This window comes from Corylus avellana, chromosome 5 (assembly GCF_965113065.1).
Source record: "Corylus avellana chromosome 5, dhCorAvel1.hap1.2, whole genome shotgun sequence".
Lineage (NCBI taxonomy): Eukaryota > Viridiplantae > Streptophyta > Magnoliopsida > Fagales > Betulaceae > Corylus > Corylus avellana.
The window spans coordinates 1,774,710-1,845,882 of NC_142494.1; the positions used below are offsets into that span (position 1 = coordinate 1,774,710).

At 34.1% G+C, this 71,173-nt stretch overlaps 8 protein-coding genes across 8 annotated transcripts; 5 read left to right on the forward strand and 3 right to left on the reverse strand.

Moving 5' to 3' along the window:
• The first annotated feature begins 433 nt into the window (after window positions 1–433).
• LOC132181515 (GDSL esterase/lipase At2g42990) lies at window positions 434–4,027 on the forward strand. Its single transcript, XM_059594766.2, has 3 exons — window positions 434–904; window positions 1,622–2,111; window positions 3,719–4,027. Exons 1-3 carry the CDS (start codon window positions 524–526, stop codon window positions 3,910–3,912), a joined length of 1,065 nt encoding a protein of 354 aa, XP_059450749.1. The 5' UTR covers window positions 434–523; the 3' UTR covers window positions 3,913–4,027.
• A 6,123-nt stretch (window positions 4,028–10,150) lies between these two features.
• LOC132182596 (GDSL esterase/lipase At2g42990) lies at window positions 10,151–16,104 on the forward strand. The gene is made up of 3 exons (XM_059595885.2): window positions 10,151–10,605; window positions 11,454–11,943; window positions 15,779–16,104. The coding sequence occupies exons 1-3, from the start codon at window positions 10,219–10,221 to the stop codon at window positions 15,970–15,972; spliced, it is 1,071 nt and encodes a 356-aa protein (XP_059451868.1). The 5' UTR covers window positions 10,151–10,218; the 3' UTR covers window positions 15,973–16,104.
• A 5,520-nt stretch (window positions 16,105–21,624) lies between these two features.
• Window positions 21,625–24,593, forward strand: LOC132181058 (GDSL esterase/lipase At2g04570). The gene is made up of 3 exons (XM_059594102.2): window positions 21,625–22,053; window positions 22,638–23,130; window positions 24,153–24,593. Exons 1-3 carry the CDS (start codon window positions 21,685–21,687, stop codon window positions 24,344–24,346), a joined length of 1,056 nt encoding a protein of 351 aa, XP_059450085.2. The 5' UTR covers window positions 21,625–21,684; the 3' UTR covers window positions 24,347–24,593.
• A 16,941-nt stretch (window positions 24,594–41,534) lies between these two features.
• Window positions 41,535–42,213, forward strand: LOC132181538 (uncharacterized). Its single transcript, XM_059594794.2, has one exon. It carries the CDS (start codon window positions 41,537–41,539, stop codon window positions 42,140–42,142), a length of 606 nt encoding a protein of 201 aa, XP_059450777.1. The 5' UTR covers window positions 41,535–41,536; the 3' UTR covers window positions 42,143–42,213.
• Window positions 42,214–44,010: 1,797 nt separating this feature from the next.
• Window positions 44,011–50,250, forward strand: ATZW10 (centromere/kinetochore protein, putative (ZW10)). The gene is made up of 14 exons (XM_059596249.2): window positions 44,011–44,720; window positions 44,922–45,059; window positions 45,305–45,478; window positions 45,679–45,840; window positions 46,004–46,237; window positions 46,320–46,466; window positions 46,881–46,973; window positions 47,686–47,781; window positions 48,136–48,264; window positions 48,375–48,452; window positions 48,570–48,728; window positions 48,818–48,968; window positions 49,092–49,174; window positions 49,849–50,250. Exons 1-14 carry the CDS (start codon window positions 44,136–44,138, stop codon window positions 49,930–49,932), a joined length of 2,313 nt encoding a protein of 770 aa, XP_059452232.2. The 5' UTR covers window positions 44,011–44,135; the 3' UTR covers window positions 49,933–50,250.
• A 1,972-nt stretch (window positions 50,251–52,222) lies between these two features.
• Window positions 52,223–57,209, reverse strand: LOC132182995 (protein disulfide isomerase-like 2-3). The gene is made up of 9 exons (XM_059596380.2): window positions 56,983–57,209; window positions 55,720–55,878; window positions 55,263–55,376; window positions 53,941–54,098; window positions 53,700–53,799; window positions 53,170–53,346; window positions 52,936–53,081; window positions 52,631–52,777; window positions 52,223–52,549 (listed from the first exon to the last, which is right to left on the reverse strand). Exons 1-9 carry the CDS (start codon window positions 57,127–57,129, stop codon window positions 52,375–52,377), a joined length of 1,323 nt encoding a protein of 440 aa, XP_059452363.2. The 5' UTR covers window positions 57,130–57,209; the 3' UTR covers window positions 52,223–52,374.
• Window positions 57,210–62,599: 5,390 nt separating this feature from the next.
• Window positions 62,600–65,236, reverse strand: LOC132183290 (triacylglycerol lipase 2). The gene is made up of 9 exons (XM_059596693.2): window positions 64,900–65,236; window positions 64,689–64,799; window positions 64,453–64,593; window positions 64,004–64,114; window positions 63,770–63,913; window positions 63,651–63,691; window positions 63,470–63,549; window positions 63,278–63,373; window positions 62,600–63,183 (listed from the first exon to the last, which is right to left on the reverse strand). The coding sequence occupies exons 1-9, from the start codon at window positions 65,128–65,130 to the stop codon at window positions 62,864–62,866; spliced, it is 1,275 nt and encodes a 424-aa protein (XP_059452676.2). The 5' UTR covers window positions 65,131–65,236; the 3' UTR covers window positions 62,600–62,863.
• Window positions 65,237–66,206: 970 nt separating this feature from the next.
• Window positions 66,207–70,374, reverse strand: LOC148585203 (triacylglycerol lipase-like protein). The gene is given in 6 exon segments (XM_088516898.1): window positions 66,207–66,441; window positions 66,443–66,650; window positions 68,398–68,507; window positions 69,000–69,064; window positions 69,869–69,941; window positions 70,121–70,374. Coding segments are annotated over 6 exon segments (618 nt in total). The 5' UTR covers window positions 70,241–70,374; the 3' UTR covers window positions 66,207–66,399.
• Window positions 70,375–71,173: the final 799 nt, after the last annotated feature.

The window sequence follows — 71,173 nt, forward strand, 5'->3', positions numbered from 1 at the left end:
TTAAAAAAAAAAATCATATGCATTTCACATGTTATTAAAAAAAAAAAAAATAGATACGTCCCCAAGGGGTAGCTCAATCAGCTGGGGGTCACACTTCATAAAACGGAAGTCATTAGTTCGAATCTCCCCTCCCCTCTCTTGTATGGACATATCAAAAAATATAAATAAATAAAATAAATACATAGCATTTTTATAAATTAAATTAGAAGATTTCTCCGAACAAATTTTGAAGGAAAATTTTATCTGTTGTGGTCCGGGTGGTTCAACTAATTAAACAGCTGGCATTATTTAAAATGCCTAGCCATAAAAATTGTGTTGCATGAGACCCTAGTCCCCTTGTATTGAGCCTCGTGGTGGCTAACCGACCGAGTACGTAAGCAATTGACAGTTGCCATTAAAACTCTCAACAAACCAGTTCCCCACAAAAACCAACGAATTCATTTCTTCTCCCACCTTTATATGACTTTGTCAGGAGCCCCCATTGCATGCATCCAATCTGAGTATCCTGAGACAAAAAAAAGTGATGGTGATGAGAATGGCATACATGATATACATTCCATGGCTCTTGGTAGCTCAGTTTCTGCTACTAGTCCCTTTAACCACAAGTAAAGTTCCAGCAATCATAGTGTTTGGAGACTCATCTGTGGATGCAGGAAACAACAACGCCATTCCGACTCTTCTCAAGAGCAATTTCAAGCCTTATGGGCGTAATTTTCCCGGCGGCCGCGCCACTGGACGGTTCTGCAACGGCCGCGTTCCGCCGGACTTCATTTCTGAGGCTTATGGGCTCAAACCATTAATACCTGCCTACTTGGATCCTGCCTACACTATAGCAGATTTTGCCACTGGAGTTTGCTTTGCTTCTGCAGGCACAGGCTATGACAATGCAACTTCTGCTGTATTAGTAAGTTTCAAACCATGATTTTTGTCTTTTCGTCAAACTTAAATCACTCTATTATTGTTACACATCTTTATGACATTGTCTGCAAAGTCCCTTCTGTCATTTTGTTTATTTTATAAACAGGAATACAAGGTGTTTTCCTGGTCGGAGATGAATGTTATATTTTAAAAAAATGAAAAAGAAAATGTCGACCCTTATTTCTTTCACTTGATTTTTAGAAAATAATATACACCTAATACTAGAAAAACATTAAGAAAACATCAAGAGAACACATAGCATTTTCCATTTATAAATGGAATATTTTGGTCATTTTTGCTTCTTCCATTAGTGGTTAACAAAAGAGAAATGTTACACACTCACACTTTTAAGTGTACACTCTCTAGCACTAAAAATTACTATTATATTCATTTAAAAACTAATGGTGATTTTTAGTGGTACATCAGAGAATGTGAGAGTGTGAGTATGAGCACCATTTCTCTTAACGAAAAATCATAATAGAGGAGGGAGGGAGTGATTGATCAAGGGGTCGATAGATCGGATACCCACATTGTAAATTTTTGAAATTTGAAGGATATTGAAAAGGCCGTGGTAGTTTAGGGATAGGAGATCGGTTTCCCATTAATATTCTTAAGATTCATGATTAGTTATCTTAAAAGCTTAATTAGCATGCATGAGAAACTAATATCCATTTTCAACTTTTGATAATTTATTTTGCTGCAGAATGTGATACCAATGTGGAAGGAATTGGAATACTACAAGGATTACCAAAACAAATTGAGAGCTTACCTTGGGAATGAAAAGGCTAATGAAATTTTGAGTGAGTCTATATATTTGATGAGCTTAGGAACAAACGACTTCCTAGAAAACTACTACATATTCCCAACCCGGCAGTCTCAATTCACCATCAAACAGTATCAGGATTTTCTGGTTGGCCTTTCTGGAAATTTCATTAGGGAGCTTTATGCCCTTGGAGCTCGGAAACTATCCCTCACTGGGGTTCCTCCAATGGGGTGTTTGCCACTGGAGAGACTCACAAATATAATGGGACATCATGGCTGCAATGAGGAATACAACAATGTGGCTTTGGAATTTAATGGCAAGTTGAAGGCTATGGCGAGAAGGCTGAATAAGGAGCTTCGTGGGCTCACAATAGTGCTTGCAGATGCATATCAGATTGTAGATCAAATGATTAGAAGACCTTCTTTATATGGTAAGTTTATCCTTTTGCCATCATCACTTAATTATTCGAGTTCAAATGTCGAGTCCAGATCACATTAAGATATGAGTAAAAGATTATGTAGGTCTTAACTCAACCTACTACTCTTGTATTGAATTCGGATCAAATTTATGAGTCATGTCAAAAATTAAACTTAGAGAAAACATATTATAAATGTGATGAATTAAATAAAAATAATATTGAACTAACATGATTGCGATGTTAATAACAAAATTTTTAATTTAAATTTTAGTTAGGATCTATATAGACATAATCAAACCCAATGATTAGATTGTTATTGGGTTGAAACTTGAAAGAGATCGACTTTATCTTAGATTCATAATTGATTGAAATAAAATAAGAGACTTACCATATGATAAATGTTATATATACACAATTTCATTCTCACACTCTTAAATGCATATTCTTTTATTATATAAATAAATAAAAACGTATATTTATAAATTAAGATCGGTTCCATTTCATTTAAGGGGGTAAAAATATCCTTACAATATAACTAACTAGATATTATTTACTTCGTTTGAACCGGATATGATATGTTCCTATATTTATCACAAATCGAGCTGGGAAATTAAAGCCATGTTCTCTCGCTTTCGTTGACGGAGATTAACATGGTATGCCAGGACGGGGCCCAAACCCTAACCCTAGCCAGTAGCCAGTATCCAGGGTTCCTTTCATTATTCATAAAGTCTTTCACACTGAAATAGGTGCATAAAAGAAGTTGGTGAGGGCTTTTATGAGAGTTTAAAGCTAACCTCACTTTTCGTTGGGAAGATATTTATATATGATATTGTCACAGAACTACATTTAATTTGCATTTAAGAATTTGATACCTTTCTGCTTGCTAATTATTATATATATACTTCATCTGTATTTTTGGCCAATCTAATTTTATGTTCAAATTAATACCCTCAACTTTTCCTTTTTTTTTTTTTTTTTTTTTCTTTCAAAAAAAAATAATAATAAATAATGTGAAATTAAGGTAAAATTTAAAATTTTATAAAAATTTTAGGAGTATAAAAGGACATTTCATCTATTTTAACGTATATTTATTGCCAAAGCCTAACAAATAGGGTAAATTACATCAAATCAAAATATTAAATGGTAAAATTGGGAATTTTTTAACTTAATTTAAAAATGTGTTCACAAAACGCTTAAAAGTTTAAGAGCCTTTACGAAGCTTCTCCAAAAATATAAGTAAAGAGATACACCTACCTCAACAGGTGGGTTTACTGCAGATTGCAGAAGACCATAGCTAGAACAGCTGGGGTCATAAAGAGGCCGCACGGCCACCTTGCAAGAACATCGGCTACTCTAATTCTTTTTTTTTTTTTTTTTAATTCTTTTTTGAAAAATAATTAATTAGCTCTTATCCCTTTTACAAGTATTTATTTTGTTTATAAAAAATGTTACGTTTTTAAGTAGTTTGTTAATGTATTTGAAAAGAGTAAAAAATTCAAACTGAATATATATAGAAAACAAGAATATATTATATATATAGTTATGAATCTGGATGGTTAAATATTAATCGTAAAAATTGTTAAATTATAGCAATTAATTAAAAAGATGTTGGTTGGCAGGATTTGAGGTAGCAGGAGTGGCATGTTGTTCGACGGGGACCTTCGAGATGAGTTACCTGTGCAGCGACGACAGTCCACTTACATGCACAGATGCGAACAAGTTTGTCTTCTGGGATGCCTTCCACCCTACAGAGAAAACCAATCGCATCGTCGTGGATCATTTAATACATGGTCTTCAACAAACGTTTCGTTGATTAATTCATATATCAAAAACCAGAAAAACAAATCTATGATCAATTTCTACTGGATTTAATTTGATGATGTTCATGATATTAAATGCATGTTAATTTAAATATTTCATCTTTGGAAGTACCTTTTGAAGAGAGAATATTTTTCTGTTGTGTATCTTTGTTTTTTGATTATTATATTTAAGCAATATGGTTGTTAGGTTCATATATATCCCAAGATATCAAGATTTTCTGACTTTTTTACTTATATTTTGTCACCTCGATCTACTTCTATCATATGCGAAATGTATAGGCCGGGTTCATGTTTTAAGTTATTCTTAACTTTTTAATTAATTATATATCACTTGTGATGAATACTAAATTAAGTGAAAATGTTTGAGCAATTTAATTTGAAAATAATATGGAACTTTATTAGGTAGAAATCCTTATATAAAAGAGACCCACATGGCTTAAGTACAATATATGAACCATGTGTGTGTGTATATATATATATATATATATAAAAGCTTTTAAGCATAATTTTCTTACAAATTGATTTTTAAGGGTGGGTTCTACTTAAAGTTTGTATTATTTAGTTTCAAATCTAGTCACACCGTCGAGTATGAGATCGAATGGGTTGTACATTTGTGATCAAGTCATGAATCGAAGGAGGTGACCTATATATATATATATATATATATATATATAAGCTGGATCAAAATGTCTAGGTAATTATGTATGAAGATAATATTAAGTTATTAAATATTGATAAATTAGTGGAGCTGCCAAAAGCGAAAGGGCTATCATTGGTTCAATGTTGATAAAGTGGCTGACATGAACGTCGGCTGCAAAATATGGTGGCATGTTACAAGAGTAATGCTACACACCCTCACATTCTTTTACTCACACTCTTACGCACCCTTTTGTGGCTCTCACTTTCACCATTGGATCAAAATCTAATAATAATCCATTCCAAATCCAATGGTGAGAGTGTGTGCCGCCTAAGGGTGTATGAGAGTAGGAGTTGAAAAGTGGGAACATGTATAGCATTACTTATGTTACAATCCTAAGCATCCCACGTGGCTTAAGTATAAGTTTAACTATGTGTATATTATAAGTTCTTGGGCATACTCCTCTCTTACAAGTTGGTTTTGAATGGTGAGTTTTATCTAAAATTTATATTTTTTTAATAATTAAATACTGAAAGCTCTTATTGTAACCCACTGACAATAAATTAGTTTATTAATGGTATTTGAGATCTTCATTGTGAATTTGTCATCCGTTAATATATATATATATATATATATATATATATATATATCCACTGAAATATTGGTGTTTAATATATGAAATTACATAGTTGTTTGAAACAAAAAAAAAAAAAAAAAAAAACAGAGTCCAATTTTAACCTAAACAATCTAGCAAAAAAACAAAAGCTGGAAGTTGGATATACAGTACTTTACAATAAAAAATCTTGATTTGCCTTACTATTTGTTTTTATTAACAGATGATATAGGAACCCTCATTTTTTTTTTTTGGTAAATACATGGCTAGGAACTTGATTGTATTTAACTTATATATATATATATATATATATATGGAAAATGAAAGATACTTTTTTTCAAATGGGTTAATTGTTTGACTTCATCGGTTTATTTATTTATTTTTTTCTTGATTGAAATCGGGAAATTGTTACAAGGAATGATCATTTTCACTCTTGATCTGGAAGGAAGAGAGGGTAAGGGATCCTAAAAAAAACAACAAAAAACCGATAAAAAAAAAAAAAAAAGCGTGAACTCCCCAACAATAGACCCAAAACGTAAACAATAGTGCAAAATTACAAACAAACAATAGGAAATGGCCGGGAGAAACAAGTGTTATGGTCCTCTTAATATGGCCACATATAGTGGTAACAAAAGCAAAAGGAGGATAGATTAATATAAACCTATTTGAACCCCACTTGGAAACAAAAACAACCAACGGAAGGAGGCTAAAGCGGTAAAAACACTGTTAGAGTCCGAATCAGGGACTATAGTAGAGAGGCACCAACACAAATCGGGTTACGAAAGTCTCTAATACAAGATAAAACCAAAAAAATAATTGAGAGACAATAACCCACATAACACTAAAGCAACAAAACACAAACATAGCTGCAAAAATACATAAGAAAACCATTAAAAAAAAAAAAAAAAAACAAAAAAAAAAAAAACCATATTGTAGAAAGAACCAGAGGCAACAAAAAAACCCAAACTACATCAGCAAAGGTGGGAGACGAGGCGAGGAGGTAGAACACTGAAGGAATTCTAGGAGTCCTACTTGTATATATCCTACTTGTGTCCTACTAAGAATGATGTGGCTATTAAAATCACTATTAGGCTTGTGATTGATCATTATTGAATTTTGATCAAAGAGTGATTTTAATAGCTACATTATTCTTAGTAGAATACAAATAGGTCTTCTAGAATTACTCGGAACACTATTGTGAGCGTGGAATGCACATGCCGGAAAGTGGGAGACACTCGCTGGTGCGTGGTGGTTCCCCTAGCGTAGAATTTGCCTGGCTTTAGCCACAATATTGCAAGTACTCCACATCAATTTAATTGCTGGTTCTAAAAATTATTGATACTTCAGCAACTCCTAATCGTTTTGATGTAAAATAAGTTTACCTATTCATTGCACTTAATTTGTAAAGGAAAATGACGATAATTAATAGTAAAATGTTATATCAAAAACTATTTTATAATGCTTTTACGACTTCCGATGTGGTAGGGTGACATGGCATTGACACGTTAGCTTCTCAGAAAAATTACTATCATGGCACTGCACGTTAGCGTAAAAAAAAAAAAATTGCTTAGCCTCTCTTATGCAATCAAACCTTGGGGCGGTCATAAGACTCACAACTACTATTCTCATGGCTCGTAGGTGGTTGTGGCCTCCAGATTAGGTGCCCAACCACCCCTGCATAGTGGTTGAGAATGATGTCGACCGAGAGGAATTGAAGGTGGTGCAAATTGTAAGAGTAGCATTACTCTAATTATTAACTTGCATGATAGGGCTGCCACAGCGTCATGGGCCGCAAAATCATAAGGATCAACAGGCTAAGTTTTTATTTTAGTTTTTAAAAGAATAAGGGTACTATAAGAATATAATAAAAAAGTAGCATTTTTTGCACACTTTGATAGTTTGATATATCACTTTAACATACTTGTTACTTTATCGAACTATTTCAAATAGGGTTGTTAGTTCATGGTATATATATATATATATATATATATATATATATATATATATATATATTTGGTACACCTTGGTAGTTTGATATATCCCTTAAGTATAAATGGAATTGTTCATGTTCATATATATCAAGATCCAAAATAGGAATTAATCGATCAAGATGTAGTCTCTATGAGAGAACCGGGTCACTTTTTTGGCCTTTAGTTAAATTTTGTCACCTCAACTTTTATCATATGTGATACGTATGAGGTTCATATTTCAAGATATTCTTAACCTTTTCATTAATTATATATCAGTACTTGTGATAGTCTGATAGATACTAAATTAAGTGGTCCTCAAGAGGTAGCTCAATCGGCTGGGACCACACTTAATGAAGTGGAGGTCCCTAGTTCGAATCCCCCTCCCCCCCTCTTGTGCGGACATATCAAAAAAAAAAAAAAATTAAGTGAAAACGTTTGAGCAATTTAATTTGAAAATAATGGTTTGGATTCACGGAACTTTGTTAGGTAGAAATCCTTAAATGAAATCACTATCATATTATCTTAATTGAATTATTCATTACTTTTAATGTGAGACTTGCATGGTAAACAGGATTTGAGATTTTGATATATATAGTAATGCTAGGGATCATCTTTTTATCTTTTTTTATGATAAGATTAATTTATCCAATTTTTTTTTCTTATTTTATAATTAAATAAAGAAAGCTCTTATTGCATATCCACTTAAATATTGGTGTTTAATGAGTAATGCTAGAAGGAAGGAATTTGGATTCCTTCCAGTTCATTTGAACGGGAGGGGATCCAATTCCTTTTATTTGAAGGGCAAAATTATCAAAAAAAGAAGTGAAAGGACAATTTTGTCCTTGTAAATATAACCAAACAAATGAACCAGAGAGATCCTTGTCCAAAAGAAAGATCTACGTCCTTGTATCATCCCAAAATTGATGTGACTTTTAAAACTATCATTAGATCAAAATTCAATAATCATTAGATCAAAATTCAATAATCATCTATCACAAATTCAATGATAATTTTAAAAAGGCACATCAATTTTAAGATGACACAAAGAGGACATGGGCTTTCCTTCTAGCATTACTTGTGTTTGTTATATGAAATTAAGTACTTGTTTGAAAAACAAAATCCCAGGTCCAATTTTAACCTAAGCAATCTTAAAAAAAAAAAAAAAAAAGAAAAAAAAAAAAAGAATGGTTAGACAACAAAAGAAGTCGAGGTTGGAACTTCAGAATAAATCAAAAAGCTAAGAGTTGGACACGTTTGTTTACAAGAAAAAATCTTGACTTGCCTACGAATTTATGTCTTTATTAACAGATGATAGAGCTAATTAAGCAGGAACTTAACTATATTTTACATATTTTCTCAATATGGAATAAAAAAAATAAAAAAATAAAAAACATTTATTTATGGTTATGGAAAGTGAAAGATACTTTTCTCAAATGGGTTGTTTGACATCACAGATGAAATAGGCATAAGTTCCCCCTAAAAACCATAATTTTTAATTGCTACTTCTAAAAATTATAGATACCATTTTCTTTTTCTCTATTTTTTTAGTGAAAAATTATAGATACCTTAAAAAACATTTTGTTTATAGTTATGGAAAGTGTTATTAAAAAAAATGTTAAATCTACAACTATTTTATAACCCTTTTACAACTCCCATGATATGGTAGTGCGCGCGAGGTGATATTGCATGCAACGTTACCTTTCCAAAAAGAAAAAAATTACTAATTACATGGCACTACTACTTTAGCTCAAAAAAACATTTGCTTAGCCTCTTCCATGCAATTGAACCTTAAGAGGTGGTTGTGCCACTTCAACGTGCGTGTCATATATCTGGCAGTTACAACCACCAAATTAAGTGGTTTAACTAATTACTCGTGGTGATTGAGGGTGGCGTCAACCGGGAGGATGGCGGTGCAAATTTTTTTTCATTGCATCTAACGTAAGGAACATTGCAATAGAGAAGATGATCTTGTCCATATATTGCTAAAGAGACTGTAGCCTGTAGGGATCGAGCATTGCAATAAATTTGTTTAATTAGGACATAACGAAGTAGTTATTAGTCACAAAGTCAAGAACCTCAATTTCTGTTGGGCTTTCAATGCCTTGATAGAGCTTTTCACTGTTTTGGGCGGTTGCAACTTGCAACGAGCCGATGGGACACATGGGTTGAGTTCGGCAATCAATTCAAATTTTTCTAAAAGGTCTACTTCAAAAAAAAATTAAATATTATATTAATTACTTTTTATTATTATTTAAAAAAAATTATTATAAAACATTATTTTTTTTATTTTTTTCTTATAAAAATTTTAAAATTTATTTGACCTTTTATTACTATTATTGAAATTCGTACAAATAGTTACTGTTCAGATCTTTTTAACATGGTCTACTTTTAAGGTTGAGTCAGTATTCATTATGTGAATTAAATATTACTCGTGCAAAGTTACGCAAGGAAAACAAAAGTTAATGTTCGTTTAATATTTATTTTCTATGGATCTAGAGGAAGAATTAGAGAAAGAGAAGAGGAATCAGATCTGAAATTTCCCAAGAGAGAGAGAGAGAGGAGAAATGAGAGAGAACCCGCTGTAAATGAGTAACAGTAACCACTAGTTAACCGACAAGCGGTTAAGCGATAATTTAATAACCACTAGTTACCTAGAATGACGAGGGATTGAGAGTAAGAAATTTTTTGTTTTTTAGAAAAAAGACATAACGTAGGACGAGGAGGACCACGGTAACATAACATTTCTCTATAAAAATTGTATGAGAAATGAGAGTCTCATCATTGAGGAGAAAAATCCTCTCTATTTCAAAGGAAATTGAGAGGAGAGGGTCCTCCTTACAAGAGTAGAATGGTCCCAAAAAAAAAAAAAAAAAAAAAAAAGTAAAATAACCATTCTACCCTTGTAAAATAAGGACCTCCCATTATTGAACCAAGTGAGTAGCCATTAATTAAAACTCCCACCAAAAAAGTCCCCCACAAACAATAAAGAAAATTAATTTCTTCTCCCACCTTTATATTACTTTGTCAGGAGATCTCCATTGCATGCATCCAATCTGAGTATCCTGAGACAAAAAAGGTAATGATGAGAATGGCATACAGGAACATGATATACAAAATTCGATGGCTCTTGGTAGCTCAGTTTCTACTACTAGTCCCTTTAACCACAAGTAAAGTTCCAGCCATCATAGCGTTTGGAGACTCTTACTCGGATGCCGGAAACAACAACGCCATTCCCACTCTTCTCAAGAGCAATTTCAAGCCTTATGGACGTCATTTTCCCGGCGGCCACCCCACGGGACGGTTCTGCGACGGCCGCCTTCCTCCAGACTTCATTTCTGAGGCTTTTGGGCTCAAACCGACAATACCCGCCTACTTGGATCCTGCCTACACTATACCAGATTTTGCCACCGGAGTTTGCTTTGCTTCTTCTGGAACAGGCTATGACAATGCAACTTCTGATGTGTTTGTAAGATTTTTATTTTTATTTTTATTTTTTATGCTTATTTTATAAAAAATTAATAAATAAATAAATAGATTTGAGTTCTTGATGGACTTCTTTGAGAAATTTGACTGCATGACAATTCTTTTTGGCAAATTGAGGAGATTTTTGACAAATAGGAAAAAAAAAAAAAAAAAAAAAAAGAAGATGACTCATGAGGTATGTGGTAAATTTTTAATGGATAGGATTTCATTGTATAGAGTACACCTTACATAAACTTATGTAAGTACATAATAAATGGATTTGACGGCACAGAAATAGTACACCTTACATAAACTTACGAAAGTACAAAATAAATGGATAATTTAAAGTAATTTTTTTTAAACAAAGCCTTCAATCAATAGCATATTAATAAAGTATATTAAAAACTTATGTAAGATATAAGGAAAGGAAGTTATTATGCCAGAGAGGGGGCACTTGTGACTTGCCCCCTCTCAAACCTCAAATGACAGCGTTAATGTTTGATCTCAAGATCTTTGATTCTGATATCATGTTAAATTGTAACTTCTCCTAAAAGCTTAATCACTTAATAAATTTAATCACTTAATCATTACTTTATATAAATAAAGTTTTTTCATTAGAGGAATGTACCACTCACACTTCTAGACTTGTCATTTAAAATTGTCGTTAAATTCAAAATTTAATGAAGATTTTAAAAGGCACTTCAAAGAATGCACGAGTAAGAATGTGTTTAACATTTCTCTTTTCTGTTGATTTTCTATGGTTTGATCTCACAATTAGTTTTCCCAAATGCTTAATTTAACATGCATGAGCAACTAATTAATATAATATCCATTTAAAACTTTTTTCTCCAGAATGTGATACCAATGTGGAAGGAATTGGAATACTACAAGGATTACCAAAACAAATTGAGAGCTTACCTTGGGAATGAAAAGGCTAATGAAATTTTGAGTGAGGCCTTATATTTGCTGAGCTTAGGAACAAACGACTTCCTAATAAACTACTACATATTCCCAACCCGGCGGTCTCAATTCACCATCCAAGAGTATGAGGATTTTCTGGTTGGCCTTTCTGGAAATTTCATTAGAGACCTTTATAACCTTGGAGCTCGGAAAATATCCCTCACTGGAGTTCCTCCTTTGGGGTGTTTGCCACTGGAGAGACTCACAAATATACTGCAACATCATGACTGCAATGAGAAATACAACAATGTGGCTTTGGAATTTAATGGCAAGTTGACGAATTTGGTGAGAAGGTTGAATAAGGAGCTTCGTGGGATCACCATAGTGTTTGCAGATTCATATCACAGTATAGATCAAATGATTACAAGACCTTCTTTATATGGTAAGTTTATCCTAGCTTTTTCCATCACTGAATTATTTCATGATTGGTAATTTACCTTTAGAATCATATAAAATCATATATCTTTACTATATATCCAAGAAAAGAAAGCATATATATATATCTTTGCTGTTTAGGGGTGAGCTAGAGCCTAGAGACATAGGGAGCCATTGGTACGTAGTAATGTTTGTTTTATTTTTCTTTAACTATTAATTTTTAGTGTTTTTTCGGGGGGAATTACCGTGGTGCTTAATTTATTTAATTAGTTTGTCTTTTTTTCTTCTTTTTTTTCCCTTACGTTTAGAATTCATTGAGAACATTTTTATATGGTTTTGTAGACAAATACATGTGCCATATTCTAGACCCAGCTAGCTGGCTGCCTTAACTTCCAATTCATGAGGTGAAGTCCTTGTAGGGACTCAGCGGAATTAAAGCCAGATTAGGTAGCCAATTAAGAGAGGCCTAGGCCTTCATAGGATTCACTAATTATCCGTCATAGGGGTGAAAATGCGGACGGATAATAACAGTCCGCATCCGCTATCCGCACTTATTCGCTAGTACTTACTATCAGTATATGTAGATGCAGATATATAGTAATTTTAGGGTATGCAAATGCAGATAGTGGACCGTGTCCGCATTCTCATTATTTATAATATATAGATTATATATTTAATTAAATTTACTAAATAATTGTCGTTTTTGGATTCGATAAGTTTATGACCTTTAGGTTATGTTTGTTTTTTTTTTCTACTATCATCTTAAAGTCATACCTCATACCTCACACCTCACCGCCACAACCTTTTATATATATATATATATATATATATATATATATATATATATATATATATATATATGTTTGCCAGATTTGTAATATATGCTTTTTGTATTTGCTGGATTTGTAATGCTAGATTTCACTGCTGTAAAACTCTTTTGATTTGTTAGTTGCCTATATGTTCTTCCTTTATTATTATTATTCAAATTTTTTTTTCCCATTGATCACCAACTATAAATAGATAATATAGGAAGCTAAATAATGTATGAGATAGAAATTTTAAGGCAAAATAATTAGCAAGTTTAATATGAATAATAGTGTTCAACCATAGATAATACATTTTTGTATTTACTAGAAGCAAAAATTACAACATCAAGGTCCAAAACGCTCATTATCTCATATGCGGATAGCGGATACTAACTTCATATATTAACTACAATAACTGCGTGAATGCGGATATTAATTACATGATGCAAATGCGAATGTGGATGCCAAAAAACATATCCGCATTTTGCGGTTGCGGATATGTCTAATAACCACATCCGCATCCGTATTTTCACCCCTATAAATGTCCGATTAGCTAGCTCACGAATTGCCTGCCCAATATTCCAGTGGGATCCTTTCTCATTAAGGATCAGGTAGGTGCAACCCAACCAGCAGTCACCTCTTTCCTTTTTTTCTTTTTCTTTTTTAATAATTTTTTGTTTTAGTTTTTAAGAGAATAAGGGTATTATGGAAATATAATAAAAAATGTGGCCTTTTTGGCACACTTTAGTAGTTTGGAAAAGTCTATATACCCCCTTCAAACTACAAGTCAATTGACAATGCTCCCTACAAACTTTCAATTGTGACAATGTCCACACCCAAATTATCAAAAAAATGACAATGTCCCCCCAAGGCCAACAAAAAGAAAAAGTGATACATCAAACTACTAAAGTGTGTCAAAAACTTAAAAACTAAAATACCCTTATCCTCTTAAAAACTAAAATAAAAAAATTAAAAAAAAAAAAAAAAAAAAAAAAAAAAAAACTAAACTAAACTATTTTTTAAACAAAAAAAAAAAAAGGAAAAAAAATTACAAGGGGTGGATAAATACAAAAAAAAAAAATGTATAAATAAAAATTCAATCACTATAGGTGGCATAAATTACAAATCGTTCTCTGCAATATAAAAAATAATTTAAAAGTCCTCACAGTAGGCAAAAATAACAATTTAGTTCATGCAGTCAAATTTCATCAAAACACTTGACAAATTCCGTTAATTTCCATAACAGTACCAATAATGTGTCACTCTTAATAAAAAAAATAAGAATTAATATATAAATATTTAAAAGTTCAAATTATTTTTTCTAAAAAAAAAAAAAAAAGAAGAAGAAAGAAGGGAGGAGAAGTGGTTGCTAACGGACAACCACCCCTTTGGAAGGGGGGTGGCATGTGAGCCATCCCCTGATTTGGCTGGGGGTGCAGCCACCCCAGCCCATGGGGTGGCCACTTGCCACCCTTGGCCGCCTATGGGTGGCCCGCGGCCCTCCCATGGGCTAAGGGTGGCTTGCAGGCCGCCCACTCCCAAGGAGTGGATGCTAAGCCACCCCTTTTCTTTTTTTTCTTTTTTTAAAAAAAAGTTAATTTTTAAATTTTATATATTTACATTTTATTTATTATGAGAATAAGGGAATTATAGGAATATAATTAAAAAATGGCATTTTTAACACTTGAGACTTTATGGGATTATTTTAAAAACGTTTGTTAGTTTAAAAGGTATATATATATATTCCAAAAAAATAAAAATAAAAAATAAAAAATAAAATAAAAACTAATTTATAAGGATATGTTTTAAAAAATTATTTTTTATAAGAGAATATGGAAAAGTATACATACCGGCCCCTCAAACTACCACCTCATTGTCAATGTCCTTCCTAAACTACCAATTATATCAAATGTCACCTTCTAAATTACCAACAAAATGTCAATGTCCCCCCTAGGTATAGACATCAGATTCATAGATTGAATTAGACTTACCAAAAGGGGTTGACAGACCTTGGAACTAAATAGAAAAGCCGTGTTCTTTAATAAGAAATAATATTTAGCAGACTTTCATATATATATGACTACCATACAACTATAATGATGTAACAGTGATTATCAACCATTGATTTTTATGAGTCCTTGTTGATTTTGATCTAAATATTGATTTTCATTGCCACATCATCATAATTATACAATACTCATATAAAAGTCTACTAAATAGTATTACTCATTCTTTAATTGATTTTCTCGACATCTGTGGTGAGGTCACTGTTGGTTGACGTAGATTGTCTGGGGCCAAACCCTAACGAAAAAGCCACTATATAAGTTAATTATAATTCCCTGCGCTTGCATGATATAGGCATAAAGAAGTTTGGTGAGGGCTTTAATGAGACTTCAAAGCTAACCAGTTTTCGTTGGGAAGATAATTTATGTTGTTGCTGCAGAATCATCGAGTCACTTAAGATTTCAAAAAAAACTACATTTGCATATAAGATTTTAAGCAAATATTCTATTCATTTCTCCCTATCTTCAAAAGGGTATGTAGTTGGTGCGTGAGAAACCCCGTCACATGGGCTTCAGAGTTCGGAGGAATAACGTACATTACTCTCTAAGATTTGATAGGTTTGGGGCTCTTGCAATTTTGGCAAGAAAATTAACTTCATTTTCTTAGGATTGAGATTTCTAATAATTTTGCTATAATTTAGACAATAAATATAAGACTCGTTTGCCCAAGTAAATTTTGGACAGTCCGCCACGACCCACCTGTTGGGACAAGTGAGCTCGACCCATAAAGATTCACTCACATTTTTTTGGATAAAAAATTGTTATAGGAATCCAGGTCCGCTCGGGATAGAGTCATTATAATTTATGCATATTGTCATTGTTAAATGATCACCATTCGATCTCATTCTCACTTTTGTATTCCTTTTTTTTCTTAAAAAAAAAAAAACAATCACAATATTTTTCACCTTTATATCACATAAAAACATTTTTTCTAAAAATAAAAAATAACAAACATATCCTTAATGATTTGCAGGATTTGAGGAAGTAGGAGTGGCATGTTGTTCAACGGGCACATTCGAGATCAGTTACCTCTGCAGTGAGCACAATCCATTGACATGCTCGGATGCGAATAAGTATGTCTTTTGGGATGCCTTCCACCCTACAGAGAAAACAAATCGCATAGTGGTGGATCACTATATAGATAGTCTTCTAGTAAGCTTTCGTTGATTAATTCCATCAAAACTAAAATAAATAAATCTATTCATTTCTTCTGGATTTCATGATATTAAATGTTAATTAGTTTCTTCTTTGGAGTAATTGATTATAATAAATTATCTTTTGTACTCTCTCCACCTCCCTATAAATAAGGATCGGATATTCATTATATTGTAAATTCATTAAAGTGAATAAGAACATAATGTAGCTATTGAACTTTATCCGTGAATGTAGATTATAGACTAAACTATGTCTCGCTTTTATTTTTATTTCCGCTTCTAATGTAGCTATTGGAATCTAGTGACAATGAATTGGTCTATTAATGGTATTAACAGATGATATAGCTAATTAAACAGGAACTTGATTGTATTTTACATATTTTCTCGATAAGAAAAAAAAAAATTTATTTATGGTTATTTGAAAGTAGAGGTGAAAATACGAGAAGATAATAATCACATGACTTTGCAGTTTGACGAGGCACTGCCAAGATAGCTCTAATATTTTTTTTTTTTTTTTTTTTTAGCTAGCTTAGCCTCTACCATGCAACCAAACCTCAAGGGTGGTCACAACCATCTCTATGACTCGGGGGAGGTCATGGCCTCTATTGGTGCCTTCTAGTAGTTGTAACTACCAAATTAGGTGGTCCAATCACCCCCTCATAGTGGTTGGGAGTGGTGTCAACCAGGGGTTGACCTACGTACACGGTTGGAGGGACGAGTGTCCCCCTAAAATTTTTTTAAACTCCTTCGAAAGTACTATTAAGTCCACTATTACGTACCCCTCGTATTTCACTTTTTTGTCCCTCCAAATTACTATTTCACCCTCTCAAAGTTAAAGAATGTGGCTTTTATACTATACAAAGAAGTTAAAAAATATTGAAAAGTCATATATGAAAAAAGAAACTGCAATTCTTTTTTCAGAATTGTGAGAATGTAACTTAAAGGCTTCTTGTTTATTTTATTTTTCTATCAGTAATAATAAAATGGCTAGTCAAGAGGGAAAAGCTTATTTTTCACACTTAAAAAAAAAAAAAAAAAAAATTCTATTTCCTCTTTCTGTCATGAACCAAATTTATTTAAGGGGCAAACTTAGCACAAGGATTGGAGGCTTAAGTCCCCTAAAAATTTAAACATTCATCTAAAATTATTATTTATTATTTTTATGAGGTAGACCCTTAAAAATTAGTTTTCTTCTCCTTAATTTTTTTTATATTTTATTTCTGTCCCCTCTCACTCAAACTTCTGATTCCCCTTGGACTGTCAACCAAGGAAAGTGGTGCAATTTTTTTTTTTTTCCTAACATGACAGTGAATTATAAAATAATTGTAAGTGTAGCATTAGTACTCTAATTATTGACTTGAATGATAGGGTTGCCACACAGTGGCATAGGGCCCCATAAGCATAAGGATCAACATGCTAATTTGGTACATAAAATGCTCGCTTAGAAAATGTTCAATTTACATATATAGCATGTCAAATACAACTTATTATATATTGGGAAAAGGTTACATACCCACTCTTCAAAATACCACCAAATTAACAATATTTCCCCCGAAATTTTTAATTGCGATAATGTCACTCCTAAACTACTCAAAAATTGACAATATCCCCCAAGGTCAGGAAAATGACAAAAATGATTATAAACTTTTTTCAATAAGACAAAAATACACCAATTTTTTTTTTTTTTTAAATCATTAAAGAAAAAGAACCGAACTTTTTTAAAATTTACACATTGGTTTTTTATTTTATTTTATTTAAAAAAAAAAAGTTTTATTTTTATTTTATTAAGGGTGTTTTCGTCATTGAGGAAAATATTGTTGCAATTGAAAGTTTTGGAGGATATATATTGTCAATTTAGTGATAATTTGAAAGGGTATGTAAACTTTATTCTTACATATTTAAATCAAATTTTACGTTTTGTTGGGTTTATTTATAACTTCAAAGATCACGAGACCACTTTTTTGATTAATTATATAGCCTTGATGCAAAAATCAAAATGTTCGTGGGTATATATAGTAAAGCCAAAGGGACAACTGGACAAGGATATTCCTCTTCGTGCATTTAAAATGAGATCTGGAAAGTATCCACAATATCTAACTGTAGGGAATATTGCAATGAAGAAGTGGATTTTTGTCCATAGCTAAAGAGACCATAGGGAAGCATTATTCTTCTTAGGCCCAATTTAGTTTGCGGAATAGACCTTTGGATTGGACTAGCTAACACTAGGTATAGCTAATCCTTTGTTTGGTAATACTCTATTCCTAGGAATAGTCTATTCCCATTGGACTACTAATCTCATACACACAGGGTTAGCTAAGCCACTAAAAAATGAGTGGCTTAGCTAATCCTTTTCTGTGGGATTAAATTAATTGTGTAAATTGCCAAAAATAACCCCACTTGTGGAATAAAATTTCGTTATCTCTCTGATTCTTCTATATTTCTCTCTCTCTCTCTCTCTCTCTCTCTCTCTCTCTCTATATATATATATATATATATATCTTCGTTTCTCTTTTCTCCGTCTCTATATTTCGTTATCTCTTTTTTTATCTCTCTTTCTATTTTCTCTCTGATTCTTCTGGTACAGTTTTTCTGCAAGTGCAAATGAATTTTTTTTTTCTCTATGCCGTCTCCCTTCTCTGTACCGTTTCTCAGTTTTATTTTTTTTTATTTTGATTCTTTGTACATTCTCCAACTATATTTTTTTGATTTCAAGATTGAATTTGATTCTATTTTCTCCAACTATATTTTTTTTATATAAATAATTTTGTAGCGTAATTGAAAAAAAAAAAAAAAAAAAAGGCCACATACCTGACATAATTAAAAACAAAAAAGAAAAAGAAATTATAGTAAAGTTGTTTATGTTTTTTTTTTTAAAAAAAAAAAAGAATGAAAGTCCTTAATAATATAAATCGTATTTGTATTATAAGGGTATTTTAAGAAATTTGATCACAATATGATTCTATTCACCAACATATTGCATTGTACCAAACGTAGGAATATAATTAGCTAGTATATTCCAGCGTTACAACCAAACAAAGGAATACAAATAGCTAATCTATTCCACACTCTTCTATTCTCAGTAGTAGCTAATCCTTTTCCAATGGACTAGATATTCCGCGAACCAAACGAGGCCTTAGAGTCTTTCTAGAGTCATCCCAAATGTGATGTAATTTTTAAAATTACCAATAGATCAAAAGTCAATAAATCACATCTCAAATTCAATGGTGATTTTAAAAGCCACATCACATTTAGAATGACTTAAAGAAAACTTATAGCATTACAAGTAGGGAACATTATAATAAATTTGTTAATTAATTAGGATATATATAATGAAGGATTTAATAGTGAAAAACCCTAGCACCTCCATTTCTGTTGGAGAGCAGGTTGGGCTTTCAATGCCTTAATTTCTTGGGCGGTTGCAACCAAACGATGGGAACATTAATAGTACTTGTCTCTCTCTCTGTCTCTCTCAAATTCAACATGAAAGAAGTTGAAGTCAAACAAATAATTACTATATATGATCTTTTTAGCATTCACTCTCTCTCTCCAACGACATTTGGCTCTCTGAAATTCAACATGAAAGAGGTTGAAGTCAAACGAATAGTTACTGTTAAGATCTTTTCATTTAAGGCTGTACGTGAGTATTCATTATGTGATATATATACTCGTATCACGTAAAGGAAAACTAAAGTTAATGTTCCTTTCATATTTTGATGCGACATGAAAAGCTCAAATCTATATATAGAATCGTGAATATTGCGTATATATATATATATATATATATGATCAGTACCTTCATCATGCATAATGTCTTTGAAAACATTCTAATACTAGTTTTTGACATAATATTATATCATATCTAATAGTTTTGTGACACAATTGTATAATACATTATATATATATATATATATAATCGTCTTAATTCACGCATGTATATCACGATGGATTACTTTGTCAATAACACCATAAATGTCATGTCATTAAAAATATGCAGTCAAACCTATGCTATGAAATTAAGGCGGGTGGTTGTAACTTGTGAGTTGTGAGGCCACCTTCTACTGTAAGAGGGGGTGGGCTTCCCTAGAAGGGTGGCTGCGCGACCTCCCCTCTCAAGTGTAGCCACCCGATCTCTCTTGCTACAGCTTCTTCTTAACCTTTTATTTTATGGGCAAAGTATTTTTTTTAAATTGGGTTGGAAGAATTTCTTTCAACCTAGTGTATAAAAGTGACATGTGTCTATAAACATGTGAGATGCGCATATTTTTTTAATAGTATGAACAAAGTTGGAATAAATTTTATTAAAGAATTATGTGCATCTCATATATTATTAAAAAAATTGACACATGTTATTTTTATACACTAGGTTGAAGGAAATTTCTCCAACCTAGTTTGAAGGAAAACTTTGTCTTTATTTTATTTTTTTATTATTATTATTATTTTAATATGACATAACGTTTTTAATGCTGTAGCTTTTTTTAATAACATGTCATTGACGTTGCTTTTTAGTGACATGTTATTGAAGTGACGATCCAATACCATAGTATGCGTATGACGTGGTGAAGCTGATTGTGCAATGTATTGATACAAAAAACTTATACAAATTAACATGGCTCATGACAACGAACATGATTTTCTTCATTTTATTTAAAAAGAGAAATTTCACAAAGGCCTCCTAGACTTCCATGCAATTTGAGAAAACTCAAAGTTCAAAAACTTTCAATTTCACCTCTCAAACTTCTAATTTGATGCAACATACCCCCTCTGTGTTAGGCTTTGGCGTTAAAGAGACGTTAAAATGGATGAAATGACCTTTTTATAGCCCTGAAAATTTTATAAAATTTCAAATTTACTCATAATTTCACATTAATTTTTTTAAAAATAAAATAAAATAAAAAAGGTATTTTGATATTTTCATAGCATCCGTTGGGATTTAACACAAAACCCTAATGGAATGGGGTTGCATCAAATTAGAAGTTCAATGGATGAAATTAAGAGTTTTTTAAACTTTGGGAAGGTCTTTCCAAAACGCTTGGAAGTTCATGTGACCTTTGTGAAGTTAACCCTATTTAAAATGAAGAGTATCGAGTTTATGGTCTAAATTAAACTTCACAACAACTAACAATATGTTGTCTATGTTGTCATGTCATTTTAAATATTTTAAAAGATATATATAGCACCATTTGTGTCCGCCGGATGCCGTAAAGTGTAATTTGGACCATAAAATAGAAAGTACACAAATTTCTTCGAATAAAAAATTTACCTCAACTTATTCTAATAAGTAAGAAGTGTCATTCAACATGTTTGAGTTTTTCAAAAATCAATGTTTGAGCTCCTACATGGATTAGTAGAATGACAATAAATAAATATTAATAATATTAAATAAAATATGTAAAAGATAACATTTAACACTGATGAGACAAAGTTGGAGGTTGGAAGAATATTCTGTCTAAAGAGAAATAAATTGGAGACGAACTTTTTCGGCTTTAATTTAGCTAACCCAACTCTATATATACACAATATGTACGTATATCCTCATGGTTTGTAGGCATGAACAAGTAGCTAGCAATTAAATCTCCCAACGCCGACCTATCTACCCTCAAGTTAGAGTCAAGGTCACATTAATTTTCTGACCCATATTTATTTATCACAAGCCCGTCCCTCCCTCCAGTGTGGTGAATAGAGAAAGTTGAGGGCTCTTTCTGACAGAGGAGTACTTGCTGGCATAATGGCGTACATGCATGTGATCATATGGCTCCTCCTATCTCAATTCCTAGTACTTTGTTCTAAAATTGGTGCCAAAGTTCCTGCTCTCATCGTCTTTGGGGACTCATCCGTTGATGCTGGAAACAACAACCAGATTCCAACCATTGCCAGGAGCAATTTCGAGCCTTATGGTCGTGACTTTCCCGGCGGCAAGCCGACTGGAAGGTTCTCCAATGGGAAGATTCCGACGGACTTTATCTCTGAGGCCTTTGGTCTCAAGCCAATAGTTCCAGCCTACTTGGATCCTGCATATAACATTTCAGACTTTGCAACTGGAGTTACTTTTGCTTCTGCTGGTAGTGGCTATGACAAAGAGACTTCTAATGTTCTTGTAAGTCCCATTAATTTAAGCAAATTTCAATTTGTATACATTTATTACTCATGATTTAGTATGAAATGAAAATTAATTTTTTGTTTTTGTTTTTATTTTACATAAATGCATGAAGGGACTATATGCATCTAGCTAGGATTGAACATGGCTTGTTAAATTTTTTTTAAGATAATTTTTTCATTAAATACTGAAATATGACTTATTTTAAACGCTTAAATGAAATAAACGACTGAAATTTATAAATTTAAAAATCTTAAATTTATAAAAAGTTCTGAGGGTTTATTTACTTACGTAGATTCATACCTCACACACAAAATTCCGGTTCCTACTTAGGATACCGTGCAAAGCGTACTCGAGCTTTTTCCTACGGCTCAAAGGAACTGCTTACACTCAAGAGCGTCAAACTTCAAACATGATGCTTTATGAGGAATCAGAGCCGAGTGACTTATGTACCCTCTAGGCTCTAGCCAACCCTCTGGGCGGTTTTTATCTTTCTTTCTTTCTCTTTTTTTTTTTTTTTTTTTTTTTTTTTTTTTTTTCTTGTACCTATTAAATCAGCTTAATTATAAAGTTTTGCCTTGCAGTCTGTGATAGCACTTTCGAAGGAATTAGAGTACTATAAGGAGTATCAGACGAGGCTGAGAGGCTATCTTGGAGAAGCCAAAGCAAACGAAATAATAAGCGAATCTTTACACATAATGGGCTTAGGAACCAATGACTTCCTGGAGAACTACTACGCCTTCAACAGCCGCCGGCAATCCCAATTCACCGTCCCCCAGTACGAAGATTTTCTGATCGGAATCGCCGGAAATTTCATCAAGGAACTATACGGTCTAGGAGCTCGGAAAATATCACTGGGAGGGTTGCCTCCAATGGGGTGCCTGCCACTGGAGAGAGCCGAAAATATGATGGGTGGCGGCGAGTGCTCGGAGAGGTACAACAGCGTTGCTTCGGAGTTCAACGTCAAGTTGAACAAATTGACAGTTGACATGAGGAAGGAGCTTCCCGGAATCAAGCTGGTTTTTTCAAACCCCTACGACATATTCTTGCACATAATAAGAAAGCCTTCGTTGTATGGTAAGTTCATCACCATCTCTGTCTCTGTCTCTGTCTCTGCTGCACCGGCAGCAGTACATAGTAACTTTCTCCCAACCACCACATGAAAAACAGTTGCGCATTTAGTTAGCCTCTTTAGTTGGGCGGCAAACTTTGCTTTCTGCAGGAGAATTTATTAACTTCTGTTTTCTCATTACCAAACACACATTTGGACATAAAAATAAAAATAATTTTGAATATTTTGTGAGTATTTTATGTTAGATATTGTTTTTCTTCAAACTGGGTTGAAATAATTTCTTTTTATTTCAACAAAGTCTATAAAAATAACATGTGTCTATTTTTTTAATATGAATTTTTAACAAAATTTATTCTGTTATTAAAAAAATATATACATCTCACATGTTCAAGGGACACATGTCACTAAGAAATTCCTCCGACCAGTTTGAAAGAAGCTTTGTCATTTTATGTTTTTGGTTGTTTTGTTTGTTTTGATCGAAAACATAAAACAAAGGAATAATAAAAAAATGTATTTAATAAACAAGCCAATATATTGAAGAGAAATATCAATTTATATTCTCTCATCTTTTCCTTTTATAAATCAACTATAAGATCCGTGAATTTAATGGCTATGTTAAAAAAGAGAGGATAAGATAATACTAAATAGCAAGTCTGTATATAGAAACTTTTCAATTCTTTGGCTCTTTGTTATTTTTTTTGAAGTCACTAAATAATATTCCTTGTTGATTATATATATGAGCATAAAAATATTAAATTTCAAATCTAGAAAAATCTTCCATGTGTTAACGGTTAAGATAACATAGTCAAGTCAAAACTTATAGACTTGAGTTTTGATTGATCTCCGTCTTAAAATAGAGGAACCATTTTCTGTTTGGTCCAAGTTTTATTTTATTATATTTAATGGTATACATGGTGCATTAATGTCATTTAAAAATTTTAATGACATGAAAACATAATCATTATTACGTGATAACGTATAAATCATTAAATCTGTAAAATTTAATATGAATTTTTGGAAATGACAGGAATTCAGGTAACGTCAGTGGCGTGTTGTGCAACGGGGATATTCGAGATGGGTTATGCATGCAATAGAAATAATTTAATGACATGCACAAATGCGGACGAATATGTGTTTTGGGATGCCTTCCATCCAACACAGAAAACCAGTAGCATCATCTCCAGTTATCTAGTCAAGACTGCTTTGGCTCAGTTCCTTTGATTTACGTTTTTTTATATATATGCATACCCCACCGACATTGCCATATATATTGTTCATTTATATATGCTTTAAACACTAGCGATATGTAGTATTATAGCATATCGTCTATATATCAAACGATAAATGGCTTGTAACTATAACTTGCTTCCTTCTGCTTCAGAACCTCATCGATCTCGATCTGCTATTTGTTTTTATGTATGTATGTATGTTATATATGCTACAGAAATTGCACGCTTTGCACACTTTCTCTCAAAGCATTAAGATCTCTTGGAATTCCAATTATGCTTAAGCTCTGAATCACTTTCTCTCATTTTATGTCTAATATCATAGAATTTGTATAAAAATTTTAAGGGATGCTAATTAGGGCTGACAATTTGTATTTGTGTGCCAAGTTCAAGTCGTGTCAATGCATAAATATAAGATTATATAGGTCGATTATATAGGTCAATCATAACTCGACCCATTTAATTAAACAGGTCTGACTCCTCAACCCTACTAATTTAATTTTATATTGAATTCGTGTCGGATTCACAGATTAAGTAAAAAATTGTCAGTCATTATGTCGCATGTCGGGTTCGAATCGTGTCAAAACATTGGTATATGACAATATAGTCAATCATAACTTGACTAATTTAATTAAATGGGTCAACTCCTCAACCCTAATCATTTAATTTCATGTTAAATTCTTATCTGATTGTATTAAAAGTTGCCGGCCTAATTCAATTCGGATTTGGATCCCCTCATATTTTCTAAAATATGAGATTCTCAAAATCATCCATTTTATCTATCGGTTTAAACAAATTAATGCATAAGTTTGTATTACCAAGGCAAGTGGATTTGACATATTAAAAATTAAAATTAATTGTCTCGATAACACACAAACTTGTGTATTTGTTTAGACCGTTACATAAAATGAAGGGCTTAAATTTTAGAATATGAGAATCTCATATTTTATAAAATATTAGATAATCTCAATCCAATTCTAACCCCAAAAATAAATGAAAAATTAAAAGAACAGGAAACGGAATTCAGGCAGGAATATCAGGAGAATTCCGATCCCAAAAATGAAGGAAAAATAAAGGAAGGGTAAAATCCATAAAAAGGTTTTGTTCTAAAATTCTGACGTAAAAAGTAGAATCTTTTTTCTTAATTTCATTTGTATGATTTCTTAATTGACGCTAAAATGCATATACAATCTCATCATTTCCAAATAAGCCGCAAATATTGAATTTATTATCAAAAATGGTTGGGGTTTTACCAATTTTAATACAAAGTGATACACAAACTAATATATAATTAAGGGCCCGTTTGGGAGTGCGATTTCAATAAGTGCGATTTTAAAAATTGCGTTTTTAAAATCGTACAGGCGTTTGGTAAAACATACTAAAAAGTATTTTTTTTATCAATTGGGTGTTTGGATAACATTAGCATATAATTGTGGTTTCATGACCAAATTACCAATAAGGATGAACAAGACAGAGATGATGAAGAAAAAAGAAGAGTTTTAATATATTTTAGGTGGGTATTCTTGGTATTTTTTTCATTCCCGTTCTAAAAAAGATAACTATTGCGCCAAATATCTTTTTAATAGAAATCGTGATTTTGTTTTAAATTGGCATTTTTTCAAATAAGCACCCTCTAATCAGCTTATGGAAATCGCAGATTTTTTTGCGATTTTAAAATTTGAGTTTTTAAAATCGCAATCCCAAACACCCTAAAGTTGCGATTTGGTTTAAAATTGCAGATTATTTTTTTAAAAACGCACTCCCAAACGCACCCTAATTCATAATCATAAAATAATTAAGAGAAATTAATAAGCCAATTTTTTTACTTAGGATATGTTTGGTTTTGCGATTTCAAAACACACCATTAAAAAGAGCGGTTTAAAAACTTGCATTTGGTAAAATGCAGTTAGGTCTTTAAAATCATGCACTTTTTTAAAAAAAAAAACAAAATTGCATGCATCACATTGTAGGGGTGTGTGATTTGAAAGTGCATGTATTTTTATAAATTTTCAAATTACAATTTTTAAAAAATATATTCTCAAACTATATATTTTTCTGCTATTTGGTTTAAAATCGTACTTTTGATCGGTGAAGAGTGTGATGCTGATCACGGTTAGCTCACTAAAAGGTTTTTTTTTTTTTTTTTAACAAAAAAAAAAACATAAATTTTTTTGACATTTCTCTCTTTCTATCTCCCACCATCCCGCGCCATTGTAGATCTTAAGGAAATAATATATCCAAGCTCCTCAATGTGCTTATGTATGGCGAATAATTGTAGTAGTCACTCTTGTATTCCTTTTATGTCACTCCATAAATGAGGTGACTTTTAAAACCATCATTTGATCAAAATTCAATAATGATCATCACAAGCCTAATGATGATTTTAGAAGTCACATCATGTTAGAGTAACTTCTAGCATTATTCATGTATGACCCTTACTTCGTGCCCCTCATGCATCGTAAAACCAGAAAGTCCAAGGGAATCACACTGCCTATGCTTCAACGGCATGGCGTTGGATTTGTCATCCAAGCCATAGCCATCAGAGTTGCTTATGCTGTGGATCGGAAGTCCGGCGGATGCATGTGTTATAAGATCTAGTAAATTGAACCATATCGTAGATCCTAAGGAAATTGTCCCCATCAGCATATTTTGCCTATTGTCTCAATATATATATATATATATATATATATATATATATATATATATATATATATGTTGATCTCTTGGGCATCGCCCATGTGTTCAACGCAATTGGGTTGGCATTCTTTGTAAGAAATTCCATTTAAAATATGTCCCTTTATGTCACATATATTATTGTAATTATAAAATTACGGTGTTCAATAATTTATTTCAATTAAAGCTTATTGTGTAAATCAAATATTCTGAATTAAATTACTGATTTAATTCTTGTGGAACAAGTATTTGATTTCAATCAAATATTCAGAATTAAATCACTGATTTAATTCTTGTGGAACAAGTATTTGATTTCATTAAAGATTTTATTTTGTGGAATCAATTAGCTGTATTGATTTGATTTTTATTCCTTGATGGGAGAAATAATTAAGGTAACAGCTCTAAATTGAGGGTCCCCTGACCTACCTATAAATAAGGCATGTGTATTCCATCAATTGGCACTCACTGGTAGGCATAGGTCAGAAGAACCTCTCAATTGTTTAGTTCTTAGTTTGGTTGCTGTGGGGCTGTTCTTCAAACTGCTTGAGCAAAGCAATGGCCGGAGGTACATATATTAAACTATTTCCACTGCTAGTTTTATTGTTAATTAGCATTTAATATATATAGAATTTCTTACATGTGGTATCATAGCCTTCTCTAGGCCATATTTGTTCAGCATTAAGTTAATTGTTTTTTCCAATAGTTATTGTGAACGTTCAGTTTTTATATATTATTTGTTCACACACTATTGCAATAAGGCATGAGAATTTGTTTTTTCTCTTTTATACGAGTATCTAGAATGCTTTGTATATGAATATTTGTTTTTTGGTCCTTTTGGATATACTGTTCTGTTTGGACTTAAAAAACTAACAATTTTTGGATGTTGCCGGAGAGAGCCTTGACCATATTGCCCTTGTCCCTGTACGAGAACTCTTAGACCTAAATCACAGTAAGATTCGGTTCTAGGCCCACCCACTGGCCCTAAAGCCACCGGTAAGCACCGGTTTTCTTTCCCCTAAGGTGGCAAAGGCGTTGGCCGCATGAAGTTGAGCGGCAACCACTGCCACTGCCAGCGGCATTTCGCCACATAAAGGTAGCTTGTTCTGACTGGCAAACGGCAGCCCTATACGGGCTGCCTATACACTGGAATGAACGGTGATTTTTGGCCTTGTGGGTGAAGGGAAAAGATCCAGGAGATGTGGGTTGAACGGCGCTACATTTCCTGCCAATCTGCGTCGTATGGGGCTGTTGTGCGGTGGCCTTGCACGGCTGCCGCATGAAGCAAGCGGCCGCCCATCACGGCCACCTGTGAAGGAACAACAGTGGCGACGGCTAGGGTTTAGGGAATTCCGGGTTTAGGACTTAAGGATGCCGGGTAGGGTTTCTAACCCATAAGGAACCGGGTCAAGTATTTTGGAGCCACTGGGTATGGGTTCATTTTAACCCAAGCCCAATTCAGTTATAAAAAAAAAAATTTAAAAAAAAAAAAAAAAAAAAAAAAAACCTGACCCAATAAAGAAGCCCAACCCGATAACCCATTCAGTTTATTAAAAAAAAAAAGAAGAGGGAAGGTGATTTGGGCTCTTGTGGGTTTAGAACTTGGGTTCATAAGGGATAAAGTGCCTATTGTCACTTCAAGACCATTAGGCTATTCAGTTTTTGATGCTTTAATATTACACTTTTATTCATCTTATGATTTAAATTGTTCAGTATTAAATTATTGTTTCTTTAATGCATGAATTTGAGGATATATTTATTCTTTTAATTGTTTAAATATAAAGTGTTTGATGCCTGGACCTGAGAATAATTAACTAAATCTCATGTATTGGTGAATGTTTATGGTACTATCCAAAATTGCAATCGGAAAGCTCTGGCAAGGCAAGTCATGGGACTTAAGTGTGCCATTGTGCGCCCCCCCGCTTACCTGGGACACTATCCGGTTGTACTTTGAAAAAATACTGTTTACCCACTAACATGATGGTTTTGTCTTTTATTCTTGGGAACTTTATTTTTTTTGACATCTATATAGTTAATGATGTTAATGAAGTCGTGATTATCATAATAATTTTTGGGAGAGCCACAGCATCCCGATTTTATGATGATAATTGCATCAAGATCATATATGTGAACTTCATACGGAAAATTAACATCATGTTGTAATTAATTCATAAATTTAATTTGCCAATCCCCACAGGGACGTTTTTATTTTTATGAATTAATTAGAATAAGATAGTAAATTTAACATTAAAAATAAAATTTCTCTTAGGCCCACAAGTACGGAAAATTTTATTTATTAATGCTAAATTTATTAGTCTTATTAATAAAGAGTAAATTTCATGCATGATACAACCTTTGCCCACAGGTAGGTTGAAATTTACTATTAAGTTAACATTGGTTAATTTAAATAAAGTTATTTCATAGCATTAAAATATTTTCCTTGGTTATTGCAGCTATTCCTACTGCTTTAATGGATGGAACTTTTCATGTTCCAATGCTTAATGGTAACAATTTTTCTGACTGGAAAGAAAATTTATTTTTCACATTAGGGTGTTTGGAGCTTGACTTGGCGCTTCGTGTGGACGAACCACCCGCCCTCACGAAGGAAAGTACGCCACAAGAGATTGTTAAACATGAACAGTGGGAGCGATCAAATCGCTTAAGTCTAATGTTCATGAAATCTCATGTCTCTAAGGGCATTAGGGGTTCCATCCCTGAATGCACTAAGGCTAAGGCATTCATTAAGGCAGTTGAGGAACAATTTGTGAGTTCCGACAAGGCCTTAGCCAGCACCCTAATGAAGAAACTATCAAGCATGTCCTTTGATAATTCCAGAGGTGTGCGTGAGCACATTATGGAAATGAGGGACATGGCAGCTCAACTCAAGTCCCTAGAGATTGACATATCTGAGTCATTCTTGGTGCATTTCATTTTGAACTCTCTTCCCTCTGAGTATGTTCCTTTTAAAATATCCTATAACACACATAAAGATAAATGGTCAGTAAATGAACTTCTGACCATGTGTGTTCAAGAGGAAGAGAGGTTAAAGCATGAGAAGCCAGAAGGTGTTCACATGGCTATTCATGCTAAGGGAAAGACCAAGAGAGGCAAGCATGCCCAAAACTTCAAAAGGGAGAACAAGTTGCCAATCAAGAAAATTGGCAAGAATGATACTTGTTACTTTTGCAAGAAAGAAGGGCATATGAAGAAAGATTGCCAAAAATATATAAAGTGGCTCGAAAGAAAAGGTAATCTTATATCTCTAGTGTGTCATGAATCTTTTTTTGTTGAGGCTCCAAATAATACATGGTGGATTGATTCGGGTTCTACAATCCATATTATCAACTCAATGCAGGGTTTTCTCACAACAAGGAAGCCAGCAAGTAATGAACAACGTGTTTATTTAGGAAATAAACTATTTTCACAAGTAGAAGCTGTTGAGACCTTTAGAATAATTTTGAAAACTGGATATGTTTTAGACCTTGAAAATGTATTTTTTATTCCAGAATTTTCTAGAAATTTAATTTCTGTTTCCAAATTGGATGTTGTTGGTTTTGGATTTTGGTTTATCAATTTAACTTTCAGTATTTTTAAAGGTGAACAATTGATTGGTGGTGGAATAAAAGTTGATGGTTTATTCAAAATTGATCTAGATCCCAATTTTGAAAACACTTATTTATCATTGCATACTGATGTTGGCATAAAGAGGAGTCTAATGGATCAAAACTCCGCTTTGTTATGGCACAGGAGATTAGGACATATCTCCATAGAGAGAATTAAAAGGTTAGTGAATGATGGAGTTTTAAAAACTCTCGACTTTACAAACCTTGGTACTTGTGTAGATTGCATAAAGGGAAAGCAAACCACCAAGACCACTAAAGGTGCCAAAAGGAGTTATGAGATTCTTGAGATCATACACACTGATATCTGTGGACCTTTTCCTACTTCCTGCCTAAATGGTCAAAGATATTTCATATCTTTTATTGATGACCATACAAGGTTTATGTATCTCTATCTTCTAAATGATAAGGCTGAAGCATTAAATGCTTTCCGGACCTATAAGGTAGAAGTAGAGAAACAAAAGGAAAAGAAAATCAAGATCGTAAGATCTGATAGAGGCGGAGAGTACTATGGTAGGTACACAAAAAAGGGACAAATGATAGGTTCATTTGCGAAATTCCTTGAAGAGGAAGGTATTGTGGCTCAATACACGATGCCTGGCACACCACAACAAAATGGTGTAGCAGAAAGAAGGAATCGTACACTTATGGACATGGTTAGGAGCATGCTGAGTAATTCCCATCTCCCTTTATTTTTATGGAGTGAAGCCTTAAAAACTGCTGTGTATGTTTTAAACATGGTTCCATCCAAGGCTGTCCCCAAGACACCTTTTGAATTATGGAATGGGTGGAAACCAAGTTTAAATCATTTACACATATGGGGTTGTCCTGCTGAAGTAAGGATTTACAATCCAAGTCTAAAGAAATTAGACCCAAGGACAACCAGCGGATTTTTTATGGGCTATGCAGTTAACTCCAAGGGATTTAGGTTTTACTGTCCTTCGCATAGTCTTAGAATTGTTGAGTCTATAAATGTAAAATTTATAGAGGATATTGAACCTTGTGGGAGTGCTCATCCTCAAAAGGTTGAATTAGAGGAAGCACGAGAGTTTACTGAAACTCCTTCACATGAAGGACGTTTGATTGTGCTTAAGGAAAATCAAAATGATTTCCTTGAACCACAATCAATTTTAGATCAGCCAACTCCTGAGAAACAGGTTCTGAATGAGCCTACTCAACCTCCTCCAAATGGGGAGGAAGTAGGATTAAGAAGATCCTCTAGAATATGTAGACCAGCAATCCCTAGTGATTATGTTGTATACCTCCAAGAGTCTGATTTTGACATTGGGCCTAAAGATGATCCAAAATCATTTTCACAAGCCATGAGTGGAGATAACTCCACATTTTGGTTCAATGCCATGAAGGAAGAGATGGAATCCATGGCTAAAAATCAAGTCTGGGATCTCGTTGACTTACCAGAGGGAGCTGTAGCCGTAGGCTGCAAATGGGTTTACAAAACCAAAACAGATGCTTCTGGTAAAGTTGAACAGTATAAAACTAGACTTGTGGCCAAGGGATTTACTCAGAAGGAAGGCATTGATTATCATGAAACCTTCTCTCCAGTATCAAAGAAGGATTCATTTAGAATAATCATGGCATTAGTAGCTCACTTTGATCTAGAGCTACATCAAATGGATGTGAAAACAGCTTTTTTAAATGGAGATCTTGAAGAAGAGGTATACATGAAACAACCTGAAGGATTTGATGATAACAGTCAGAAGGCTTGCAAATTAAAGAAATCTATTTATGGGCTAAAACAAGCCTCCCACCAATGGTATATCAAATTTCACAAAGTTATTACCTCATATGGTTTTGTTGAGAACTTTGTTGATCAGTGCATATACCTTAAGGTCAGTGGGAGCAAAGTTATTTTCTTAGTCCTATATGTAGATGATATTTTGCTTGCAACTAATGATTTAGGTTTGCTACAAGAAAGCAAACAGTTCCTCTCTCAAAACTTTGAAATGAAAGATTTGGGTGAAGCCTCATATGTCATTGGCATAAAGATTCACAGAGACAGAAATCAAAGAATATTGAGATTGTCTCAGAAGGCTTACATTGAAAAGGTTTTAGAGAGATTCAGAATGAAGAACTGTTCAACTTCTATAGCACCTATCATTAAAGGGGATAAATTCAGTAATAATCAGTGTCCCCAGAATGCATTGGAACAAGAACAGATGAAAAGTATCTCATATGCATCTGCAGTTGGCAGCCTATTATATGCACAGGTCTGTACTAGACCTGACATTGCAATGGCAGTTGGAATGCTGGGTCGATATCAAAGCAACCCAGGATTGGAACATTGGAAAGCTGCAAAGAAAGTGATGCGGTATTTGCAAGGAACCAAGGACTACAGTCTGACATACAGACACACTGACCATTTGGAGGTGGTTGGATATTCAGATTCAGATTTTGTTGGATGTGTGGATAGCAGGAAGTCTACTTCAGGATATATCTTTCTTCTTGCTGGAGGGGCTATATCTTGGAGAAGCAGCAAGCAGACTATAATTGCTACATCTACAATGGAAGCAGAATTTATTGCATGCTATGAAGCCACTACATAGGCATTATGGTTAAGAAATTTTGTTAGTGGTCTCAAGGTTGTCGATTCTATAGCGAGACCAATCAAGATCTTCTGCGATAATCGTGCTGCCATTTTCTTCTCTAAGAATAATAAAAGTGGAAGCAGAAGTAAGCATATCGACATCAAGTACCTTCGTGTGAGAGAGAACATTAAAAGGAATGAAGTATTCATTGAGCATATTAGTACTGAACTGATGATTGCGGATCCCATGACTAAAGGTTTACCGGTAAAGTAGTTTAGAGGTCATGTGGAGCATATGGGGCTCATTGATTCATTTTGTACTTAGTTCTTTCTATTCAGTCTATAGACATCATGTTATTTGAATAAATTTTTGTGCACATTTATTACTTTATCCATGGGGATAAAATTAAGTTTGGACCCGAATGACTTATAAGAAGTTCGTTCATAAAGTACATTATCCATAAAGTACTCATTTAGGGAGGTATTAGACATTGTGATACATGGAAGGGACGGCTTATCATATAAAAGCTTTACCGCCATGATTCGTGTGTAGTATTCTTTGAATGAGTGGGAGGATTCCATGAATGGTTGGAATAAATAAAGTATTGGCCATATCATAGAATTGAACACCATAAAGAATTTATGTGTCATAAGGGCCAAGTGGGAGAATGTAAGAAATTCCATTTAAAATATGTCCCTTTATGTCACATATATTATTGTAATTATAAAATTACGGTGTTCAATAATTTATTCCAATTAAAGCTTATTGTGTAAATCAAATATTCTGAATTAAATTACTGATTTAATTCTTGTGGAACAAGTATTTGATTCCAATCAAATATTTTGAATTAAATTACTGATTTGATTCTTGTGGAACAAGTATTTGATTTCATTAAAGATTTTATTTTGTGGAATCAATTAGCTGTATTGATTTGATTTTTATTCTTTGATGGGAGAAATAATTAAGGTAACAGCTCTAAATTGAGGGTCCCCTGACCTACCTATAAATAAGGCCTGTGTATTCCATCAATTGGCACTCACTGGTAGGCATAGGTCAGAAGAACCTCTCAATTGTTTAGTTCTTAGTTTGGTTGCTGTGGGGCTGTTCTTCAAACTGCTTGAGCAAAGCAATGGCCGGAGGTACATATATTAAACTATTTCCGCTACTGGTTTTATTGTTAATTAGCATTTAATATATATAGAATTTCTTACATTCTTCACAAATGCATGGGATTGGCGTCGGCAACTTCTTGAACAGATTACAGGCCAGAAGGGATTGAGGAAAGAGTTGGATAGCCAATAATTTGAATGTCTCTCACTTTTTCTTTTTTTTTTTGTCACTTCAGTACGCATTTTTGTTGTTGTTTTTAAGCATTAAAACACTTGAAAAATATTACACACTAAAAATGTGATATGTTACAATTGAGAATTGAGCATATTTTCATCACATTCTTACTCTCTATGTTGTAAACAGCGGTGAATATAGGCAGGGGTGATAAAAATTTCTGAGCAGAAGTGTTTTAAGTTTTCTTATGCCTACCCTTCCTCTTCCTTTCGTTTTCTTCTTCTTCTCTTGCCCCTACTGATCTCCCTCCTTTTTTCTTGCCTCTACTTCTTCCTCCTTTTTTTCTTCTTATTCTTCTTCTCTTGCTCAGCTTCTCTCTTCCATCTCTCTCATCCAGTCCTCAGGCTTCCCCTCTTTTTCTCCATTTTTCTCAAACAATTTATTTCTCCTTTCTGCTGGAACTTTCTTTCTCTTTCAAAAGTCTCAGATTTTTTTTCTCTCTGTGACTCTCTGGAACATGAGAGACCCACTTTCCTTCTTTTTTTCAGCCTACCACGTGGACAATAAATTTTTGGCATTTTAGCCTCTCTTTTTTTTTGGGTTAATTTCAGCCACTTTAATTGGTTAAACTCTGCCCACTCTTAAAAATTAAAAATAAAATAAAAAAAAAATTTCTCCTCTGCCTAATGCTATACGGCCACTCTTAAGAGGATAAATAAGAAAAATACAATGGACTTATATCAATTAACATGAATATGTTTTCTAAATGTTAAATAAAATAACTCAAACATAATTACATACCATTAATAGATAATTAAATATTAAAAGTAATTAATTGGAAAATATTTTTTCAAAGTGTTTGAAACTTTGAAATAGCGAAATAATTTATATTGGTTTTTGGTAAATTATAGTATAATATAATATTATTTTATATTAATTAAATATTAATCTTACATCCCGTCCCTACAATAAGAAAATCTTGGCTCAGCCATTGCACCTACACCTACACCTACTTGCTTGCTGACATGTGTCACCCTAACAAGCCCCCTCTCGTTTGGTTTGTTGTTTGATTTTTTTTTTTTTTTTTAATAATAATAATAATAATAAGCAGATATAGTGGGGCGCTTATAGGTTTAAATAACCACCTAAGGCGGTTAAGGTTACGGTTAGAGACTATAACCACTAATTGCAAGTCTGCAACTTCCTTTTGACCCATATTATAAACTTAAGTGGATGATTGTATGTCAAATGCATTTGACCCTCTATATGGTAATCTCATAATCTCACCCAATGAATAAATTTTATTTTAGTCTCAATTTAATGGGTGTGGGTAGACTTATCCATTCCCCCTAAGGATGGGAGGGTCGCCAAAACTATCAATAGAAGGGGAGGCGGTCACCCCATTGCTTGATTTCGTCCATTGGTAGAGGCCAGAGGGGATGAGTTGCAACCCACCCATGCACGCCATTAGTGGACATGGGGTGAGTGGGGCGACCCCATGCTCTCACTCTGGAGGGGGAAGTGGTTGAGTCGTGACCCGGCCACCTACCAACAAAGAAGAGGGTTTGGGTCACTTTATTGCTCCCTCCTCCCACTGGCAGAGGGTGTAACACCCTTTAAATTGGATCAAGTAAATTGATCTATCTTGGCAATATTATTGGCAATTCCTTCGATACAATTAACTAGTAACAGACTTAAGGAATCACACATTCACTAATCAAAGTAAATACAACGTGAAAGGTGAAAAGACATGATCTGAGACTTCTATATTCTTGAGGTGTATAAGCATTATCATCAATTATTGACTTGGAACTTGAAAATTATCAATTAACTCGGAACTTGAAAATTACCAATTAAACCCGAAACTGTGAAATGCTTGTTTGGCATCTTCATCCCAACAAGCAATTTAACGACTAACAATGCAAACCTACTAGAGTGCAACAACTACGTACGTAAGTTTATGACTTAATAAGTAAACCTTACAGTTGAGTACAAACAGTGGTGGAGCTAGAATCTTCTTTTTGTAGGGGCGGGTTGTGGGATTAATAATTAATTAATATAAAATAATTTTATAATTTTTTAAATGGTTACCCAAAAATTAACATAAAGACTTTTTATTTTAAATCATCCAAAAAAACGTCTTGTATGCCCAATTAATTGCTTTTAATATTTAATTATCTATCCATGCCATGGTATGTAATTATTTTGAAGTTATAACATCTAATACCTTTTTGTAGTTTATTTCCCTAAAGAAAGAGTAAAGTTATTTTAAAATTATTTTTTAAATTTATTGTAGTCTCGACCATATCAGATTGTATTTTTTTTTTTTAAAAAAAAAAAAAAAAAAAAAAAGGAAAAAAAAGGGGTAAAGATGTAAATTAGTCCTTGTGGTTGACATGATTTACAATTAGTTACATGTGGTATTAAAATGAACTCAAAGGTACTTGAGGTATGCAACAAAAACAATTTAGAACCTGTTTAGAATTGCATTTGAGAAATAGAGCTTTTAAGTAAAAAAGCGCTTTTGGACAAAAGCTTCATTTTGAAGTTTTTGCCACAAGTGTGTTTTAACCATTTTTAGACTTTTTGGACCCTTAAAATGGCTTTTAATTTTTTTACCAAACGAATACTTTTGTTTTCAAATTGACTTTTTGAGTGTTAAATGCATTTTTAGTACCACTCAAACGCGATCCCAAACAGGCCCTTAATCTCTATAGTCAAATTATGTCCACTAATTTAACAGCTTCTGTTAGTTTGACATTAACTTTTTTTTTTTTTTTTTGACATGTCCACACAAGGAAAATGGGGAGTGGGGATTCAAACTAATGACCTCCGCTTCATGAGGCGTGGTTCACTGCCCAGTAAGCTACCCCTTGGGGACAGTTTGACACTAACTTAAATAGGACAAGTATCACAATTGTATTGCCTCTAACGTTTTACGCTATTAGAATTTGTTAAGTCAGTAAACGAAATTTAACTGTAAAAACTAAATTATTTTTTTGGCATACCACATGGACCTTTGAGTTCATTTTTGTATCACAATGAGTTAATTGCAAATAAGGCAAATCACAATAACTAATTTTGCATTTTTTCCTAAAAAAAATCTAAGCAAATATAAGGGAAGAGGGAAAGGGAAGTTAGTATTTTTACTTCACATTTAGAGAATATATTCTACATTTTCTAATAAATTGTAGTATTCTTTATTGTCCTTCTAAAAAAATTTAGAGCAAGAATGAGCGGTCGAATAAGCATTGTGTACAAAAGATTTTTTATTTAAGAGTGGACAGTACTGCTGAAATGTTCAAATATCCAATTGCCACGTGGTGGGTTCACCCCCCAAAATAAAAGGAAAGTGGGTCTTCGAGACTCTTCTACTCAAGACTCCAGAGAGAGAGAGAGAGAGAGAGAGAGAGAGAAATTTTTAGAGAGGAGAAAGAAACAATGGGAAAATGTGAAAAAGAAAAAAGAGCATGAAGAAGGCAGGAGGAAGATAGTGGGGGCACGGGGGTAAAACAAATTCAAAAACAACCGATGAAAATTTTATTTCATGATTTTTATAGGGGCGGGCAGCCACTTATTACAAAATGAGCTACCAAGTTATGTGCCGAAAAAGTAAACATGAGTTTTCATAAATTTAGTATGTGTTAAGTCTCTCTTAATAAACCAAAAAATGTCAATTTTGTTTTAAATAGGCTGGGGCATAATTCCAGCGACAATTACCAATGATTTTAATGCAAGAAGATAATGTACTTAATAAGTCATAGCTATCAGTTATAGTCTATCCAAGATATTATCCATTTTTAGTAGGATTAGTGTTATTTCAAGGGACTTGTAATACAATATTGATGCATCGGATATCGCACGCTGTCGTCCATAGCAATAATAGCCCGACTGAATCCGACCTCGGGTGGCTTACACTACTAATGATGTATGTCATGTAGTAATCCGCCAATTAAATATGGCTGCATCGGTCACGAACAACAATTGGATCCAAAGCTCATATAAACACACATATATTTAACCATATAATCAAGTCTATATAGTAATCTCATGGCCGTTATATTACACCTACCGGTGTACACCACACACCTAATTTCCCATTCTTTTGTTTCTTCTTTTAATTTTTTTTAAAAATTTTTTTTTTACCATGTGTCAAGCTGAGATAATATTTCTATACACATGAAGCTACTTTATTGTGTATGACGTGGTCTTACATTTGTGTCACAATTTTCATTAAAAGCCTTAACAGTAGGTCTATGAAAGGATCAATGATTTGATAACGGAACATACATTAAAGTGTGATTTGATCAATTTCAAACCTTAGCTAGAGAGTGATTTGATAAAATTATTAACTCCATGATCAAATCTTTACAATATTTCCCCTCTAAAAGTACTTCTACAAGAATGATTAAATATGAGCCTTATATAAGAGGGAAACTAAATTCTCGAATCTGTATTAGATCCTGAGGATCGTTTATCACTTTCTTAAAACAGAAAGTCAAGAGGCTAAAGATAGTAAAATAAGTAGCAATTCAAACCCTGAATAATGTGAAGTAATATCTTAAATTTCGGGGAGATCACCTAATTAAAGTCAAATACAACCTCCATTTATGCCTCACCACACACATATATACATAATCGAATCATGTGGCTAGTTTTCATGCGTTCATGCCTTTATCTAGGGCAAACTTCTCTTATAAATTTCAACATCTCCCTTAGCAATATACAAAAAAAAAGAAATAACCAGGTTTTTGTGTCGTTTACCAAACGGCGCAAATTCCCCAATAAACGTCATTAGTTTTATATATATTTTTTTCATCGTCGTTTATATAACGTCGCTTGCTTTCATTCAAGTACAATGGCAATGGCAAAAGGAATGGTGGTTTTCCTTTGCATGATCATGCTTTTTGGGCTTTTGTTTGAAGTTACAAATGCAACCGTAATCGGCAAAAGAGCCTTGCGAAAGGGCGCTGCTCCTCCATGCAAGGCATCTAATGGTTGTGTACAGAAGCCTGCTCATAATCACCAGCGAGGTTGCCCAAGATGGCAAAGGTGCCGCAAAAGTCCACCAAAAGGTCCAAAACATGTGATTTAGTACAGAAACAAAATGAAGAAAGAACCAAAATTCCATGCCTTTTCATTTGCTGTCTTGAAAATTTACCAATTTTCCATGTTAGATATATAACTTGAATGTATGCATGCACTGTTATATGTATTTTTGTATTTTGATGCTAATTAATAAAATTATGATCTTATTTTATTTTACTTTGAAAACCCACCTCCGATCCTCCCTCTTTAATAGATGTTAGTTTTTGAGTATATGAATAATTACGTGTCACTTTCTTATTGGGAGTTTTTCCTATAGGCAAATATCCCACATCCCACTACTCCCTCATGCCTATTGCCTCGTGCCGAGAATCATAGTGGCAGTTTTCTTTTTCTTTTTTTTTTCTTTTTTTCTTTTTTCAAACAAATGAGGAAAAGGGTAAAGGGGTATCTTCCCCATTCTTGATCCAAATGAAATCATAGTGGTAGTTATTGACATGGTGAGTGAGTGCATTTTGTGTGTGATCTCATCACGGTGTTCTCATGTTATTGGGCCTTGGGCTCTAAATCTTTCCAAAGTAATAGTGTAGGATGCGGTATTTGGTACAAATATTGAATTAGAGGACCATTTTTGTTGTATCTCTTTGCTTCATTTGTTACCTTTCACTTTGTCTTTCGTTTTCTTTTTCATCTTGTAACAATTTTTGCATAAACAAAATAAAATCTACATAAAAGAAAAAAAAAATCTAGATATCTTAACTGATTTATTTAAAATACTACATTTAAACAAGTGTTAATGCAAAATATATATCTATATATATATATATATATATATATATATATATATATATATATTGGAATAAATAAAAAATTGGTCAATATAGTTGGTTTAAATTATAATTCGCTCGTGCGGTATAAAAAATATAGATAAATGCAAAATCAAATCATGTAGTTAACTCAATTGGGAGCCACCCCTTTCTTTCTTTCTTTTTAACAAATAATTTTTTTCTTTTTTCTAATTTATTAATTTTTATTTTAGTTTTTTAAAAGAATAAGTGTATTATAAGAATATAAAAAGATATGTGGCATTTTTGACACACTTGGATAGTTTAATTGGTTACTTTAACACATTTTGAACATTGTGAAGCTCTTTTAAAAATGAATATTAGTTTATGGGACTTTTTTATATTTTTTCCTAAATAAATAAAACGAACACAACCCCCAGAAACCACAAGAATGAGTAAAGAGGTTAAAATTGAATTGATCTTATCGGCCTGGCAAAGGTTTAGGCATTGTTTATAAAAGGAAACGAGAGAAATGTTTATAAGGATCAGTCTCCTACGCGTCTATCTCCTTTGCTCTCCCAAGCCATGACCTCTGCATCTTTCACGATGTCATCTCAGCCCCACTTCCAAGAGGCTCCTCTTCCACCAGCTGTTTGAGAATGACTCTTCCACCTACTTGTAAAAAAATTTTTAAGGCAGGAAATGTATTTTGATTTTATGAATAAAAAGCATTTCCACAAAAATGAAGAAACAAGCCTTTTTGAAAGAAAATTTGTAACTTTTTTAACTAATACGTAACATTTTTAAAAAAAATTACATAATTTGAGAATTTATAATTAAAAAAAAAAAATTCCTGATTCACATATTTTTAAAAAGAATATTTAAACAAAATAATAAAAGTGATAGTTAAAATTAGAAAGTGATTTTTTTAAAAAATTAAAAAAAAAACCTATTTTGGCATTTTTAATTATTTTATTAATTATAAACTGTTCACTTGTGAAGACTTAGACAATATCAAAGTCATTGCAGAAAATACAAAAGTTGTCTCCTCTGTCCCGCTGCGTAAGCTTATTTTATTTTGTTTTTTCTCGTCCTCTGTTTCCACGAGACTGGAGAGAGGAACACAGAATATTAGCGTCAAACACAAAGACCATTCAAAGATATATAAAAGGTCAAATAAAGCACTCTTTAAATACTTATAATCAGAACCAAAAGCTTCAATAATTCCACAATCATGAAGAAGCATTACAAGAAAGGCCAAGTTCACCCATCACAGCTTCCATCCATCGCCGACCATCACTTGGCTCTTCTTCCGGCGACAATCCTAACCCTCTCCGCCGCCCTCTCTGCTCAAGACAAAGAAGTCTTGGCCTACCTCATCATCTCATGCTCCAGCAGTAGCACATCCAACAACTTCTCCGGCCATCCAAAAACCGTTACTGAAAGTAACGGCGGCGACCACAGTCCTACGTTTGAGTGCAACTGCTTTCGGTGTTACATGAGTTTTTGGGCACGATGGGATGCTTCGCCTAACCGCGAACTCATACACGAGATTATCGAAGCTTATGAAGAGGAGTTGCTCAAGAAGAAGAAGCGGAGCGCTGCCGCCAAGATCAAGAAAGAGAGAAGGAAGAGGGGGTGTGATGATCAGTTGAAGGGCGGCGGTGAGAAAGGCTCCGAAGAGAGGCCGGTGACCTGGGTCGACAAAATGGGTGAGTCGGTCTCGGCGGATGTGAGCGTCGGCGACGGCGGCGGTGAGGTTGGGATGGAGAAAGGAGTAGTGAGGAAGATTGCGAGCTTCATAGGAGAGAGGATTTGGAGTGTTTGGGATAGGGTTTAGTTCTCTCCTTCACGACACTGATAAGTCTTTCTTTTTTTTTTTTTTGATATTTTCTCTCCACATGATTACCCATTTTGTGTAAACAATGGGATCGAGTTATATGGGATTTTTTCTTTTTTTTTTTTTTTTTTTCCCTTTCATGGGGTTCTAGATGTTAAATCAAAATTTAATTTCAGTTGATTTATGGTATGTAGCAAAAATAAAATGTAAAGATTGTAAATTTTAGTGAGAATTTTATTTATTTTCGTTGGAAGTAATCTTCCATTTTTTTGATGATTTTCAATCCAAACTCCAGCTTCGTTGAAATGGTGCATGCCCAATTTTTTAAAAAAAATGGTCATCATTATGAAGAAAAATACAATTTTTATTTTTTTAAAAAATTTCAAATTAAAAAAAAAAGACTAAAATAAAAATTATTGCTTTTAAAAAAAATTTTAAATTAAAAAATAAGGAAAAAGTTTCTGAAGTAAAATACAGTTTTTATTTTTTTTTTAAATATCAAATAAAAATTATTGCTTCAAAATTTTTTTTTTTTTAATTTTGTAAGGCAAAAATTGGCTCCAAATTTGACAAAATAGTTGGTCTTTAAGCATATTCTTTAATTTATACCATTAAGCATTTTTGGTTTGAACATGTCAAACTGTCAATGGTCGATATTCTTTCCGCGTTGACCAACTAAGCTTAGACAAGCTATGTTTGAAAATGTTGATTTTCAAGCTTTGACCGATTATGTAACCATCATTGATAAATAAATAAATTCTTCAATACATTTTCATGCTATGTTTTAAAACGCTTTCAATAAATTAAAAAAAATAAAATAAAATAATCAGTATTTGGTTATTATCCCGAAAAATAATCTTGAAAACAATTTTGTTGTATGATATGCACTAAAAGTCACTCTTTTATAAAAATATCACCAATTATTGTTAAAAATAAAAATAAAAAAAATAAAGAGTAATGCAAAATGCTATACTCATCACATATACTCTCATTTCATTGGGGTTCATGTAGTAATACTCATTAGCCCTTATTTATTTTTATTTTTTTAATAATGGTTGATTGAATGGTTAATTGATACGGACACATTAGCCCAATTGAATGAGAGTAGGATGAAGATACTCAAAATTCAAAGACTAATAGACACGGTTACACTTTCATTGGGCTAATGAAGGTACAGTATTTAACAATGGTTAATAAGCACTATCGTATATGTCCAATGAAATGAAGATGTGATGAAAATATATTATTTAACATTACTCAAAATTCAGTGTTGATTTGCACTTTAAAAAAAAAAAGAAAAAAGAAAAAAAGTGGTAATTAGCAATGCTACCGTAACAAAAATAAGATTATAATGAAATAAAAGTGCAATGTCTAGCATTTCTTTTCAACACATTCCTTTTACAGAGATAATAACCAAATACTGAATATTTTATAAAGATAAATAATTGGTGTTAATAATTTACTCACATTCTCCTACAAATTCAATATATCAAAAGGTCCACCAATAACTTATGTGGGGTCCACATAAGTCTAAAAATATAATGATTAATTTGTAAGATGAGTATAAAAAAAAATAATTAGTGTCAATAATTTGCGCATATTTCTCATATTCTCTTACAAGTTTAATAATTTGCACATATTCTCCAATATATATACACACAACAGATGAGTATAAAAAGAAATCTAATGGTTAATTTGTAAGATGAGTATAAAAAGAAATAATTGGTATCAATAATTTGCTCATATTTCTCATAAATGAAATTTTTTAGCAAATAAGACTCATGTGCCAAGATTTCAACTAGAATAGGCCCAACCCCAGCCCAGTAAACCCCTTCTTCTCCTTCAAAAAATGGGCCCAGCGTCACACCTCACCACAGTCCACAACACAAACTCCCCGGCGCACGTTAGCCTTCTCCGCCATCTAATCATCCACTAGCATTCAAAAACCGCCTGGCACCCCATCACAGCCGTGGGATCGCGGCGAGGCCACATCATGGACGCGCTCTTCGACTCGATCAATGTCCGGGACCTACTCTCGGCCCGAGACCTCTCGGACCCGACCTGCCCGCTCTCCGCACCGGATCTCCGCCTCCTCATCCAAAGGCTCGAGTCCCACTCGCTCCACATCAAGTCCAAGGTCGGCTCCTACCTTCTTTCCCACCACCACCACTTCGCCTCCCTTTTCTCCCTCTGCAACGACGCTGTTTCGCAATCCGACCTCATCTCCTCCAACCTCTCTGATCTTCTCCGGTTGATCTCCGACCGTCCGATCGACGTCGAGATTCGGGACTTGATCGAGGAGCTGAGCGAGAAGACGAGGGAGGCGAGGACCAGGAGAGAGCTGTTGGAGTTGGCGAGGGCAGTCGTGGAAATTAGCCAGAGATTGAAGGGCGTGAGGGAGGGGATCAGGAATGGACAGCTGAAATTCGCTGCTGAGGAGGTGAGGGAATTGAAGAAGGCGCTTAGGCTTCGTGATGGTGATCGTGACGGTGGTGACATCGCTGATGAGAGTGAGAGAGAGAGAGAACCGGTGGTGTACGGGCTGTTGAAGAAGGAGTGGTCGGATTGCTTTGAAGAGGTATGGATTAGTAAAAGTTTTTTTTTTTTTTTGTTAGGTTCTGTTTGGTTGCCGAGAATGGTCCGGAAAAGTGAAAGAAAGCGACCGAATAGGTTCTGTTTCGTTTGTTATTTTGAGTTTTGGTGAAGTGTGATTGGTAAATTGGTGATTTTTATTGAGTTTGTGATTGTTTGTTTAGAGGTCTTGGATTTGGCTGTGTAGATTCAAGAGGTGCTTGTGAAATTCATGCAAAATGCGGTGCGTTTCGAACGAGACACTAATAGACTACTAGTCCAGTATCGGCTGAGCCTTAACGGAGTTGACTGGATTGAGCTCCGAACAGTTCTTGAAGCCATGGATGTAAGTCAAAGCCAATGCTTTTATATATGTATATATGGATGAAAGTGTTGAGTGTGAATGTTTGCGTGTCTCTGTGTATATGCATGTCGCTGTGTATTCACTTTCACAAAAGCTAAAGATGTCTGTTGATATTTCAATAATGGAATGATTTTGGCGATTTTAACTCAAAGACTTCTGTATAGTTCATGGGAAAATGCCTTGTGATGAATTCATTTCTCTTAAGTTTGTTCGTGTGGCTTTTATAGGTGGTTGGAATTTTGGATTATGGGCTTGCTAAGCTAGCGGATTTGATAATCAAGTATGTTGTCTCTCCTGCCGTAAATCGTGGATCACCGATTTCATTTGTAGAAGAGTTAAATCAAGACCCAAAAGAAATGACTGAAGCTGTATTGAAGATAGTACCTTCAGTAGAACCTATGGTAAATATCATCTATCAACATTGCCTAAATATTTCTTTGCTTAATGTAGTGTATTCACATGGGCTTGCTCAGAAGGTGCTTGATTGGCATTATTTTGAAAAATTTAACTTTAGTTGTATTCTTATTTAACTTCATACATTTCTGTTTTAAGTGGATTCTGTTAATTGTGGGACTCAACATATTTTTCTTAAAATTTTCAGGTTGAGAATGTCGACGGTGAGGCAATCTATTCGGCAATTATACAGCTCATTAAGTTTATCGGCAAACGCATATGCTTTGAAAACGGTTCATGGATTGAATCTTTTGGAAGATTGACATGGCCTAGGATATCAGAGCTGATTATTTGTAACTTTCTTTCCAAGGTTTGTTTTTACAAGTCTTTGTACTGAAGATAGTTTGTACTTGGTTTCTCTGTAAAATTTGATTAGATCATTTGTTGGTATATGTCATTCATTTGAGATTTTATTTCAGAAAGTTTGCTTGTATACAGGTATTTATGATATTATGTAAGGTTTCTTGTTTCAGGTTGTACCTAAGGATGCTTCAAAACTTGCCGATTTTCAGAAAATCATTGAATGTACTTCTCAGTTTGAGACTGCTTTAAAGGAAATGATGTTTATTTCAGCATCTGATAACAAGGATGAAAAGTTGAGCAACTTCGCTCAAAATGTTGAGGTTCACTTTGCCTCTAGGAAAAAGAAAGAAATTTTGGGGAAGGCTCGAAAATTGCTTCTACAATGCGACTTTGACGTTCCTCAAGTGAGCTTTTTGGCCTGGTATGAATTCACTTGTAGTTATTTTGAGATGTTAGCTTTTGATAGTGAACTCTTTTTCCCCATAGGAGTACACAAGGAAAGGTCCTATGCTGAAGGACAGAGCGGCTGTAAATTCTTATGAACAAGTTGTTGACTTGCTTTTTCTGTCCGAGAGGTGTGTGGTGTCTAAAGCAGCGATTCAACTTATGGAGCTAGTGCATCAGACACTTAAGGTAAATGAATCAAAGAATAGAATAATTTGATTCTCCGTTTGTAAGGCTGGAACCATTTAAATGTAACCCTTTTTGCCAAAATGTGAAATTCATAAGTGAAAATTTATCAAAATTTTTCTTTTTGATTGGTGGTGAAAATTTATCACAACATATAAGAAACAAGAGTATTCTTGAAACTATAAATCATATCTGAACTAGTGAATCGAAAAGGAATTTCATAATTTTTGGCGGTGACAATTTGGTTCGAAGTCTTAAGGGATAGGTAGCATCATTACTATAGTAATAATAAGAACTTGGTGTATCTGTTGACTATGAAGGCATCTTCTTATATTCCTTACATTCTTTGGTTAAATTACCAATCAGCATGTATTATGCTTTGAGAGTATGAATATGATTAATGCCAACTCTGTACAGGATGTTTGCTTGTCTTCCACAAGAGTTGCTCTAGAATTCTATCGTGCGGCTAGGGATGCTATACTTCTCTATGAAGTTGTCATTCCTGTCAAGGTTAGTTCATGCAAGGCAATAGCATAAAATGAAAGTTTAACTTCTTAACTTTTTTAACCTTTTATGGGTTTCATTGTTGGGAATTTGCTGCGTGGAATGCTATAAAGCTTGCCTTATGCATATGCAGTATACATCAAAAGATTTGGTTTGTAAGGCATGGATTCAATGTTATTGAAGATGTTTGATAATGGTACTAATAAAAATAAAAATAAAAGATATTTGATAATGGTGGTGGTGGTGATGATGAGGACTATCACACTTCTTTTTTTCTTTTTTTATTAGTGCATGTATTTAATTTATTTGGATTTAGAGCAGGATCTAGTTTTTGGGGGAATATGGGTCGAAGCTATAACAAGAATATTTGTAGTGGAACATCTTTCACAATCCCTAGAGAGATAGTTCACTAATGGATCAAGGGATAAGTAATTCGACTCATTCACATATAGATCATGAATGTTTGCAATCATATTATGCAAGGAAACATTGTTCCAAATTTCTACTTGTGGTTCTCTTTTAACGTAATGTTACTTCTCAGCTTTTAAAGTTACCCATGCTATCTTCATTAAGCTAATTTTTGTTAGATTCAATCCTATGCATTTTCTTTTTTTCACCAAAGCATTTTTTATTTTTCTCTTTTTCTTTTTCATGATCATATTGACAACTAGACTAACGTTCTAATAATTTATAATTTCTTCTTTTTTGACTTATGAAGCTAGAAAAGCAGCTTGATGGCATCAATCAGGTTGCTGTTCTCATGCACAATGACTGTCTTTATCTATCTCAAGAGATACTTGGGCTTGCATTTGAGGTATTAACGAATGCTTCTACATGCTAAATGGATTCAATCTGTGAAAACTCTCTCTCTCTCTCTCTCTCCTTAGCCACATGCATGCATGCATATATAGCTGTTCTGGTATGGTCTAGAATATGTTGAAACCACAATGCACCTCGTAATTGAACTTATCATCTGAGAATCTTTTTTTTTTCTAATTGGTTACCACAAATTAACAAATCCTAATAAAACACTAATTTCCTAGTTTTTTATAATAGATTTAATAAAAAATCCTTGTTAAGGAAATTAATAAAAGAGAAATTTAACCTTATCTGTCTCATACTTGTTAGATTTTTTGTTGGCTCATACATCTGAATGCTGTTGTTTCAGTATCGGTCAGACTTTCCAAGTTCCATTAAGGAACATGCTGTATTTGTTGATATGGCTCCAAGATTTCATCTTATGGCAGAAGAAATATTGCAGAAGCAAATTCAGCTTATTTTATATAATTTGAAAGAGGTACAATCTAGTCTTAAATGTATACATCGGTTAATTTTAGGTTTTTATCTGCCTTTTAGAACTTGCAATGTACTATTTTATTACTTTGTAAAAAAATTGTTCTATTATAGGCTGTAGATGGTGCTGATGGATTCCAGAATACCCAGCTGAAGCAACAATTCGAATTAGTAAAGTTTAGTATAGATCAGGTATTGCTGTGAATTTTATGGGTGCCCTTTCAATTCCCCCTTTTCATTGTTATTTTCATAGTAGCCTTTTCTAAGTTTCTTTTCCCAGTTAGGTTGAGCTAAACATTCTTTGATTAGGTCATTTTCATTCTGGAGAAAGTGCATATCATTTGGGAGCCACTTTTGCTACCTTCAACTTACAAAAGAAGCATGTGTATGGTTTTAGAGTCGGTTTTTTCTAGAATTACGAGAGATATACTCCTTTTGGATGATTTAGCAGCAGATGAGACGTTACAGGTAGTCTATCAATCTTCATTATAAGTTTTTCTAACTTTTACATGCTAATGTTTAAGACTTTATCTAATCCATTGCTATAATGTTCCCAGCTTCAAAGACTGATTCATCTGATGTTGGAAAATCTATCTTCTTTGTTTGAATCCCTGGATGCTGACAGCCAAAAGGAGAAGCCACGAGAGGACTCTACACCCTCTCTTGATAATATTATACCATCTTTATGTAAAATCCGTAAACTGGCAGGCATGTTTTCTCTCCAATGCTCAAATTTTATCTTTAAATTGGCAGACAACTGATCAATGTCTTGCATCTAATGCATCTAATACCTGATATCCTCTATTAACTTTTATCTTTAATTTTCCCCAGAATTATTAGATATGCCTCTCAAATCCATTACAACTGCTTGGGAAAGTGGAGAAGTAGTCAGTTGTGGTTTTACAGCATTAGAGGTATGATTTGTCTTATTTGAACGCAAACATTTGTTGGGTTTAAGTAATCAATAATTTTTTCTTCTTCTTCTTCTTCTTCTAATTATATATTGGCGGATAATTAACTGGAACTTTCTCTATGCTGTTATCAATTAGTGGGTTTACTTGTGAAACATATCTCATCTACATTCAATGTGTGGAAGTAGTAAGACATGATTGTCAAAGGTTTAGTGTTAAATGTGGTCTGAAATAGGACTTAACAATAAAAGTGGTTCATGAAGCTTACCCCTATCCTTGGAGATAAAGCTTAGTTAAGTTGATTATGTTATTTATACTCGAATAATGCTATTATTTACACCCATTTGTTATACTGATTGACATGACGTGTTTTAAGTGACTTAAAATATCAACCACTTAAAAAAAAAAAAAGTATAAGCTACTTAAAACACACAATGTCAGCCAGAGTGACATAGGCGTAAAGTGTAGCATCACTCTTTATACCAAGTGTTCAATTTAGAAATAAGAAAAATAGAAGGAAGATATTATGATTGGACACTAATTTAAGATATTTCATATTGAACTAGCTTAAGTTATACACAAATGATGAAACCTCTTATTTACCTTTAATTTTCGTTTTCTTTTTCCACTCTATATCTATGTTTCTCCTTGTGTTTATAATGTCTTTGACGTTGCAGGTGAAAGATTTCATCAAAGGCATATTCACAGACTCACCCTTAAGAAAAGAATGCTTATGGAGGATAGAAAATTCCAGGTTTTAAAAATTTCATTCAATTTTCCAGAAATTTCTGCCAGATAAGGGGAAAAGAGTAAGATAAGATTAGTACCCACTCCTCACGGCATCTAGGCACCACCGATAAGAGTTTATATGTAGGGCAATACAATGAACAGAAAGCAAAAAAGTTATTCAAGAATTCTTGTCAGGTTTTGTTCTTGTAAGCTTGTCATTTTTTATTCTCGTCTCTTTCAATTGGTGGTTGGTGGCTGATGTTGAAGAGGAAACTGAGAATCTCTTAAATGTGTAGGTGATGTATATATATGAACGTAGAATGAGTGATGCTAGTCTTTTGACCGATTTATCACATTTTCACTGAATGGAATGGATTAAACCACGCATTGTAAAGATGAAGTCGTTTGGGGAGTAGCCAAGTTGCTTCAATCCTTTAGCAGCACTTTGTAAGAGTTCAAGCCCAAAGCAACCATCTTGCACCATCATTTGGATAAATTCATTGTTGATAAGAGTGATTGACCCTTCGTAAAAGGTGTGAGCACTTTCTTCAATTTTTCTAACCGGTTCTAGATAGTGTTTTATATCATGCTTACCACGGTGTACATGGTGAAGGCCACGCTACTTATAGCCATTCATTTGGTGAAGGCATTCATCATCATGCTGGTAAGTCTCCACAGAGACTGGCTGGAGAACATAAGTTTTCTCATTGCTTTCTCGTAGTTTGTGGGAGACTCGGTAAATGCAAACCGTTTTTCGTAAACATAATGCATCGACTTGCTTGCATTCAAAAAGTATGTTCACAAAAATGATATTATGTTCATGAGAAACAGTGCGCATTTACCGGGTCCGCCAAGATCTATGAGAATGCAACTAGAAATCATACGTTCCCCAGCTGGTCTCCCTAGGCCCTTACCACCATGATGTTCGCAGACACCAAATGTCTGGTCATAAGTGGTGTGCCCTTCACCATGTCATCTAACGTACAAAGCATGAAATAAAGCACTATCTTTAAACTGTAAGAAAACTTGAAGAAAGTGTTCGCGTCTTTTACGAATGGTCAATTACTCTTGGCAGCAATAAATTTTACAAAATGATAGATGATTGCTTAAGCTCTTATAAGGTGTTGCTAAAGGATTCAATCGACTTGACTACCCTCCGAACAACTATGAGGGGCTCAATCCATTCTATTTAGTGAGACGTGTTTTGTTGATTATTATTTTTCGTCACACCAAAAAATATTTTAAAAAAATTATGCTGAAACAAACGAAGGTTGAAACTTAAAAACTCATTACATTTGGCAGTAAAAGACATTTATATATAGACAATGATCGATACTTACGATAGATGACTATTTTTTGAGACGATGCTGGCATTCCAGACACTCAACTTCTCCTAAAGAAAGAAAGGGAAATCCTTTTTCTAAAACATAAGTTGTAATCTCATTGGAGTCCGTTTTATTGGAAAGTGCTTTCGAAGCTATGTATAACTTTTAGTGCCTGCATATAAGATATGTCATTGATAGGAGCACAAATCTTCTGCACAATATATCTTTTTACACCCTTGTGAACTCTCAGGGCAATAAAATGTGAATTATCATGTAATCACTAAAAGTGTGAACATGTGATAGTTTATAGGACATTTACCAACTTTGCAAACCAACTTTGCAAACCAACTTTGCGAGTCTGTAAATTGATGATAGTAAAAGTTATATTATCCTAAACATTTTTCTTGTGAGATTAAGGTAGTTTTACCGTTTGGCAATTTTTGGGCCTTGATATGGTATATAGCATTACTTTACTTAATGAGTAATGCTATATGCTACATCCTTATCATACCTCTATTTCATAGGACTGATGTAGCAATGTCCATTCATTCTTGAAAAGATAAAAAAGTTGATACACTATTAAGGGTGAAAAGATAGTAAAATCGGCTAACTGCCTCTACTAACTACTTTTCAAAAGGATAAAAGAAGAAGAAGAAGAAAAAAAAAAAAACAATATCATTTCTACAGTAATAGTCTACAACATATGACGTCATTTCTATATATATAGCGGTTTTTTCAAACCTTAAAACCGCTAACCACACCGTCCTAGGCGGTTAGTGATTTTTTCTAACCACCTTCAAAAACAATTAAGCAGTTAGACAGTTAGCGATTAAGATAGTTAGCAGTGCCTGCTATTTCAGTCCTAGACACTATCACATCAACCCTGTGGAATTGAGGTGTAATATTTAGCACTAGTCTTGCTTAAAATTAACAATTGAGGTGTAATATTTAGCACTAGTCTTACTTAAAATTAAGTCTCAGACCTGAACAACAAGGAAGAAAGAACTAGAGAATATTCCTCATAAGGACCACTTTCACTATAGTGAAGTCATTAAAATAGAACGTACAAGAAATACATTGCTTGTAGCATCAAAATCGTTTCTAGCCTGAAATCTCATTCTCTTTCTCTATTATTCTGCTTCAAGTTGATCACAACTCATCCTTGCTTGCAGCATCTTCCCCCATGAGTTCTTCAAGTGAGAATTCATCCTCTTCAATGATCTCTCCATCTTTACCATCCCACGGTTCCGTCTTTACAATCACGGGAGCGGCATCCAGAGGCAAATTGCCCTTCCCTCCACGCCCAGCTTCCTTCACAAACTCTCTGAGAAACCAAATAACATATGTTCATCTCTCTGTCCATAATCTATATTGGTATTTAAGATAGCGCAGAGACAGAACTTACATAATATGTTCAAGCTCAAATGCGCTCTTAAGTGGGGCATATGCACCTTTCTTCACATTCAATGCTACCAAAGCAGGATACCCATACCCACCTACACCTACACGATTCTCGAGATCTGGCTGCTTACCAGCAGCTGCCCAGACATAGCTGTAACATGCATGAAAAAATAATTTCTGTTATGATATCTGCAACAATTAATCCCAAGAAGTTTCTCAAAACATCTGAGGTGTTTGCATAAATTGTTTGATGCAAGAACGAAATTTGATATCCAATAGAAAAACCTTAACAACCAAACTTAGATTAACCTGTATGGACTCCTTCTGAACTTCTCTGCAACTGATAATAACTGCTGAAGGTAATTGTTCCTCCCTTCCGCCTTGGAATCTAAAATGTCAGGGAGGAAAGCAACAAAACAGATGGCAGCCGAACTGCATTTCTCTTCCAAGACATCCTAAACAGAAAACTTGCATAAAGTTAATGCATTGCCCTTGGAAATGATTCCATAATTAGAAGGTTTAGCAGTAAAGCAAAGGGCTAACCGGGCCAGTCAGCTCAGTCACTTCAGGAGGTGCAACATTTGTTTCCAGCTGCTCTAGAGCAAATGATTCAATGGCCGAGGCAGTTCTTGCACCCTCATAGGGGATTGGGCTATCTTTGTCAGCACCAAATACTAAGATGGTGGGAAACCCTTGAACATTGAACCTGCTCATTAGAGACTGGTAAAGCCAACATGTCAGAAGCATGCGATTTAAGAAACCAAATCATGCATCCAAGAGATTATACTTTATGAAGGTTATATTGCTGCAGTCCATCTACAAAGATGTAGTGAGATATTACTTCAAAAGGCACATTAACCCATTAAGTGGAAGAGTTTACCTCTGTGGCACAATATCTACACAATTCTTTAACAACCTTTACCATTCACCCTAAACTAAACGCTACACCAAGGAAAAACAGAGGCTAGCAAACTACTTCTCTGCACCTAGAGGAAAATGTTAATAAATGAAATTTAAAAGCCAAATTCGCATGATTTCTTGCACCACATCACTTTCTAAAATTTCGGGCTCACCTTTTCTGCATCACAGTCAACATGACCTAGCTTCACCTTCCCCTTTAAGTTATGAGCAGCCTTCTTCCACTCAGGAGCCAATTTTTTACAATGTCCACACCTTTTAAAGAAGAAAATAGGACAAGAATCATCACTAAAACTACAAATCTGAAAGTAATTTACATACTACCAGTTGTGTTATATGCTCAAAACGTGCTATGACAGAGACCATAAATCTAACTTAGCTCACAAAACCGCTTACCAAGGCGCAAAGAACTCCACAATCCAGAGTTCTTTACTTTTAAGCACCAATTCATCGAAATTGTGGGAATTCAAATCTACAGAAGCACTAGGTTCAGATTTTTCATTTGATCCTCCAGTTGCTTTTCCACTTAATCGTTCCTTTAGAAGTGCCTTTACCTGTAAAACCATGCACTTAGAACATCAACATGTAATGCAAGTATGCAATTTCTAAGTTCGTGCATCACACACAGTTGAGTGTGATAGATGATCCACCGAGAATAGAGACATTGCACATGATCAACCAAACATACAATATAATCTACAGTTCATGCAACCATCCAACTAGCCTAGACTGTCACCAATGAGAGCAATTCAAGGTTTTTGTTAAACGGATTAGCAAATAACGAATATATATAATCAACATATCACCCACATGCACATTTGTTGTGCACACAAACAAATCTACAATGAACTTTGAATTATATGGAAGATGAAAACCTGCCAATCATGATTCAAATATCCAACCCAATAAGCAAAGTTGAACCCCTTTTGCGTACATAGTAGATATCATTACCTCCTGCCTGTTTAGCATATTTCTCTCGTCATGTAAATCCTTTTTTAATGAGTTCTTCATACCTTGTAAATTGATAACATTTACCTAATGACAACCATTCTTGTACTTAAACACAACTATTTTCCAGGATCGGTACAAAGGCAACTAGTACATGATATCTAAAATAAATTGAAACTAGCAGCACGGGAGAAGTGGTAAGTATAAGTATCTCATCAGCAGAACTTTTTTCTTTTTGGTTATTAATCTGAAATAAGAAAAAAGAAAAAAGAAAAAAAGAACAGTGAATTGAGTAGTTATTTCAAGGAAGACAATAGGTAAAGTACTATGTTCTGTGAACAAACTGTTTGGCCTTTTTGGGAGAAAGGCATCAAGCCCCCATCACCAAAATCATAGTAAGGGCACATCTAATATGAGACACAACATTATGTGGGTGCTTTAAACCAAGCAAGTTTTTCATCAGAGTAACGGTAGAATCAATGCAGCACCACATTGCTATGCAGCCCATTAATTTCAGCCACCGTTTGTAACTTCACAAATGTGAACAATCATTGTCTTCTTTGGCCTCAAAACAAGCCATCTCATATTCAATTTGTCACCTTTTCAATTAGAGTATGCAACTAGCCAAAATGTAACCCTTTTATCAATTACTGATAACATCATCTCGCTACACACCTGTCCAACCCAGAGAAAGAATGTACACCAAAGAAACAAGGAAAATCTATAGAATTATTTATCAATTTACAGTAAGAGTTAAAATCACAACAAACCTGTTGAAGTGCAAATTCTGCAATGGGTTTGACGTCTCTAGCTCCTTGGTAATCTACTGGAGGCTTTCCAGGTGCAAAAACCTTTATGGTAGGAAATCCTCTAATCCCATATTCCTACAGAACAACCAAACACCCCAGCCCCAGAAATTCTGGTTAATCTTGAGTCAGCAACAGAATGTTATAAATCACAATAACACTTCACACCAAGCGCTTAATATCTTACAATAAAACATACCCACCTCTTCTTTAACTTTTGAGAAAATGCACATGATTATTAACAAGTAAAAGTCTCAAATACAACATACATTCCATCTCTCCACATACATATTACACAACTAGTTTTTCTTACATGTAGTATAATCTACTTTTCAAGTCAAGTAATTTGCCATCAAAACTATTATTCACTCCAATTCTGCAGTTCTCATAACAAATTATAATTGAGGAAAGAATTTCAAACCTGAGCAAGGGACTGGTGTGCATCGGCATCGAGCGCAGCCACAGTGGCGACACCTTTCAAGACAGTAGCTGCCTTCTCCCATATTGGCGTTAGAGCCTGGCAGTGGCCACACCATGGCGCAAAGAACTCAACCAGTACAACTCCATTCGAGTTCAGAACCTGCCATAGGCAATACGGACTTGACATAAGAGTCCGATCAATGCTAGAATTCATCCTCATTTTCAGATAATATTGTAAATTTCAACTATAATACATAATCTAAATTAAAAGTATCAGAAATTTTACAAAAGCATTCAACAATAATTATGGTACTTTGCCTACAGAAAGAAGATAAATCAAAGAAAAGATTTCATTCGCATTACATACCCCAACCACATGCCCCTAATGGTCATTGAATGATAGACTATTTGGTCCAGTAAGTTGGGAAATTCTAGTATATATAGGATCATACTAGAATTTCGTTATATCACAAACAAACAAACTGCCTCAAAACCTTCATCAAAATGACAGTTTTGGGACAGAGTGTGCTTGCTAACAATACAATTTGTTTGGAAACAAGCTAAAGACATCACTTAAAAATGCATAACAAAAATAGTTATCATGATTTCCTTGTTCTTTTTTCCCCTTCTAGCTAGCTATGTGTTTTCTCTACTTTGCTTTTAATGATATTCGATCACTTATTTATAAAAAAAAATAAAAAAACCATAACGCAAATGTAATTCGAACTCTTTAAGTCTCCTAATGTTTGTTTAGTAAGCAAAAGCTAACTAATTGAAGTGTTTTTCAAATAGCAGAAATGTAACAACAACAACAACAAAATTATAGAGACCCATTAATAGGAAACGACATGGAACACATGAATGAACACAACATGATCAATTTCCATACAAACCCATAAGCAAAATGAACAAATACATTTATGCGTACGCATGGCTCCTCAAATAGAATCCAAAACCCCCCCAAAAATACTGTTTCTCAACCAAATTTGTGATCAGATTACATTCACTAATGAAACATCGGTACACAATTGCTACACAAATTAAGAAAATAGTAATTTCACTATTGCATTCTAAAAATTCAGATCTAAAGTATGAACCATGCGAATCCAAATTAAGTGTCACCCCAACACATCACAAACAAAGCAGAAACGGCGTCGTATTCCCATATTCGAGAAATGTGAGAATTAGATAGTGATCAAGCGCTATAAAATGGTAAAAACTACAAAAACACTACAAAAATAGAACATTTTCAAAGGAATTAAACCTTGGACTTGAAGTTGGAGGGGTTTAGCTGAAGCACTGGTGTGGACGCCCCGTACAGTGCGTCACAGCGATCGAATTTGAATCCGAAGAAGAAGCATAACAAGAAGACTGGTAGAGCTGTTGTGAGCAACGCCCTGTAATTTCTCATTCTCTCTTTGTCTCTCTCTTTCTTTCTCTCTCTCTCTCTCTCTCTCTCTCTGTGAATTGGATTCAGAGCTGAAAGCTCGCAATGCATAGAAGAAAAACCCTCCCCCTGCCCCTCCCCCCTGTGGGAGAGCTACGTGTGTGGACCAATCGGAGACTTACACGTCATCTCCTCATTTTAGGTCCTAGGAGGTGACGTGGAGCTTTCGTGTTTCTCAGCTTTGGTTGGTACACGTGAGGGAGGGGAAATGATTGGGCAAAAGCCCTATTTTTAATTGGTCCAATGTCCACAAGGATGCCACGTGTTAACTAGGTAGTTTCATGTAATACGTGGCATTTCCTCTTTTTTATTGAGAAATGCTAAAGGCCCAACTTTTACCTTCTTCTTTTTTTCTAAAAAAACCAAAATGGAAAATGGAAAAAATGTCTAAAGCAAACCCTATCTATTTTTTGCCTTTCTTTTATTTAGTATTTTTAAAAAAATACTAAATGGTATTTTTCTTCATAATAATGACATTTTCTTAAAAAAAAAATGACATTATTATGAAAAAAAAATACCATTTTTCATTTTTTTTAAAAATACCAAATAAAAGAAAGACAAAAAATAGATAGGGTTGCTTCAAACATTTTTTCTATTTTTTATCTTATTTTATTTTTAAAAAATAAATAAGGCAAAAGTTGGATTTTTGTTGGGCAAAAAAGTTGGGTCCCTATCATTCTTCTTTTTTATTGGGGACTCATACAAAGACTCACAACTCTATTTATATATTATATAATGATAAGTGTTCTCGTGGCCTTAATGAATATTATTTTTTAAAAAAAAATTATTATTATTTCTCTTACTCAATTTTTAGAAAATAATATCAACCTAAGATTAGGAAAACACCTACCATTTTTTATATATAAGTAATTATAAATATGCTTCTTCTTCTTCTTTTTAATGAACGATATCTCTTTATTGATATAACAATCAAATGGGACAAAAGAGTAATTCTATAAGTCTCTCTTATGTCACTCCAATAATGATGTGACTCTTAAAATCATTATTTGATCAACCACAAGCCCAATGATAATTTTAAGAACCACATCATTTTTAAAAGTACACAAGAGTGACATAAAAGAGACTTGTAGCATTACTTGGGGCAAAATGCTACATCACTACAATGCCAAAAATACAATTTGGAATCTCCAACCCAAATACAATTTGGAATATCACGGTCCTCATCAATTTCAAATTTACAGCAAATTTCAGTGAATCACGTTTCTAGCTGTTACCCGGTCATTGATTCTCAGGTTTTTTCATTTCCGCTACAAATGCGTTTTCAAACGTAATCTCCTTTACTATCTCTACCAGAGTGACAATTCTTCTATATATTGACTAAAAACTCTTCGACATCGGTAAATGATTTACTTCTAGAAAAGAATCAGAAGAAAATAAAAGACAGACCAAATACCCAATACCGTTACTTTTAAGGATTCGTATAAACAAAACTTTAGAAAATGACTATACCTTTACCCCATAGATTGCTATTGAAATCAAATCTAGAGACAAGACAAACAAACCCAAAAAAACAAAACACAAAGAAAAAAATAAAATAAAATTGAGAAAACAAAACAAAAACAAAACCCACATAACATAAAACATCAACGGACGGCAAGGCGGGAGGTGGTGAGTGGAAAGGCGCATGTCATACTGGGTTTGGCGTAGAAAAGTAGATCTATTTTCAAAAAGTTTCGAGCTGAGAATCTTGACAAATCTGGCGAGAGACACAATAAAGAGGGTAGAAAAAATGTTGTCAAATAAAATGTCTTGCCACAAAAAATGAAAAGACTGTTAGAGAATATATTTCCTACATTGAAAGGAAATATATTAAATTGATATTGAATTTTATTTACCTTGTATAAGAGTGATAGTAATCAAATTTGTTTATCATACTTATCTATTTCAATTCTCCAGTAAATATGAGCATTTATATTGTAATATCAATCAAGTAATAGGAGCATAATGTAGTTCTTTATGCTTTATCTATGAACGTAGATCATAGACCGAACCACGTAAAAATTTTTGTGTCTATTTTATTATTCCGCAATTTATTTCATTCTCTATTTCATTATGAATTTCTTCGAAGACTCAAATGTCTTGGCAAATAGAGGATTGTGTCTTCGTCGCACGTCCAATTGCTTGGTACTAGAGTTATCTTCTTTTGTTGCAATAATGTATATTTGGTTTTTCTTTTTGTATTTAGTTTACGGTGTTTATGGTTTTTGTATTTAGTTTCTTTTTGTAATTTTGTGTGTTATGTATTAAATTTGCGGCTTTGGCAACTTAAGATTTCTTACAAAGAATTTATGACAAAAACCTCCGGCATAGCTTGAGTTATAAGCTAGTAACTCGTAAGCAATTTCTATGACTTCCAAACACACACACACACACACATATATATATATAGCACTTTTTTAACCTTTCTTTAGAAAAGAACAATACTTTTGAAACCTGAAAGTTATCTAAAGCTTCATTCTTCCGTTTATGCTTTGCCCATCATCATACAAAGGATATATGTATCCAAATTGCATATCTTTCTAACAAACTGATGCCGTAACGTTTCCAAGCTAATTAAGGCTGAAAAAAGGGCTCTAAAAGCAAGACAAAGGCAAGGCCAATCAGTTTTCTCATTCATTTGTGGGAAAAAAACAAAAAACAAACAAACAAAACAAGACGAAAAGCAAGCTTCACGACATAAGCAAGGCTCCAGGTATTCCATGTGAGGCTCCCAGTTGTTAACTCCCTCATCTGAGAAGAAACATATAAAGCAATGCTTGCCAACTCTATGAGAAACTTGAGATCCGACTAAGCAGAAAAGGCTATGAGAATGGAGAAGCTCATCAAATATGTCAGAAAGTTGAAGAAATTGGTTTGGTCTTCTAGCAGAAGCAATGATCAAGAAAATTCAGCTTCACCTCGTTGCACCGTTTACTGTGAGGAGCTGTTCTTGAAGTCTGCAGGGGAAAAGGGCCCGTGCAGGAATCAGAATGGCATGGATCCCTTCATCCTTGCTCATATTGCAGCCCAGAATCACTTCAGTCTTAGGCCAAACATGTATATTTGAGAAAGATTTGAGGGACCAGTTGATGTTGCTGATATATATGTCTCATGTCACCTGCCTCCGACTCCTTGTAAGTTTAAGAATAGAATGTTTGGTAAAGAACAGAGGTTTTGTGGTCCTTCTAACTAGCTGTTGCTGTTTGTTAACATAAGGCATTTTTAGGGTGTGTACAAAACCCAAAGCCAACAAAACTCATTGTTGCTTGTCAGAAAAATAAACTGCATAGCAAATTAAAACATTATTACCTCACTTGTATTGTAGTAATTGGTTGTTCCACATGATCCTCTAATAGTTTTCTTTATCCTAGCATTGGAGAAAGAAAACTATTATCCCTACTTAAACTTTTGGTACAAGTGATGATCTAACATAGTATGCCCGATTCTACAATTTAGCACTTATTTCAGTTAAATATTCTACTTGTTGGAGACTCACTTTTAAAAAAGAGTTTAAGTCAACACACGAGGAAGATTGATAGAATTAAATGATTAAATTTACATTTCTTATCAACTTAAGCTTTTAAGATAAATCGTGATTTAATATCGCGGTTTACTTCTTATTTCCAATTTATTCATTCAATAATGAAAGCCAAGGGATACCATTCTCACTGCTGAGTTTGGCGAAGGGAAAATCATCTGCAATTATATAATCATCTGCAATTATATATATATATATATATATACCACTTACATATCTTTTAAGATCAGTTGCTTCTTGTCTTACAAGTTCAGTGGTGGCATCTGAAGCATGTTCAACCTACCAAAAGTGTCTTTTAGTTGTTTACTCACAGGGACAAATTCACGAGACCCAACCAGTACAGATTCTGTAAGATAAAAACAATTTTTTTTTTTTTTTTCTGAGCTAAAAAACAAAAGAAGTGTTCATTTGTTACCTCGACAACAAATAAATCAGCAGCAGCTTTTGCAAGCAGCGAGGGTATCTGACCCAAATAAGCCATTGGGCTTAGCAAAGCAGCTGATCTTGACATATTCATTAGCTTGGCTTGTGAAAAGGCAGCTAAAACAAGGATTAGGAAAACAAAGAAGAAAGTCTCTCAAGGAAATGGCCAACATAGTGCTGCCCATTCTGCAAGGTTTAGTGAGAACCCCAATGCAATAATTTTACACTTCCGTAGCTATTTATAGTAGACAGTACCTACGTTTCATGTACAATGAAGGCTAAAGCCTTCTCCTAGATACTCGAGTGTGAAATGAAATTATTTTGTGTATTATCCTTCTAGCATTGCTGCTAATTCTTTACATGATTTGTAAATTCGACACAAAATTAGTAAATTAGGTTTGAGGGGTCTGACATATTTAATTAAATAGTGTTAATTTATATAGTTTCGTACTCATGTCTCGACATGACTTAAACCCAACACACAAACACGAATTGTCACCTCTACCTCCAAGATAACCATCTAACATTAGATAGGAAAATCTCCATCCATGTCGGATGTTCCTGGTTTGATGCCCTGGCCTCCCTTCATAATTGGTTAACTTTCAAGATTCACAAGAGCGCTAACTTTCGCACTTACAATTTAGCAAAATGTGAGGCTTTATCCGGTTTATTTTCCCTTATTTCCCTTAATAGTGGGAAAGATACTTTTTCTTTTCTCTTTATTCTCATTTATTAGGAAAAAAAAAACTATGTGTACGTATGTATATAGATTTAGTTAATCATTAATTACACAATTCTTTTTTTCCATGTATAAAATGATCCCTCAAGATTGATTGCTTATAAGAAAAATGACTTCTCAAGTAGATAAGTTTTTGAGCTTACTACTTCCACTACGTATCAATCCAAATAAATTACTTCCATTACGTAACAACTAACTTATCCATAAAAGTTATTTTTCCCTATTTAACATCATTTTGCTGTATAAAAGTTATTGTTTAAATAGAAGAGATAAAAAAGTTTTGATCACTTCTTGGGATAAGCAAAACATAACAAATTAATCTATGTCGTCAAAAAAATTGACAGAATACGTTAATGTCCCAAATGGAAGGGAAGGAAGAGGGAAAATCACCCATGAACTTGGGAAATGGTTCCTCTGAACATATATAAGGGTGGTGTGGTCAAACCATCCTCATGACCATTATGGATGGTTTGGCCACCCTCAAATGGCCAAAGACAAATGAGGGAGTGGTTCGGCTGCTCCTTCTGGACCGGTTTGATTGATATTGATGTGGCATATTAATGGATTCTGTCAACTTTTTTAATGACATTGACTAATTTGTTCTTATGTGCTTATCCCATTGACTAATTAATCACTTTTTAAAACTCGATGAGCTATTTGTCAAAACCTCAAAATACAAGGACATTTGAGAATGCATTTACCCAAAATAGAAAAACTATTTTTACAAACCAGAGTATGATTTTTCACTAAAGAAACAAATTTTGATCGAGCTATACAATCAAAATGTAAAATTGCTTGCCAATAACACTATGAAACGAGCATATTAACACCTTTTATTTTTCGAAGAATGTTACATGCACTCCCAAGTACACACTTCTTGACATGGTAGTGAAAATAACTATTGAATTTTGGATAAATCACCATTGGATCCAAGATTCAATGGCGATTTTCACTGCTATGTCAAAAAGTACATGTAGCACATCTCAAATGTAATATCCTCATTGAAGCCTAAAGAAAGCCATGAGAGGATCATACACAACTTGCTTAGCATTTTCTCCCATGACATAGTCTGCATGAGCATAATCACCTCTGTACTGAACTACAAGCCTCTCTCCATCGTGATCTTTGAGGCTGCCCAGCAAGAGCTTCACATCTTTGACATCAGAAAGAGCATCTGCCCCTCCATAGCTGAGGAAGAGAGGAAAGTCATTTGGAATGCTTGTCATGTTGTACAATGGAGGAGTGGGCTGCCCATAGTGTCTCCTGTTCTCATCCTCATTATTGTAATCATACATAGCTATATCTCCTCCTCTGATCACTGTAAAAAATAAAATACCCATCTCGATTCAGAAACCATATTTTGATCTACTTAGCTTTATAGTTGAAATCATGGTATACATAGGAGCACTTACTCTGAGCCAGATGGATCATGTTCTTTGTAGCCGTTGACTGAGGTTCATGGTCTAGAAAAACATCTATTACGGAAGAGTTCAAGCAGCAATTCTGGCCTATACATAATTATAACATGATTTTTAAGCCACTAATAGAAGACGAACTTTTCCAGGTGTGAGTGCTAAGTAGCAAATTAGGGAAACGTATATTACCAGTGAAAGAAGTTAACAAGTTGGTGCAGTCAACATCTGGCTGGTTGCAGATATCCTCAAGAAGTTTAATTACAGCCTCCCTGTTCGATTAGGGAAAGAATTAAACCAACATGAGTTCTTTTTCACCAAAATCGATTGGCACCACCACAGAAAAGATCAGAAACAAGGGTTGCTTGCTTACCCGATTGGATTAAATTCATCAACACCCAACCAGTATAAGGCCTGTTATAAGAAAACAAATGAATTGTCAAATTGTTCAATTCAATTGGATAGTTCAAATAGGATGGTGTCAGCATTTACCTCCCCAACAAAGTTGTCAGCAGCATTTCTTGCAATTGGAGAGGGCATCTGACCCATATAAGCAATTGGGCTAAGTAAGGCAGCTGATCTCAACATGTTCACCAGCTGGTCTTTCGAAAAGGCAGCCAGAGCAATCAATGTTCCCTGTGAAATATATCTTGAAACTTAGTATTTTGCCTGTAGGTTAAAAGGAATCCCAGAACAAAATGAAGTTGTGGAATGCATGAAACTCACAAGTGAATGCCCAACATAGTGCACTTTCTGTCCTGCTTGATCATGCACATACTGGACTGTAGCTGGAAGATCATAGGCTACCAATTCATCCCATGTCCAATTCCAATAAGCCTGAATAGCATATTAAAGTACTTTATAGAGAATGTCAAATGCCATGCCAATAAAGATAATCTGTTGTTAAAAAATATAATTGATTGATTAAAATCAAATTTTCGTATTAGCTTAAATTTTTTTTGAGATAATGGTGATTTAAAACAGTATCAAAACAACAGTATTTAACCCTATCTCCATAAATTAACTGTCATTTCAATTAAATATTTCACATATTGAGCCTCATTTGTTGAAGATGCATTTTAGAATAGCAATTAAATGTTTAAATTTACCATTTTTTACGGCTAAATTTTTTAGAGAATCGATGAATTAACACGTGGAGTAGAGAGAGAAATAACCGGATCATTGGGACTTAGTGATGCATGCCCACGGCTATATTTGGTTCCACGGGTGTTAGCAAGCCACACATCAAACCCATTATCAGCCAGGAGGAAAGCCAAAGATTGGTCTGGAGATAATAGCAGCCATGTTATCCCATCCTGCCACCACACCATAACTTGTTATATATAACAAGAACATAATTCTATCAATGAATCTTGTGAGGAAACCGACCATTCAAGGAACAATTACCAACCATCAAGAGGCCATGCTGCAACAAAACTGGCGGCCTCTGTCCTGGAGTCTTCCCTGACCGCCCCTCTGGAATTCTCTGCATACTGAGAATATAACCATCTTCTGTTGTTACCTGAAACCAATCAAAACCCCCCATTACACTGTATCTCTTGGTGGTTTTTTCACAAACTCAATATCTGGTTTATGAAAACCAATAAATGCAGGCATACTACCGTATGTTCTTCACAAACATAGCCTTCACTTTGCACCATCGCTTTACAAATACCATCACTGGCCACTGGTGCCACTGCAGACATACCACCCTGAGCTTTGACTGAAAGTAAGCTTGTTCTAGTACCAACTGCTGACCCACAAAACAGAATAACTAGTATTATTGAAGCCACGGTGTTGGCCATCTTCATATGATTTGATTCCCTGTATAACCATTTTGAAAGTCCTAGCATTTTTTTATAGTTGCAGAGAACCAGATAAAAACAGAACTTGTATTCACATGAACAGCGCTTAATCTGCTTTGTCAACAGATTTGTAAAAGTGGTTTGAACAAGGCATCTTTGTGGGTCCAACCCAATTCCTATTATCAAAGAATAAAACTCTAAATCTAGCTTGGATTTCGTTACTGCCACGATTCTATAGTTTTAAGCGAAATGCCTCCAGGTTGCTTTCCAACATGAGGGTGATCAGACCAATGAGGCAAATCAGTAAAGCCAAAACATGAGTGACAGCTTCCTTTTGTCTCCTCAGTAAGAATTTGAAACGTGCTTCCAACATAGGCTTAGAAATCTAAGCGTCACCTTCTTTCTATACGTGACAAAGCAGATTCTGCATAAACACAAGAATCATGAATTTATGGCAGACCCCACAGAGTGATGTTCCTAATGGACTTCTTCCGCACCTGAGAATGAATAAATGACAACTATATCCTTTGATCATGAAGGAACCAACTTCTACGTCAAAAAAGACGTCAAAGTGATCATGAAGGAACCAACTTCTATGTTAAAAAAGATGTCAAAGTTTTCTTCTTGCAACCAAGACAAAGAAGTATGAACCAACTTCTATATGTTAAAAATGATGTCAAAGTTTTCTTCCTGCAACCAAGACAACAAGTATGTTGCCTGCAATGTTAGCTGTACCAATTGTTCTTCACAACTTGTAGCAATTTAGGTTACATTTGGTACGCGGAATGGTAATTCCATTAAAATAAATAAATAACTTTTATTAAGAATAGAGGAATGTGGAATAAAATACTGTCAGTGTTAGAATACATGATAAAGATCTAATACTTAGAATAGTCATTCCCATTGTCCATGAGAACAGCTATTCCAAGACTGTTTCACATTCTTCTATTTTCAATAAAATTATTCATTTTATTAATGGAATAATCATTCCGTGTACCAACCTTAACCTTAGTTTTCACTCTTAAAACCTTTTTGTGGCTGAGCAACCCAAAGAGGCCATAAAATGGAGGTGTATTTCAACAACTTTCTAAGTACAAAGGTTTTCCCCAACCAGGATAAGCAGAGAAAACGAAGAAACCGTTTGTATCATATCTTGAGTACTCGACACATGAAGGCCCAAAAGAAAAGGCAGCCAGAGGGAAGAAGAAACTGATAAATTTTATTTCCTTCTGATATATTCCAGTACAAAAATAAACCTTAATGGTATAAAACTATATTGATAATTTTTCCCATTGCAAGTTATCAACAAGTGCGCTACTAATGATTTGCTCCAGAAGTATGTGTGGTAGGAGTATCCTCAAATCATCTTTTCAGGAGTTTTGGCAGCACTTTCTGGCATTCTAGACCTTCTTAGTTGTCTTTTAAGGAACTGGAATTGCAAACCTCTAGGTTTTATCCGCCCAAGCAATTGCCACCCTCTAGGCTTTATCTGTCCTAGCAATTTCATCTGCTCCTTTCTGAACTTCCTGTTCGCATACCATGTTCCACCTCGCCAGCCCAAGCCATACCTGCAATTCAGAAAAAAGGTGGAAATATGAGAATCTAATAAAGCCATTCAAACTGTTAAAAAGTAGAGTTTTTCTTCAGTCGAAGTGTGAGGAAGCAAATAATTTTAAAAATAAAAAATAAAAAAATAAAAAAAGGCCTCAATCTGTTTTAACCAACTCTGAGATATTTCATTCTTTTATTTAAAGAAGTGCTTTTCTAAATTTACTACATTTAACTCAATTAGAATTTCACAGATCAAACCAGAAATAGAACAGGAGTCCAACAATCCAACTTGGAAATCACCCATGGAGAGGTGAGACAATGATGCATGATCTGCTATACATGTTTTTTCTTTTCAACAAGTCGACTCGACAAAACAAGACAAGTATCATTACTAGTTGGTTTCGACTAATCATTATCCAGTAATCTTTATCGAAAGTGACATCTTTAATGAGACTTCGCCTATCATATCGATTTTCTCACCTCATTCCCTCTGGCTTTCCTCGCATCAGATAACTGCTTTCTACTTGTACTACATGCATTAATACAGTCATTGCAAATCACAAAACCATCCAACACAACTTTCCCTCACCCTGTCTTCAAGTAGTGATGGCTTTGACTCAACAGTGATGCAATAATTTGCATTTTCTTTTTGGATTTGTCACTTGCCCATCTTATACCTTTACTTTGGCCAAGCTCACTCTCTCGACATTTTTTCTAACGCAAACCTCTATTAAAGAACATATACCTGAGACAGTTAATCTGAATGCATGTTCAACTGTATTGGACAATCTGAAAGGGCTGAAAAAATTATCCAACATCAGTTACACGCAGAAAAGTAGTTCCTCACGACCCACATTGGTCTTGCATGTCTTGAATCTGGTTTTGCTCATCTAGCATGCCACTTCTCATTATCAACATCCTCACAGAGGTGTATCCTTTCTTCTTTATCCTACAGGTGAACTAAGGATAACCATGGAAACTTTTCAATGACAAATAAGGGATGCTAGTTTGTCGCTGTTCTCATTAGGACTGCATCAACAAAGATCCTATATGGCAAACACCAAGTCTCTTCAATATGCTCTACCCTAGAAGTCTAGAACTGTGCACCAAGTCAAGCAAACGCATCCTGTAAGCAACTTCTTCTGTATAATAAAATTAAAAAGAGAACCTTTTTAGCCTACTTTTCACATCCTAGGAATAGACCTCCCATTATAAAGAACAACATATGAACCCAAACAATTAGACCACCGACAACCAAAAATTTAAGTCTTCTGCCTAGAAGTCCATAATAATATTCTGTAATTAATCCCTATTGTTATTTCTATGTTTCATCATACTGATGCATCTAAATGCCCCAAACATATTGCACTAGGTGCAAAATTAAGCCAGATGTAAGTGCCAATTATACCAAAGACTGCTCAAAATCCTAAATCCTGAAGCAAAATTAACTTTCGTTTAGAAGAATGCCTCTATCACTAGTGAATGACATACAATTTCTACTCCATCAAAGATGCAATGGTACCCATGTGAAAAAGTATCACTTTCAATTAGCATTTCGCATGGGACGTATACAACCATCTTGATCCTCTTGTATTCAAATAGCTTATGAAATTCATAACCATAAATGATTTCCTTAATTGTAGCACACACAAAAATACTAACAAAAAATAACCAGAAAGACCTGAATCCCTGAATAGACAACTTTATATTTCAAGAAAATCAAGTAATAGTAATTGTTGTTGAAGTGAACATTTAGGAACAAACCCAACAATTAAAGCGGTTCCAGCAGTGGCAAAACAAGCAGGAGCACTGATACTTCCCAAACCAGCAATCTTTCTAATTTCTGAATGGTCGAGATTGTAATTATTATTCATCTGCCATAAACAAAAAAAAGTACATTCAGATGTAACAAACAAAACAAAATAAAAAGGAGGGGAGGGAAGGGGAAGAGAAACACAGTTTTCCCAACCCCTGCCTGCAAGCAAAGCAATTCCAAAATGCAATAAAGACAGCCCTGACGAGGGGGAAGAGGGCATGTTCGCATAAGGCATATGACAAGTGATACCATCCACCTGCTTCAGTTTCTTGATAAAAGGACAACAATGAGAATAAAGTTGCACAACATTCAGTACAATGCCAAGTATGACTACGAAAGGTAGCTAGCTAAGATCAACCCAGTAGAAACCTTTTTTTCTCTTTTGCACGAGTGTGGGCCAGGGAGGGGGTGTGGGGTTGTTGAGAGGTTGCAATCAAAACTTTCTAGATAGGAAACTATATTTTCTCATTCATTGGAACAGCATATGATCCATAAGTGAAGAACAAAAACATGATTCAACAACTATCGACTATTATGCAACAATACTCACAGCTTTTTCAATGGTTTCAAGCCTTTGATCAACTTTTGTTTGATGATAGTGACGTAAAGAATATCCTGCACCATCAGATAGAGCTGTTGATTAGACATTCGTCCAAAGACTTCATTGAAGGAGTCACTATGAATACTTAAGCAACTGCCCACTAAATTGATATAAGATATCCAAAAGTTATCAACTTGGACTCAATTGACATACTGTGTGTGAAGTCCATGATATAAGCGCCTTATCTATTTGTCATTACACCTCCCGGAGAATAACCAAGTATATGTTGACTTGGTAAACTGTTTTCAATCTCATGTACATCTCCAGACTTGCCACAAGAGGTTTTATAAGGATTAGGCTTTAACCCCATCCCATCAAAAAGCCATCAGTCAAGAAAATCAAATATCTACAGAAATCAAGAACAGAAATGGTCTGGATATGCCACACAAATCTTGAGAAGATGTGGTCAGTGAAGGGGTATGGAGGAGACACTACAATCCCACAAAGTACTAAATCTTAGTTCAGAGCTATATTTCAAAGTTTAGGTTTTCTCTTCATAAACCTTTACCATGTTCAATAACATATTCTTCCTCACCAACCTCGATGCTTCTCTACATCCTTTTGCATGAAATAAATTTTTCATTCGTAAGTAATACAATATATCAAATACAATTCATTAAGGTTTGCACTTCAACTTTTAGTTTGGAATTGGCTCACAATGGCACTGGGATGCATTGCAAATCCATATCAGTGGCACTCAATTTTGTTCCTAAAATTTAATGAAAATCACTAACAAACAACCTAATATAAATCTCGAAAGGCAAACAAAAGAGAAGACAATTGAAGAACAAATAATTATGAATTCAAGCATAACTCACCGACCCATGCTGTAGCAACCGATGCTATAGAAGTTCCAATTGTAAATACCACCCTGTGCTTCTCAAATATGTCCTAAAACATCAAAATCCAACCAAGAAAAGAAAACGAGTTTAAAAAGAAAAACCCTACAAAACCCCTAAAAGACAATTATAAAAACCAAACAATCAGAATCAGACAAAACGCATGAAAAAAAACTGACATCCATTAACCCAAACTCAATATAGAATCCAGAGAACGAAAAAATAAAGTACCTTGGTTGAAAAAAAGGTGTCCTGAACAGCGGCCCATGAATTCAAGGCCTTCCTTTTCAACCGGGGAGCTGTCACTAGATTTCCCAAAATTGAGGTCCCTGAGCTCCTTAATCGCTGCATAGTGCATTCTAATCAAGATCCACTTGAGTTCTGATCCTACGAAATTTCCCGGTTCAGGCAAAATATTCCAGGGAAACAAACGCGAAGTTTCTGGGAGGGAAAAAGTGTTCTTTTTGTTTTCTTGGCGTTAACATGTATCCGAATTATTATCACTTTTATTTTTATTTTGAGTGAATGCCCGATTACTAAGGTGTTAAATACTTAATAAAATGGCAGATAGGGTAAAAACTTGTGAACAATTTGGACCGTCCATCATAAATCTGGGCTTGGAATTTGGTTGCAATTATTTATTTATTTATTATTATTTTTTTAGAAAAACATAACGTTTCATTCAATAATACCACGAGCATAAAACTCTTACATTACAGAGCAAAGTTCTAAAGTAACCATAACATAAAGCTACAAGATTACCAGGTTTAGTACAAGATTCGAGACCAATCCGTTAACCCATAACTAAAATCAGATTTAATACTAGATCTGTGACAGACAGACTCAACCAAATGCATGGATAGCAATTATTTCTCGACCCCGAGAGCGGAAAGACTCTCATTCCAAAACTCTTCCTCTTCAACCCGGGAGCCAAGATAATGATCACATCCACAAGGTTGTAGTTAGGTTATGCTTGATTCTTTAGTAAAAAAATTCTACTTATTTAGTTAGTGACTTATTTGTTAATAATGTAATCTTATATATATATAATTTACGTCAAAACAAACTAGGCTTAAATCATGCAATTCATGCGCTAATTCCTATTTCGAGGAAAAATGCTCGGGGTACCACCACTTTTAATTTTCTTTTTTTTATATAAATTAATGTGACAGTTCATTTCCTAAATCATACAACTCATTTGCTAATTCCTACTTCAAGAAAAAATGCTCAGGGTACTGCCACTTTTAATTTTTTTTCTTATAAATTAACGTGATAGTTGATTTT

Coding starts and splice junctions, on each gene's coding strand:
- LOC132181515 (XM_059594766.2), top strand. CDS start 524: ATGGTGATGAGAATGGCATACATGATATACATTCCATGGCTCTTGGTA. Junction 905..1,621: donor ATGCAACTTCTGCTGTATTA/GTAAGTTTCAAA, acceptor ATTTTGCTGCAG/AATGTGATACCAATGTGGAA. Junction 2,112..3,718: donor TAGAAGACCTTCTTTATATG/GTAAGTTTATCC, acceptor GTTGGTTGGCAG/GATTTGAGGTAGCAGGAGTG.
- LOC132182596 (XM_059595885.2), top strand. CDS start 10,219: ATGATGAGAATGGCATACAGGAACATGATATACAAAATTCGATGGCTC. Junction 10,606..11,453: donor ATGCAACTTCTGATGTGTTT/GTAAGATTTTTA, acceptor TTTTTTCTCCAG/AATGTGATACCAATGTGGAA. Junction 11,944..15,778: donor TACAAGACCTTCTTTATATG/GTAAGTTTATCC, acceptor AATGATTTGCAG/GATTTGAGGAAGTAGGAGTG.
- LOC132181058 (XM_059594102.2), top strand. CDS start 21,685: ATGGCGTACATGCATGTGATCATATGGCTCCTCCTATCTCAATTCCTA. Junction 22,054..22,637: donor AAGAGACTTCTAATGTTCTT/GTAAGTCCCATT, acceptor TTTGCCTTGCAG/TCTGTGATAGCACTTTCGAA. Junction 23,131..24,152: donor AAGAAAGCCTTCGTTGTATG/GTAAGTTCATCA, acceptor TGGAAATGACAG/GAATTCAGGTAACGTCAGTG.
- LOC132181538 (XM_059594794.2), top strand. CDS start 41,537: ATGAAGAAGCATTACAAGAAAGGCCAAGTTCACCCATCACAGCTTCCA.
- ATZW10 (XM_059596249.2), top strand. CDS start 44,136: ATGGACGCGCTCTTCGACTCGATCAATGTCCGGGACCTACTCTCGGCC. Junction 48,453..48,569: donor TAAAGTTTAGTATAGATCAG/GTATTGCTGTGA, acceptor TTCTTTGATTAG/GTCATTTTCATTCTGGAGAA. Junction 48,969..49,091: donor TAAAATCCGTAAACTGGCAG/GCATGTTTTCTC, acceptor AATTTTCCCCAG/AATTATTAGATATGCCTCTC.
- LOC132182995 (XM_059596380.2), bottom strand. CDS start 57,129: ATGAGAAATTACAGGGCGTTGCTCACAACAGCTCTACCAGTCTTCTTG. Junction 52,778..52,935: donor TTCAGAAGGAGTCCATACAG/GTTAATCTAAGT, acceptor TGCATGTTACAG/CTATGTCTGGGCAGCTGCTG. Junction 52,550..52,630: donor TTTGAGCTTGAACATATTAT/GTAAGTTCTGTC, acceptor TTGGTTTCTCAG/AGAGTTTGTGAAGGAAGCTG.
- LOC132183290 (XM_059596693.2), bottom strand. CDS start 65,130: ATGCTAGGACTTTCAAAATGGTTATACAGGGAATCAAATCATATGAAG. Junction 64,594..64,688: donor TGCAGCATGGCCTCTTGATG/GTTGGTAATTGT, acceptor GTGTGGTGGCAG/GATGGGATAACATGGCTGCT. Junction 63,374..63,469: donor CTTGTTAACTTCTTTCACTG/GTAATATACGTT, acceptor AATTATGTATAG/GCCAGAATTGCTGCTTGAAC.